We start from the raw sequence: 65,592 nt of genomic DNA, 5'->3' as shown, positions 1-65,592 counted from the left end.
TTCGCATCTGATAAATTGACACTACACTTTGTCTTCACCCAAAGGCCAATTTATTTATAACGCAGCTGCTAATCCCCAGCAAATACTGGTTTTGTAGTAAATGTGTCACTAAGGTAACCTCCAGCTGCCCAGTTAAGCCTACCGCAAACACGGAATCTCCTCGTTGGGCTCCAGGCCCGCCCTGTCCTGGGGAAAAGGTGCCAGGTCCTCAGGAGGTGAGCCCTGAGCTCTGCTTAGCACTTTCTTTGTTTGCCAGCCTCCCTGGCCAGGAGCACAGCTCCGGGCCTGGCACAGGGAGCTCGCAGACAAAGAAATCCCCCGACCCCGGCCAGCCATCACATGCCCCGGCCCGGAGATCAGGTGCTGCGGGCAGATAGGTTACCTATTCATGACGCCGGTTTCACTGAGGCTTGACCTGGGGTGGGGGCTGCCCTGCCCAGCGACTAGCGCCGGAGGCCGAAACTCACTAGAGAAAGCGGAGCCCCGCGGCACCTCGCCCCACCCAGGTCCGCACTTGCCCGGGCCCAGCATTGACGCCAGGGCCCGAGGCGATAGGATGGGCGCCCTAAGAGCGAATCCGCGCTCGCGACCCCGAACTGCAGGGTAGAAACTTTACAGAGCCACAGCTCGGCTGGCAAGGAGATTTCTGCCTCCCCTCCCCGCCGTGTCCCCAGCGCCCCCTTTCCCTGCCCCATCCTCCCTCCCTCCCGTGTCCCCAGCGCCCCCTTTCCCTGCCGCATCCTTCCTCCCGTGCCCCCAGCGCCCCCTTTCCCTGCCCCATCCTCCCTCCCTCCCGTGCCCCCAGCGCCCTTTCCCTGCCCCATCCTCCCTCTTTTCCCTGTCCCCAGCGCCCCCTTTCCCTGCCCAATCCTCCCTCCCTCCCGTGCCCCCAGCGCCCCCTTTCCCTGCCCCATCCTCCCTCTTTTCCCTGTCCCCAGCGCCCCCTTTCCCTGCCCAATCCTCCCTCCCTCCCGTGCCCCCAGCGCCCCCTTTCCCTGCCCCATCCTCCCTCTTTTCCCTGCCCCCAGCGCCCCTTTCCCTACCCCATCCTCCCTCCCTCCCGTGCCCCCAGCGCCCCCTTTCCCTGCCCCATCCTCCCTCCCTCCCGTGCCCCCAGCGCCCCCTTTCCCTGCCCCATCCTCCCTCTTTTCCCTGTCCCCAGCGCCCCCTTTCCCTGCCCAATCCTCCCTCCCTCCCGTGCCCCCAGCGCCCCCTTTCCCTGCCCCATCCTCCCTCTTTTCCCTGTCCCCAGCGCCCCCTTTCCCTGCCCAATCCTCCCTCTTTTCCCTGCCCCCAGCGCCCCTTTCCCTGCCCCATCCTCCCTCCCTCCCGTGCCCCCAGCGCCCCCTTTCCCTGCCCCATCCTCCCTCCCTCCCGTGTCCCCAGCGCCCCCTTTCCCTGCCCCATCCTCCCTCCCTCCCGTGCCCCAGCACCCCCTTTCCCTGCCCCATCCTCCCTCCTTCCCGCGCCCCCTCTCCCTGCCCCATCCTCCCACACGTGGTTCCTCTGCCCCCCCCCCCCACCTGTGTTCCTGCAGCTTCCTCCCTTCCCTGCTTCTCCAGCCCCCCCCCCCCCCCCCCCCAGTTCTCCATCCTCCCCCCGCACTCAGCTCACCCGGACCCGGAGCGGCGGGATTTTCCTTCACATCTGTCCGTCCCCGCGGCGGCCGCTCACAGGAGTTTGCCTCCAACTCCTGATCCGCTTCCAAAGCGGCCCCGCTGGGCCGAGGGACCCGCCGCCTCTCGCCCGCCAGCAGCCGGGCTGCCTGTGCCCCAGGAAGGTCGGGAGCCAGCGATCCGCGCTGCCCACACCGCTGCCCCTGGGCTGCGAGTGCGACTCCCTCACTCCGGTGCCGCCGTTCGCCGCATCCTGCTGCCGAGCCCTCGCTCACACCGACCCCTAGGGGAAAGCATCTGGCAGCGCAGGCAGCCCGGCCGGCCCTGCCCTGGGGGAGCCGTGGAGGGTGGAAATACCTGCCCGCCGCTAGGGAGCCAGCCGGGGCAGAGCAGCGAGAGAAACCTTAGCCGCAACCACGGCGAGCGGGGAGCCAGTCGGAGCCCAGCCGCCGCTGTGACTGGCTCGGCCAGGGGGCGGGGTGCCTGGCTCCGGCTGGCGTGTGGGACTTGCAGAGAGAGAAAGGAGGTTCCCGCCTGTTTGTCCAGGAGAGGGGCATCGCCAGGTTAAACTCGGAGCCTGACATTTGCAAACCCGCCTGCCGAGCTTCCTCAAACCCTGGGTCCTGCAGCCAGACAAAAGGCAGCTGGACTGTCACGGGGGCTGCTTGGCTCCTCTGCAAATCAGGCCTCTTTGAGGTGCCTAAATATGGGTTTGGGACGCTGCCTTTGCAAATGTTATCTCACATCTTTAAACACTGCCCCCCCCCCTTCACACACACACACCCCCCTCTCAATTCAAGAAAACCTTACAGGCAGGCTCTTCCCTTTTCTTCACCCACTGAAGTCATTGTCCTGTTTGCACAGCCTAAAGTTAAGCCCAGGAGTAAGGCCTTGCAGGATCTGGGCCTGGCAGCTGGGTTACCAACACTATTATAGATTAGTGAGTCTGAAATCCTGCCTTATACAGTTCCCCACCTGTGGAGCAAGGCTGCTGCTCCAAGAAGCATGCCCACCAGATAAGACCCGAAGCACAAATGGACCAGGAATTTTTACAAATCCAATTTGCTTCCCCCTGCCCATGCTCACCTCATTCAAGACCCACTTAAAACTCTGACCCTTTGGAGTGGAATCTCACTAATACCCTAAACTACCCGTCTCTGTTTGTCCTAGTATGTTTTTCCTTCCAAGTGTCTCTGGCCTATGGTTCCAGTTCTGCAGTCAGATCCAGATACACACATTCTGACACCCATGCAAAGTCCCATAGACTTCAGTGAAGCCACTGGTACGGATCCAATTACAGCATCAGGGCCTTAGATTGTAATAAACAGGGGCTGTCTTTATGTATGTTTTATACAGATTATCAGCACAAAGCAATAATAATGATCATTAATAAACAAGTAAGATTTAATGTGCCTGTTTTCTCAATGCCTGTTTTCTCAATGCACTTTCAGTCAACCTGGTCATTAAACACAGATCAGTTCCTTTTACTTTTTGTTTCCAGTTTCAAGTGGTGAGTTTCACTTGAGGACTTTCATGCACTAACATGCCCTTGAAATATTTAGCTTGCAAACACTTTTGTTCATTTGATTTCTGGTAAAATTTATTTTTTTAATAGAAACATTTGTAATAGTTGTAAGTTTTACACAACTTTAATGAACCCTCACTTTGGGGCCAGATTTAACCCAAAAGTCTGTGCTCCTGCTGACCTCAAAGGGAGTTGAGAGCACTCACAGCCTCACAGGATTGGGCCCAAGTTTTCCAAACAGTATAAAGTATAAGCCAGACCTTCCCTGGAGACAGCGCATACCACAGTCTGTTTGCAAACACACAAGTGCTGCCTAGTATCACTCTCCCTCACCTGATCCTGACTGATCCCCTTGGAATAGGGCACATGCCAGGAGTGCGGAGGGGCTGGAATGGATGAACTCTAATGGCACTCAGCAGGAAAACCTGCAAACAACCAGACCCAGGGAACAGTAACTCATGACCAGCTGCACCTGCAAGGGCAAACCTCCTGGCATTACCACGTGAAGCAAGAGCAGTGTTTGTTTCGGAAACAGCTGACTTGACAGTTCCAGGACCCCTCTAATGACACCCCTGCTGAGACCAGATGAAAGACCATGGCCACTAGAATGGCTCAGCATTGTCAATTCGAACCCTGCTCCATACAGGGGTGGACCTGGGGTGGCCTGTGGGTTGAATGCCATTCCCCGGGTTCTGGAATGTAGCCTGCAGCTGACCTGGTCTTTAATACACAAAGCATGGCCCTTGAAACTTTACATGCAGTGCTCCATCTTGATGCATAAGGAAGGGTTGTTTGGATCAAGGTAGCACATTGCATGCCAGGACATGTAGTCTCCAGGGGTCACACGATTTTATACAAATTAAAGTTGATCCCTTGGGCTTCTGGAAGTTGTAATGCGTGGCTCCCAGCTAGGCAAAGTTTGGGCATGCCCAATATAAGATGAGCTGGCTTCAGTCTCATGGGACAGAAAGTTTGTTTGTAGGAATCTTTCCAAGCCAGTTGGAAGAGGTGGCTGCTGGGACTTCTGTAAGGTTTCAGTAATGGCCTTTTCCTCTGTTGCTGTCATGACCTGACCCTGTCTTGATGCATCCAGGCAGGGAGGAGGAAAGGAGGTATTTAACCACAGTGTCCCTGATTTTTCTCTGTTAAAACAAGATAACATCCATCTACTTTTGCCATGGAGAAAATTTAGCAGCAGATCTACACCACCTAGTGGTGATGGAAACCGTTGAATGTGAAATCCTTAGGAAAGGACTTTGTGCGCTGTAGCATTCAGCCTAATATCCCAGGTTTCTTTGGAAATCAGGGGCTTACAGCCATCCATTTCTGAACCTGGCACATAGGGAGGCTGGGAGGGGGAAGATGGAAGCATCAGGCCTGTTATGGTCATGAGACAGACTGATGTCAATTCAGGGGAGTTCCTGTCAACACCCAGCGTGGCATCGTTTATCTGCCTCGGAGGCATTTTTAGTGGGTCCATCACCATTGTGTCTTGGCACATGCTTCACAAATTTAAAAGCATTAATGAAGTCAGGAAGAGCTGAGAACCCCAGGGGCCAGACAGGTTGCTGGTGTGAACTAGCCCAAATCCACAGAAGCCAATGAAGTTGTACCAGTTTATGCCAACAGGGAATTTAGCCCCAGATCCAATTCACTCAAGATGCACTGATCAGAGTGATAGAGGGCATGTGAATCAGGCAGGCATGTGTTTTGTACGTGTGGTGGTGTCTGCATCCTGGAGTCGGTGAGTGTCCCCTAGGTAATTGGGCCGTGTGAGGGTTGGTCTACACTAGATTAGATGGACCCAGTTACAGCTCTCAGGGGTGTGAAAAATTCACACCCCTGAGTGACGTAGTTAAGGCGACCTAACTCCCCCTGTAGACAGTGCTAGGTCAACAGAAAAAATCTTCTCTCCCATTGGCATAGGTAACGTCTATACTAGCTGTGCCACTATAGCATTCAAGTGTAGACAAGCCCTGAGGCTGGTCTGTGCACTGGCATCTGTGTAAGTGGATTTGGCCCCCGGCTTGTTTGTGGATGTTGGACATGTGAGATCCCCCGGACCACCAACGTCAGTGTGTGTGACCGGGCTGGAGCGGGGAGCATTTATCTCGCCTCGCTTGGCTGATGAGGAGTGGGATAAATTTAGCCTTTGTCTTTCCAGGGAAGCAACACTGATGAATGGACAAGATGGATATCAGCTTTCCTTGTGGCAAACATATGCTGTTAAAAATAGTGCCAAGGACACCAGGAGCAGGCGCTGATGTAGCAAAACAGGCCTGGGAAGGTGAGAGCTCAGCATCACACTGACCTGCCAGCTAGGGATGAACTTGAGTAGCCCCTCGGCTGGTAGGGGTGCCTGCCAGCAGAGGAAGAAGAGCTCAGCAATATCTGATGCTCCAGTAAGATTCTGCTCAGCAACCCTCCTCACAGCACACATGCACCCCATGCCAGCAAGCCAGTGCCCCCATCTCTCACACAACCACTTCTATAATCCCCTCCCCGTGGCTGGAAACCCTGACCCCATTTCCCCACCCCGATGCACAAACACTCCTATAATGCCCTCCCCTGGGCCCGAACTCCCCACCCCACAACCTGCCGAGCCCGGCGCTAAATAAAAACACCTGCACTTCCCTTTGTAGGAGAGTGGAGATTGAAGAGCAGATCAGACAAGCTGTCGGAGCTCCACCCCCATTGATTCCAGCTGGAGAGAGAGGACATTTAGTTGGCCACATGCAGAAGTCTCAGGATGAATACTGACATTTCTCCTAAAATATTCCATGGAGATTTTCAGAGGCCTAAAGAACGTAAATTCTCTGCCCTGCGCTATGCAGGACATCAGACCAGATGATCAGAATGATCCCTTCTGACCTGAAAAATCTCTGGGGGAAAACCTGGCCCCCATTGAATCAATGGAAAAAACTCATTGACTTCAACTGGGCCAGGATTTCACCCTAGGAATCCAGGAAATAGTACTGACCCAGATGAACGGCACCAAGCAGCATCTGCATGGGAGTTAGTATTGGATCCAGTATTTAACAAGGAGCATAACATAATCACAGGGGCCAGGCTCTGTACCCCTCTATCCCACCTTCCCCTTTTGGGGCTTCTCCTGCCCCTATTCATCTTGATGGACAAATTGGAGCACCACTGATGAAGACCCCACAATTGATCTACACTCGATGGGGTGAGGAATCCTCACTTGCCAAAGCCTCTCTGCACCAGGCCATGGTAAATGGGGTGACCTCTCCTGCCATCCTCTGGGCAGAGCGTCTTCATTAACCCCATTCGATTTGGTCCACATACCATGTGCCAGAATTTTATGTCCCCACACTGACCTTTACCTGCTACTGGGTCCCATGTCTGGACTAGAGCCATGGCCCAGAACCCAGCTGCGACAAGGGAAGCTGATTTTTTCCGAGGGAGAACACCAAACCAGACATGCTGCCCCCAAGCTGCCCAGATGCAAGCATCCCACTTCTCAGGGCAGGGAGAGATCTCTTTTCTCTCTGTGCTATTACAGCAGTGTGGGCCAAGGGCAGTCGCGCAAGATTAATTTCAGCAGGGCGGGAAGAACTGTCCCTTAAAGTCATAGACCTGATTCAGCAAGGTACCTGAGCACGTGAGCAGTCCCATTGACTTCCGTAGGGTTACAGTCTGGGTGACAATGGGAGCACTCATGCTTAGCCAGGTACATGTTTCCTGAGTTTGCACCAGAAGCATCGAGTGCCTGGTGCAGGAAAGTGTTGAGTTTAAGATGAATATTCTCCAACCTCCCATAGAATGCCACGCACTGGGTTTGGACAAGGAGCACAGAGGTTAGAAAACCCCAGGTGGGCTGCATGCCCCTTGAACTTAGCACTCAGTCCCTTACCCCAGTGAGTCCGAGCAATCAGGCACCTTCTTGATGTGGCCTCCGGTTCCGCACCAAAACCAGGGAATAATTAGTCCCTAGGCAAAGGCTGCATGGAATGTGCATCCATACATTGCCATGGAGATGCCATGTGGAAGTGTCTTCAGGTTCTGCAACACCTTCCTGAAACGTTATGAAATCACAAGCACTGTGTTAGCCCCTGGTGCTAGTCGGGACTGACACCCCCAGTGACCATCAATACATCCCGCGTCTTGTCTGCCCTATCTGTGACCTTGCCTTTCAGCAGAGTGCATGAGGCCGTGCTCTTTTCCCACCTCCCCATCCACCTCTCCCGTACCATTCTGCACTCATTTCATGCTGGGTATTCCATTTAGGGCCTGATTTTCAGAGGCAGTGAGCACCCACACCTGGTTGTCCCAAGCTGGGAACCCAAAAACAACTCATCTCCCCACTGCACTGATGTTTGTCACTAAACCATGCTGCTGTTTCCTTTGTAACATCTGCCTGTTCCTCTCCATTCCCACTGCCAATAAACCCCCTTCGGCCTTGACTATTTCTCATCTCAACCCCTGTAGCTCTCTTTTCTGAGGTCCCCTGCACTCTCACCTCCATCCCCTCTTCAACCAGTCCAGAATGCTGCTGCAGAAGTTGTCTACCGGATGTGCTGCTCTGACTGTGTCCAGACCTTCTTCAGATCTTTTCACTGGCTTTGCCTTCCTGCCTGCATCAAACTGAAGCTTCATGTCTTGTAAACCTACCTTCTGTCTACCTTCTTCTTGACTCATCTCACCTACCAATCTATGACCAACCTCTGCTCTGCCCCCCCACCCCCCCGCCCATACACACACATCTTGGCCCGTGAGATGGTGGAAGTTTTCTATACTTGACTTCTGCTCTAGCCCCAAGGTGCTAAAGAATCCCACAGAACATTTCATTGGTGTGCTGTGGCCACTGGGATCTGCTCACTTCCTTGTGTGCAGCTCTCCCAATTCCCTCAGAAAACCGTCTCCACTTTGGCGTTTCCTGGACATCTGTGCCCTGTGGTCTCGTTCCTCAGGTATGGTCTGATCCTGCGCCCACCGATGTCAGTGAGTTGTGCCACTGACTCCCCCGAGGAGCAGGGTCAGTTCCATGGAGCACTGCCGTCTTCTCTGCTGCTTGGGAAGTCGCCTCTGACCATTTCTATGCAGCTCTGCAAAGACATCTACAGACACTATGATGCCTGCCACTGAGCTGCCCCTCCCCCACGTGGCTCAGACAGTGGGTGATTCCCACCCACTGAGCCCCCCCCCCCATGTCTCCGCACCTGTGCCAGGTGATTCCCACCTACTGAGCCCCCCCATCCCTCAGGTCTCTCTATGCCTGAGCCGGGCGATTCCTACCCAATGAGCCCCCTCTCTCCCCGCAGATTCGCACACAGAAAGGCAGAGCCTCACCCATGTTGACATGGCATGGCACACACAGGGGGAGAATCGGACAAGTGCCAAGAAACACACACACACACACACAGACGCACCCTGGCACTCACAACTCATGCCCAGCGCGCAGGATGGCAGAGGCTCACGGATCCACCTTTGCGCTGGGACCCCACCCAAGCAGGGACTCACGGGCGAGACACACACAAAAGTAAAGTCACACGGAGATACAACACAAACTGAAGCAGAAAGTCACGTGCCCACCCTCTCTCTCTCTCACCTCCCCCCAGCAAAGCAGATTACACATGCCCTAGCCACACACCATCACACCACCCCAGCTGAGCTGCACAGCCACACTTGTGTGCTGCTACACACACATCCTGAAGCTCTGCTGGATTAAGAGTCGGCGAGCGTGCGACTTGCTAAACGGAGCCCAGAATAGAGCAAACTGAAGGATTGCAGGTTGCTTTTTATAGCAACGTATCAATCCTGGGAGACAGAGGTTCTACGGAGCGCGGCTCCTCGTAGACACAATTAGAGCAGCTCGCTGGCGCGGTGCTTGCGTCAAGGGCAGGCGCGTGTCCCCTGGAGGCATCCTCATGTCTGCGGCCTTGGCACCGTTCTTGAAGTCCCAGCCCCGAGCAGTCTCAGTGTGAAGGGCAGAGCCGAGCCCTGCATCTCTGAGTGCGCTGGGCTTTTCAGCCAGTCGCTTGGTCACGCCTCTAGTTTGGGCTGGCTGGTGAATGAAAGGGCATCCTACCCTGCCAGGCTTCGGTGCAGGGCCTTGTGCGGAGCGGTGGGGCCACAGCGACACCTCTTCATAGGTCTCTTAGCCAAGCATCTGAAATGCCTATAACAGGTACAAACCAGCTTGTCTAGTTCAACTCCATATGGCCGAGCCAACCAGCTGCTGCCCCCAGGGAGACAGGCTAGGGCTAGAGGAGGGCTCAGCCACCCCCAGTCTACCTACCAGCCCCCTGGCCAGCAGCCGAAGCCAGCAGCCCCATGCTGTGGCTACACTTAGGCGGGTCTCCCGTTAGTGCTGCTGGAGTGGTTCAAGGCGTGGCGCCAGTGCCTGAGATCCAGGACGGAGCAATGCTCAGGCACATCAGAAATAGAACCGAGCATACGAGGCAGGAGTGGGGAGGGGCAGGGGACATGTGGGGGGCCCACAGCAGGGTCAAAGCACCCCCTGTATGAGTCTCCCCACCCCCTGTTTCCCCAGCCAAGAAGAAGCCAGGAACGGAGGGGCCAGCACCAGAGGAGGTGGAGAGCACGAGCTGCAGCGGCGCTGTGTGGCCCCGGGGGTGGCACCTAGGCAGCCCCCAGCTGGACGCAGAGCAGGAGGCTGGCTCCCTAGAGGAGGAGAAGGCGGCGGTGGAGGCCATAATGCAGCAGGAGGGGGAGCCCAGGGGGCAGAGCCCCCACTAAGGTTCACAGCTTGTGCCCAGGCGGGTGCTGGTCTCCTGCGCTTCGCCCTGGTGCCCTGGCCTCCGAACAGGGCCCCCTCCTGCAGGACATCTCCCACATCTGCAGCAGTGCCTGTCCTGCTGCTTTGGGGGGGGGGGGCTGCCTGCATGCCTGGCAGGAGGGGGGAGGGGTGGTGGTGGCTGCCCTGCTGGACATGGGCATGTCCTGTGCCTCCCAATTTCCTTCTGCTGGCTGCAGGGGGCAGGATCCCCCTGGGATACAGATATGTCTCCCATCTCCCTGCCTGGCCTGGGGGCCATTTGCATCCCTGCATGAAATTGCAGCTTTTGGTCCCCTCTGGTACCCCGCACTCTGGAGCCACTGTGTGCTGGCTCCAGCATCGGTGTTCCTTAGGTGCGTGCGCCCGATCCCCAGCTGTTAAGGTATTCAGCATCCCCTGCCTATGCCAGGAGATCTGTGGGCACTTGGCTGGCATTGCAAGCTGAGGCCCAGCTCCTGGGGGGGGGGATGTGTGACTTCCCTTGGCCCATCCCCCCACCCCAGCTTGACTAGGCTACAAATGCAACCCTGCTGGGGAACCAGCTCAACGAAGTTCCAGTCTGGAGCAGGGATGCAGTCTCAGGCCAGATCCAGAACCAGCCTGGAGTCTTGCTCCGAGACACAGATACGTTCTGGATTGTGCTACACATGGAGCCATGTTACCTCACGGTGAGGGCAGGGTCCCTGGCAGGGCTGCATTTGTAGCATGGGCAGATCCCTGGCAGAGACCCTGTCTGTACTGCTGTCCCCACCAACGCTCTCACCCGACTTCCACTCGCCTGTGGCCATGCAGGGCTCTAAGAGCGGAGCAGAGGGCGTGGCTGGGGCCTGCCAGAGGTTGTGACCCCCGGAACACACCCAGCCAGCGCACTCTGGGACAAATGTGGTGCTGCTCTGGCAGGATTTACTCCTGTCCGTTGGCCTGCCTTTGAGCTGGTGTTTTCTGTCTGGATATCTGTGCACATGCCTCTCACACGGTGTAGAAGAGGAACTCACCATGGGCGTGCACCCTCCTGGCTGAGCATGGCATAGCAGGGTCTTTTCCACGGGTGCCAACAGCTGCTCCAGCCCTGCAGTCGTTCATTGCTTCTTGCGACTCAGCCAGCGAGTCCCACCTCTCTGGAAGTAAACTGAGTCCAGCTCAACAGCAGCCTCCTGGCTTCTTGCTGGGTCTTCAGCCTCACCTCAGACTTTATTGGCCCTCCAGCCCTTGTCACCGGGGGCCTTCATGCCACCATCCCCTGGGAGCCAACAGGGAACCCAGGACCCTGTAGCAAGCAGCTAAGCTCTGTCTATTCAGCCCCACTACTTCCTCCCTGGGCTACCTCCTAGCTCAGCCTGTCTCTAGGCCTCCCTCCCAGCCCCTTCCAATGCTCACTCCTCCAAGGATCTCCGAAGGAGGGTGGATTAGTCACAGGGGACAAAGCCTACACCAGACCCACCTGCCCCAAGGAGGCTCTGGCATCCAGCAGTCTCAGGCTTGCCCTGGCCTCCCTCCAGTAGATCTACCCCTTTCCCCAGTCAGCCCCCACTGAGCTGGGCTTTTCCTCTTTTAACTCCTCCCTCCAGACTCGGCACTGCTCACAGGTGTAACGGGGCGCAGCTGATTGAGCCCACAGGCTCTCCCGAACCCCTTCCTGGCCAGAGAGGGGCTGCAGACCCCATCACACTAGGGGGCTGTCTGGGGTGGGTCGGAGGTGCAAGATGGCCAGCAGGCAGCTTCCCCTTCAGAGGCCTTAAGGGAAGTGCTGGAACGGTTAGTTCTGAAGCCTCTGGCTGGGTCACCTGTGGAGCCCGAAGCCCCATCGGCCCTGCAGGGTGACACGCAGGTGGTAGCAGAGGCTCCTGCTCTCAGAGGGTTGCCTGAGCCCTGAGAGGTGCATTCCCAGCCTGGCGAGGAGCAGGGGGCCTGACACCCGAGGGGTGCATTCCCAGCCTGGCGAGGAGCAGGGGGCCTGACACCCGAGGGGTGCATTCCCAGCCTGGCGAGGAGCAGGGGGCCTGACACCCGAGGGGTGCATTCCCAGCCCGGTGAGGAGCAGGGGACCTGACGCCAGAGGGGTGCATTCCAAGGCCGGAGAGGGGAAAGGGGCCTGATGCCGGAGGGGTGCATTCCAAGGCCGGAGAGGGGAAAGGGGCCTGATGCCGGAGGGGTGTGTTCCAAGGCCGGAGAGGGGCAGGGGGCCTGATGCCTGAGGGGTGCGTTCCAAGGCCAGAGAGGGGCAAGAGGCCTGATGCCTGAGGGGTGCGTTCCAAGGCTGGAGAGGGGCAAGGGGCCTGACACCCGAGGGGTGCGTGCCCAGGCCGGAGAGGGGCAGGGGGCCTGATGCCAGAGGGGTGCGTTCCCAGCCCGGTGAGGAGCGGGGGCCTGACGCCAGAGGGGTGCATTCCAAGGCTGGAGAGGGGCAGGGGGCCTGATGCCGGAGGGGCGCATTCCCAGGCCAGAGGGGGCAGGGGGCCTGATGCCGGAGGGGTGCATTCCCAGGCCGGAGAGGGGCAGGGGGCCTGATGCTGGAGGGGTGCGTGCCCAGGCCGGAGAGGGGCGGGGGCCTGATGCCGGAGGGGTGCGTGCCCAGGCTGGAGGTGGCAGGGGGCCTAATGCCGGAGGGGTGCGTGCCCAGGCCGGAGAGGGGCAGGGGGCCTGACGCCCAAGGGGTGCGTGCCCAGGCCGGACAGGGGCAGGGGGCCTGATGCCAGAGGGGTGCGTTCCCAGCCCAGAGAGGGGCAGAGGGCCTGATGCCAGAGGGGCGCGTTCCCAGCCCGGCGAGGAGCAGGGGGCCTGATGCCGGAGGGGTGCATTCCAAGGCTGGAGAGGGGCAGGGGGCCTGATGCCGGAGGGGTGCGTGCCCAGGCCGGAGAGGGGCAGGGGGCCTGACGCCGGAGGGGTGCGTGCCCAGGCCGGAGAGGGGCAGGGGGCCTGACGCCGGAGGGGTGCGTGCCCAGGCCGGAGAGGGGCAGGGGGCCTGACGCCCGAGGGGTGCGTGCCCAGGCCGGAGAGGGGCAGGGGGCCTGATGCCAGAGGGGTGCGTTCCCAGCCCAGAGAGGGGCAGAGGGCCTGATGCCAGAGGGGCGCGTTCCCAACCCGGTGAGGAGCAGGGGGCCTGACGCCGGAGGGGTGCATTCCAAGGCCGGAGAGGGGCAGGGGGCCGGACGCCGGAGGGGTGCGTGCCCAGGCCGGAGAGGGGCAGGGGGCCTGATGCCGGAGGGGTGCGTGCCCAGGCCAGAGAGGGGCAGGGGGCCTGATGCCGGAATGGTGCGTTCCCGGGCCAGAGAGGGGCAGGGGGCCTGACGCCCAAGAGGTGTGTTTGTAACCCACACACCTTCTGGGTATGGTGTTCTGTCCCATCTAGTGGCACCAAGACCACTTAGAGAGTAAGCAATTCATGAGTCTGCTTACAGCCTTTAGCTCATGCACCAAGCTCCAGAAACCCCAGGTTCGATCCCGCCTGCTGACAACCGGGGTCTGTCAGCGTTACACGTTCCCAGCCCTGAGAGGGGCAGGGGCCGGAGCCCGGAGAGGGCCCTGTAACTCTGACAGACTGGGGCATTTGGGGCACCTGCATTTCTTCCCTCTGGGAGCCTGTGACCAGGAATCCAGTGCTTTCTGCAAACAGCAGATTTTCTAACAGCAGGACAAAGAACTAGAGGGAGAAGGATTTTAGAACAACTAGTGTACGTGCATGTGTCTGACCTAGAGTCCTACTGTAACTGTCCCTAGCTGGAGCTAGGCAGCCCAGCTTCTCCAGCCAGCCCTCCCCCAGGCTTCTGTGTCTGCATGTCTTTTCCATCTGCCTCCCCCTCCCCCTGCACTGTCCCGAGAGCAGCTTTTAAATCCTGCCAGGTTCTTTGTTAGTCTCAGCAGGCTTCGTCCTGCCTGGTCAAACCAGTTTTGTAGGCTCAGCAGGTGATCGAGCAAGAGTCCCCAGAATTAAGTGCTGGCAGCTCTATCCCCATACCACTGCTTGAGCCACCTCCATCCTGCCCGGACAGCTCCCCTAGGGAGAGGCACTGACTTACAGAAAACACCAGGCCAACATACAGTGGTAACGAGCAGCTCTCTGTTCCTCACACTGGTCTTCCCTTTCCAGGGTACAAGGCCTGTGCGGGCCCCTCTGCCTAGAGAGGGGTTTCACCCCTTGTGCTGCTGAGAGACCCTGAGTTCACAGCCCTAGAGAGGGAATCTCAGCATTTATCTCCAGGACAGGCCCAGCGCAGGCAAGGCAAACTTCCCCACATGGCCCTAGGGGAGCCTCTCTGCAAAGCCAGCCAGCCCACTGGTCAGCTGTGATTGGTCAGTGTGGACACTTCTGCATTAGGGACTGGGCTGCCACCTCCTGGTACATAACACAACACACACACTTCCTACTGACCAGCCGGCAGGTCACACTGACCCATGTTGGATCTGATCTGGTGTTCACAATGAAAGTGCCCCCCGTTCCATCTTCCATGCTGTACCACCACAACTCCCAGAACAGGCAGGGCTGGAACAGGCTGGGATTATAAATCAGACACTTGCAGGGTCAAGCCAGGACATATCCCCAAGTTTTACCACTAGATGGCACCTCAAGAACAATTACTTGTACAGTACTGTATTACTAGATGCCACCCATAAATCAGGACCCTGCTGTGCTAGGCGCTGTACATACAGTAAAGAGACTCACTGCTCCAAATCTCTTACCAGCTAAGTCCAAATGAGGGGCTGGCCAAACTGCAGCTGACAGAATTCTGCAATGTATCCGTGGAGCACATGTAGCATTGCATTCTGGTACTTGTAGTCTTCACAGGCTGCACCTTCATTATACCTTCACTGCACCTCACACATCCTTAAACAACACCCTCTATTTCATGCGAACTAGGTGTGAACTTGGGAAGCTGCCAACGCTCACGGTGTACTCAGCATTCCCTTCCTCTCACGCTGCAATGGAGAGATCTTTAAGACACTCCAGCCCCCACCCATTCCTGGCTCCTCCTTCCTTTGATCTGTACCTCTTTGCACTTTGCCACCTGCCGCCCTTCCAGTGCATTGGCAGCACTTTGCCTTGCTTCCCACACACTGATAAAGAGCTGGATTCTGGAAAGCCTGCCTGGGGCTTTTATTACTGGTGTTTGCTCTATTGGCTAGAGCAGGGCTTCTCAAACGTCATTGTACCAAAACCCCCTTCTGACAACAAAAATGACTACAGGGCCCCTGGGGGGGGGACAGAAGCCTGAGCCCGCCTAAACCCTGCTGCCCGGGGAGCCTGAGCCCCACCACTCCGGGCAGGGGGGGCCAAAGCTGAAGCCCAAGGCCTTCAACCCCAGGCAGTGGGGCTGTAACCTGAGCTCTGCCACCCAGGACTGAAGCCCTAGTCCATTAAAATGGGGTCACGACCCACTTTGGGGTCCCAACCCACAGTGTGAGAACCGCTGGGCTAGAGCAAGGACTGCTGAACTCTGTTCCCAACTTTGCCACTAGCTCCCACCTTGAGCTTGGGCAGGTCATGTCATTCATCCATGCCTCAGTTTCCCCATCTGGTGAATGGGAATTATGCTTCATGAGGGTCTGAAAGTAAAGTGCTTTGAGATCCATGGATGACTGCATAGAAATGGAAAGCCAGATCGGTTAGTCCAGTAAAAGCTGCCTACCATTTCAAGGGCACCATTAGGTGTCTCTGGCAGGGACAGGGGCTCCCTACCGGATCTACGCCCTGCTGGACTCTTCCAATCGGACCTCTGGGGAGCTCCCATCCCCGTCATACACAGTATCTCTCCATGAGCATGCCATGTGCTCTGGGGACCTGACAGTATCTGCCATGATCTGGGATTTGGAGCCTCTTCCTGGCCCATTGCTGCAGCTCCCAGTCCCAACTGTCGCTGAAGAAGTCCCACTCCTTACTACTCCCATGGGCTTGCTCTGACCCCAAGACGTTCTGCTTCGCTTCCCCACACACAAGGGCTGGCTAGGGGCAGGTTACTCCTTGGGACTAGACTACCCTGGGCAGGCATCGCCCCACACTGGAGTCCAGGTCACGGGGTAATTCAAGGCAGAGCCCCAGCATCTCTCCTAATGGGAGAGCCAATGGATGAGCGACATCTCCCCCGAAGAAGTAAACGCAGGGTCCTCGCCAATTCTGGCCACTGAATTCCAACATTGGGGGAACTCATAGTCATAGAACGTAAGGCCAGAAGGTACCCCCAGATCATCCCATGTGACCTCCTGTCTATCACAGGCCACCAACACCCACCCACTAAACCCAGCAACCGATGGGAAATGAGGGGAACTTGTGACAGCAGCGGCGGGGAGAGGGTCTACAGTTTGGCAGCAAGACCTGATGTCCCTGTTTCCCTGAATCGGTCTCCTGTGGGAACAAACACTGAAATCCCTGTGTGCTGGGACTCATCTCCATAGATAATTTACTGTTCAGACATCACTAAACCTACCACTCTGCTCAGCCAGACTGAAATGGGAGAATGCCCATTAGTTGTGACGGCATTAGAGGAACAGGAAGTTTCAGTCTTAGAGCCATTGTTCTGGACACACTAAGAAGGTAACAGTTATTATAAATTGGCAGTAGCGCCTAGAGACCTCAGCCAAGAGCAGGATATCTTTGTGCTAAGCACTCTGTGTACACATAGTGAAAGACAAACCCTGCCCAAAAGACCTTAAAATGGGAATAAATGAGACAAACAGAGGGTGGGAGAAATCTGGTATTATCCCCATTTTACAGCTGGTGAATTGAGGCACCGAGAGGTTAAATGATTTGCCCAATGTCTCCCAGGAGGTCTGTAGCAGAGCCAGGAATTGAACTCAGACCACTCGAGTACCGTCAGCACAACTTCCTCTTTAAAGTGCTGTGGGCATACAGGGATTCCGTAACAGCTTGGGCTGAAACACGTGCTCAGACAAAAAACAAAGCAAGACATTAAAACTGTCAGTCTGTGCTAGTGAACTTTATTTACAGTGTGCACCTGACCCCAGAAGCAAGCAATACACACATGTGATGTGCACGGTCAGGGCCGTAACCAGGGCAGGCCGAGTGGGGCAGCTGCCCAGGGTGCAAAGCCACGGGGGTGGAAAAATGGGTCGGAAAAATGACCAAACAAAACGATAGGGAGCACAAGTAGGCTTGCTCGTCCCAGGCCTAGTTACGGCTCTGTACATGGTAAGTACCCAACTGAGACTGTGCCCTTCCTGCACGCTGCCTGGGATCACTGGCTTACTCCAAGGCTCGGGATTGTGCTAGCACCTTGTGAATGCTGCAGCCAGGGAAGGGTTTTCCATCCATGGGTTTGCAGTCTTCATGATCTCACTCCACTTGGCTTGGACAGATATAAAATCAAATGCACTGAAGTTGCTTTTGCCTTAATACCGCCTGACTTGCTGCGCAACACACCAGAGTCCAGGTTTCATACCATGCCCCCATCCGCCCCAAAGCAGATCGGATAGAATCAGTTTAATCACTAGAGGTGGGATACTCTTTCCTGGGGAAACTTCTGTAACCCTTTCCCCATCATGTTGACTCGGTTTTTCTTGGAAGGGCTGATACCAGCCAAAGGAGAAACCATGGATTGAGACTTCCCCAGCCTCTCTCCAGGTCACAACCCAAAGGTGACCCGGCAAAGGGTACAATACATTGGCCTTGTGTTCTTTTACTGCTTCTTTATGATGGAGAAAGACGGTCTGAAGGGGTTTGTCATTGAAAAAAAATTCTGCTTGTTTTTCACAATTCAATTCAAGCCCTGCCTAGCTTGGAAAGATTTGATGGTGACAGAACTTGCGAAATGATGAGATCACAAAAGCCAAGAAAGTGAAAGCTGAGTACTTGAGAGGGTGAGACGAAGGAATGTTTAATCAGACTGTTTGGGGGGTTTTGAGGGGGGGGTGGTGGTTGTCAGGCATATTTAACGCCAATGACAAATTAACATTCTTAAGAAAGGCTGCCTTTGCTAAAGATCAACACACCCAGCCCTTCGCTTCTGCTGTGAGAGCTCACAATATATATCCCTGAGACCCCCCCGGTCCCCGCCCCTCAGCAAAACCAGGGAGACCAGACATGACAGTTCTGAGATTTCTAAAGTACAAAACAAGCAGGAAAACTCGCTCTCTCGCTCACCCTTTTTGCAATCATAAAGCAGCAAAAAAAAAAAAAAAAAAAAAAGAGCAAAAGTTCCATTTAAAAAAATTCCTTCGCACGTCATCTTTAAGCTTCTGTCCTGGGGAATGAGGACAGATCGCTCAGGTTTCAGGAAGACTATAAAACTGGAGCATGAAGCTACCCTTAGAGACAGTGCACTGCTTTGGCAGGGGACACTCACACTGCGTGCATGCTGATGCACTTTTTGCTTACTGAAAAGGAATGGGAAGAAATACACGTGTGTGTATTCACACATAGCTGTGCATAGACATGTGCACATACACACACACAGAGCTTAAAGCCAGGCCCGGTGCCAGCTCCCCTGATTTGACTGCAAGCCTTGCAATGTTATGTATACACATGTACAGGTACCGTTTGCACAAATTTCATTTCATTTTTATCTTCCAGTTTAGCCCTGTTCTAAATGGCGGCCATCTCCGATCACTGTCAGCAGGACTGAAGCCACAGGCTGCCCTCAGCAAGATGGCTCCATGTCCCTTTGACACTGCAGGTGAACAAGGGCCTTCAGTTCCCCCAGCAGGAATGGCCACCACCTCCCATTGCTCCCAGTGGGGAAGAAGCCGAGCTGCCCGCAGGAGTGGGGGTGGCCATGTGATGGGTCAGGCTGGAGAACGTGGAGACCCGGGAGTGGGGCTGCCAAAGGGGACAGGGAGGGAATGGTGCGGCGCCAGACTGAGGGGGTGTGCGTGTGGCTCAGGTGAATGTGGGGAAGTAGAGGGGAGCATGAATGAGGAAGCTGCCTGTTAGGTAGGGAGGAGGATAGAATGGCAGCTCCCATGCCCCAGGGATTGGGAGGGGAAGTGGAGGCCCAGCTGAGCAGTGAGGGTGTCTTTTTGGGTCATGTGTTGCAGGTTCGATTTTGGCCCTAATGGGGCTGGTGAGGGGGGAGCTTTCCTGGAAAATAGATGAACACTAGCCCGACTGATCATAAAATAGCCCCACACCGTTGGGGCTGGCCATGCCAACGTGACCCCTCTGCAGTCAGCCATTCCTATCTGCCATGCCCTGCTTGCTGCAGACCTTGGCATGCTCCCCTCCCCGAGCCTGGTACCCAGCCCTCTAAGCACACACACTGCTGTTTGCATAGCCCCAGCCCTTGAACTTTCATTTCCTGGAGGGAGGGCGGGAGCCCTGGGTGCTGTTTACCTGTCTTCAGACCAGAGTTTGTGGCATAGGAAAGTTTCTCCGAGTCGCAGCAGGCGGCTGCATCACAACACACTAACTAGCCAGGACTCGGTAACCCAGCCTCAGCCCCAGCCCCCTGATGCTTCTTTGGGCTTCCAGGGCCCAATCCAGCACATGCTGAAATCAATGCAAAGACTCCCATTGACTTCAGTGGGCTTTGGATTGGGATCCCCCCATTCCTGATCTCCCCGCCCTTCTATGGCTCACTCACAGGTTGCTGTACATACGGGCAACAGGCAGCATGTTCTGTCCGTGTCCCTCCCTTCCCGTCCCATCCCCTACAGACATGTCCTGCAAGGAATGCCCTGATTCCCTGCAGCAGCACATGGGCCCCAGCAGTAGCCACCTGCAGCTCCTGGAGCAGCAGCCAAATCAAATACACACAGAACCCCCTGGTGCATGGACATGCCAATAAGACAAGGATGTGGGGGAAGAAATGCAAAACAGCCGAGGCCAAAGAAGCTCCCCCCTGAGCGACGGGCGGCCCCGGTCCCTTCCCACCACTTCAGTGCCGATGGCGCCCGCTGCAGGCCCGTACCCCCCCGGGTGCAGCTGATCGTGCTCCGTTAGGCTGTCCTGGTCATGAAGACCATCTTGGAGGAGTACACCAGGTCAACGATGTAGGCAATGAGGTTGAAGAAGGTGAGGAAGGTCACGCCCAGCAGTCTGTTCCATGAGCAACTACTGCCACATGAACTGGGTCTGGGGTTCCCTCTGAAGTTGAAGACGGGCCAGATGATGGCAGCCGTCAGGTACAGGAGCACAGCCAAGGCGTTGTAACCCACCAGGACTTTCTCCAAAGGGAAGGGTATGTAGGTGAGACATCGGCCAATGGTGAGGATGATGATGAGCAGCGTGACAATGAAGCAGATGCTGTAGACGGCTATGCACCATTGCTGGCCGGGTTCAATGTTATATGTCTTGGGGTCACTCACCAAGGAGAAGATAAGACAAGCCACATAGGCTTCAAACACCTTCAAGAGGCCAGGGACAGTGGCGAGGAAGCTGCTGATATCTCCAGGCCTGGCTCGGGTCATTCCAACCTCGATGGCATAGGCAATGAAGCAGATGCAGGACATGGCTGTAGCTGCTGCCTGATAAGCACATTTTCTGCCAGAGCAAGTGCCGGTGAGGAAGGTGGAAGGATACATGATGGAGGAGGTGAAGATCATGAGTGCTGCCAGCATGGCAAAGGCACTGGTGAAGTCATCCCAGGACAGTGGCAGCTTCTCAGAAAAGCTAAACAGCTCCAGCACCACGATCAGAACAGACACCACGAAGCAGAAGCACCAAGTGAACATGCACCAGGCCCCATAGGTTCCTTGGAAGTAGGAGGGATCAGCCACCAGACTGAAGGCCGTGCAGGACAGGAAGATCTCAAATAACCGGACAATCCCCACAGGGGTGATCAAGGAGTGGAAATTCACCTCGACTGGCATGATGCCCTTGGCACGAGAGAACCCCAGCAACCTGTGCCAACCGCAGCAGCCTCTGCCTCTCAAACTGCAGAGCCAGGTGGAAAGGCAAGGAATTCAGGCACCCGCGCTCACAAAGCTTAGTCCAGGCTGGCATGCACTGGGCGTGAAGGGCTGGAGCGGGTCCGGAAGGCTGTATTGTTAGAACAGAGTGCGCGGTGCCAATCTTGGGTACAGCCTACCTGCCTGGCTCGCAGCACCGCCCAAGTGGAACACCAGGGACAGCAGATGCAATTGGAGTTTGCTCTTATCTGGGCAAAGGGGATGGGCCCCTGGTCCAGGTTGATGGAGCTAGGAGGAAACACTTAATAAAATGGCTGATTATCCTACACACTGCCTGAGCCCAGCCTGGAGCGAGCAGGAGGGTCCCCCCCACAGCACTGCTCCCCGGCTCTCTGCCTTGCACTGGCCCCACCCGTCCTCCAGCTCCGCACAGTGCTGGATGGTGAAGGGCTTCTTCAGCATCGAGGGGGCTGGCTGCCTGGTCTGCTCCTGGAGCTGAATTCCAGGAGGTGCCCCTGTGCTCGCTCAGCTCTCTGCTCAGGGCAGGGCAGCAGCAGAGTAGATCATTAACAGAGGAGCTGGTTAAAGAGCAACTCATGGTACGCTGCAGCTGGTTGGTTCCTGGGAACTCTCTGTAACTAGATCACCTGCCCCCTCCACTCACACTGCCATGCTCCAAAGCGTCTGTCCACACAGACTCACTCCTCACTGAGCCTGCTGCCCCCCCAGCCCCATGGGATCCTTCGCACCTGGGCGAGGTGTGTGTGTGCGCACGGGGGCTACAGGGCTGATTCTGATTTCACCCACGCTGGTGTAAATGAGGAGGCACTGCAATGAAGTCAACAGGGCTACACCACTGCAAAGCTGGGGCCAGGGAGAACGTCAGTGGTGCAAGGTGCCATGAGCTCACAATGGCTGCTCACCTGAGTGCTTACCCCCGAGCCGGTTCCCCTGAGCTGGGCTAGCAGCCGGCAGCCCATGTACTTACCTTTTCTCTGTAAAGCAAAGGGGGGTGCATGCTGGGAGGTTCCTACCTGCGCTGAAGGGAGATGGCGACAGGGTGAGGCTGCGTTAAAGCCTGTGGCCCTCAGAGAACGGGAGGCACCATCCAGGAATGTGAAGACAGCTGGTGTTCTTTGCAGCTGGATGTGCTTGAGGCTAGAGGTGCTGCCAAGCCAGGGCCTGAGTCTGCAGCTGGCTCCATGCAGGTGCCAGGGGTTGTGGGTGCAGGAACGGGGCCCTGGGGTGCGTGTGGCAGGAGGCTGGTTGATGCAGTAGCTGTTCCAGGTGAGACTGAGGAGGTTCAGGCGGAGGAGTGGCCGTAGAGGATTCAGCCCTGGAGCGATCCAGGCTGAGATGGTGCTGACTGGCCCACATTTATCACCCTTGGGAGATCTCCTGGGCTCTCTTCCTCCTGCACTTTCATTGTAGGGCTAGGCCTAGGGCTGCTGGGGTATTGCACATCAGGAACTATTAACCCCTTCCCCCCCACCACTTGTAATCCCATTTAGTAAGAACTAGCAGGATGGGGCCTATTGCCTCAGCTACTGGACAGAGGCTGTGAGTTGGGCGAGGACCCCATTAATCCTTCAGCAGCAGCTTTGGCAGGTGACGTGAAAGGAAACCTGGCCCGTGCTGAGCTGGGGACAGCTCTTTGCATAACTTAGTGCCTCCTGCGCTTCACGCCCCTTTGGACTCTGGCCTGAGAACCTGCAGGGGAACCAGCCTTTGCTGCAGGAGGCTACCCTTTGGCGCACTCTGTCTGTAAGTTTGGTTTGCTCAGTGCTACTTGATGAACTTTGTTCCTCACAGCACGCCAGGTTCCTGGCTGCTCCCTGCGTCCCAATGGAGAAGGGACTAGGAGACAGCTCATGAGATTGAAGCACAGGCCTGGGTGCAGGACTCCTGGGTTCCACCTGCCTGCCCTCCACCCCATCCACATCCTGGGAGTTCCCAGCTGGTGCATTATAGCATTGCTGGGCTCCATCAAACACCTGTTGCGTTCCCAGCCCAGAGGTGGCTGCATTTCATTGCCGGATGAAGGGATTCAGGTGGTGTTTGCACATACCTTGGTGTGGGCAGTGCTACAGAATGTGCGAGGTTATTGTGTTTGGCTTCCTGAGGGGTGGGGGGTGGTAAAGGAGGCAGAGGAGGAGAACAGCATGCTCCAGGCATAGGCAGTTGCATGTAAAATGCCCACCGATCCTGGGGACTCAGCGCTTGGGTGACCAGTTTGGGCACGTGGGGCCTGATTTCCAGAGGGGGGCCGTGTGGCTGTGGCTTGCCTTGCTATCAAGCTGCAGGTAAGGTACTCAGCCCCACTGAAAATCAGACACAGGGGGTCACAGGTTGGCCTCCCCAAATCAGTGGCTGTAGCATTCCTGGGTGGGAGCTCTCTCTGGCTAGGGGAGATGGAGACAGCTAGTGAGCAGAGGGGCCCACTGGCTCATAGCACCTCTCCTTGCCCCCAGAGCTAGGGCAGACATACCAGCTCCCCCTCCTCAGCAGGGGCCTTGATAAGCAGTGCTAGTCCCCAGCCGGCACACTGCTGGGAATGAGGAGCAGGCCAGGTGGGGGCACAGGGCCAGACTCCTTCTCAGCTGTTTGCGAATGATTAATGGGGCCTGCCAGAGCCCTGGAGGCAGGACAGTGCGGTGATTGGAGAGAAGAGGCCGGTGCTACACCCAGAGCTGGGAATGTGGGGGAATCCAGCTCTGTAAAGGGCCTCACTGCTCTGGATGAAGGGAATGGCAGAATCTAGGCCTGGCTTCTCCCTGTCCCCGTACTACCTCCCGCTTGCTAGTGGATTCAGCCCCTGGGAAGGGGTAGCCCTATTTTCCAGATAGAGAACCCAGGTCCAAGGGGACGAAGAAGCCCCTTGCTAAGGTCACCCAGCTGGGCTGAGGCCAAGCCAGGGACTGTTGCTTGGTGCCAGACTGAGCTGAGGTTTTCCTCTCCCCAGTGAGCAAACAAGCTGTGCAGGGGCAGACTTCGCAATGGTCTGTGCATTAACTGGCTAATCAGCATTGCAGGCCAGCCCCACGCTAGGACCCAGAGCAGGGATCCCAGGCTGTCTTCACCTGAGAATGGTGGTGCAGGGTCTTACGCCCTCCCTCCTGGGGATCTCCTCTAGCCCTGGGGCAGTCCCTTGCCATACAGGCTACAGCCCCTGTTGGAAGCCCAGCCTGTTCCCCACAGCAGGCTGCACAGTGGCTGGGGCAGGAGATCCCCTAGCATGCTCCCAGTGACCCTGTGCTGCCCTTGTACTCAGGGGGAGCGGCAGGGACTGGGCTGGTGGGAACTGGTGTTTTTATGCCCTGGCAACTAGTCTGCAGTATTTTATAGTCTTTAGCAACCAGTGATCGGCAGTGAAATGGGCCTGTAGCATGAGCAAAGAGGAGCGCTGGTAAAGGAGTGGTGGGACCACTTGGGGAGCTCACAGCACAGGGCATGGCAACCCCACGCCCCTGCAGCACCATTCAGCCCCAGCTCCTGACCAGCCCTAAATGGGCAGGGGGGTTGGGGTTGGGGCAGGCTCTGCAGAGCCCCATGGGAGCGTATTAAGAGCTGCCAGGCAATGCAGGGAGCTGCCCTCCATTCCACCCCTGGACAAACAGGTCCTGCGTGGAGCTCTGCATTGCCGGCTTGCATGTACCAGGCCAGCTATACAGTACCCACCACAAGGGCTCTGCTCTCAGCTGGGGACTCTAGGGCAATTATCCCAGAGCCAATGCTTTCGATCTGCTGCCCTTACTAGCCTCTAGCCCCTAATTACAGGTGCATTGGCCCCTGCTGGCAGGGGGCGGGTAGCAGAGCCTTGCAGACTGAGGGGCCAGCCTGCAAGGATTGGGTTCGGATCGGGTCTGCTCACTCCTCCTGTCCCAGGGGGTCAGGGCGGCGGCAGCTGTGTGTCCTGCTCCTGCCAGCTGCCACCAACTCACTGCGCCGGTACCCTGCAGAGTGAGTGTACTGAGGAGCCCGCAGCACGCACAGTGCAGCAGGGGGCGGCTGGCAGGAGGGGGGCATGCAGCAGCCTGCTGCGCTGACCCCACGGGCAAGGCGGCTGGGGACGGTTCATGGGCACGGGGTGGGGGGAGCCCCCACTGGGCTGAGCCCCAAGGACAAGGGGGCAGAGGCGGTGCTGTGAGAGGGTCAGGGCCGGGTGTGAAAAGGACTCGACTGACTCTTGGGCTGGGTGGAGTCAGCTGTGCCCCAGCAGACCTCCAGGAGGGTGGGGCTAAGGAGCAGGTGGGGACTGGCCCAGGGGAGCTGGCTGGAGGGCCCTGTGGAGAAGGTGGCTGGCAGGGTGGGGACTGGCCCAGGGGAGCTGGCTGGAGGGCCCTGTGGAGAAGGTGGCTGGCAGGGTGGGGACTGGCCCAGGGGAGCTGGCTGGAGGGCCCTGTGGAGAAGGTGGCTGGCAGGGTGGGGACTGGCCCAGGGGAGCTGGCTGGAGCGCCCTGTGGAGAAGGCGGCTGGCAGAGTGGGGGACTGGCCCAGGGGAGCTGGCTGGAGGGCCCTGTGGAGAAGGTGGCTGGCAGGGTGGGGACTGGCCCAGGGAAGCTGGCTGGAGGGCCCTGTGGAGAAGGTGGCTGGCAGGGTGGGGACTGGCCCAGGGGAGCTGGCTGGAGCGCCCTGTGGAGACAGCAGCTGGCAGGTTGGGGACTGGCTCAGGGGAGCTGGCTGGAGGGCCCTGTGGAGAAGGTGGCTGGCAGGGTGGGGACTGGCCCAGGGGAGCTGGCTGGAGCGCCCTGTGGAGACAGCAGCTGGCAGGTTGGGGACTGGCTCAGGGGAGCTGGCTGGAGGGCCCTGTGGAGACAGCAGCTGGCAGAGTGGGGGACTGGCCCAGGGGAGCTGGCTGGAGGGCCCTGTGGAGATGGTGGCTGGCAGGTTGGGGACTGGCTATGGGGAGCTGGCTGGAGGGCCCTGTGGAGAAGGTGGCTGGCAGGGTGGGGACTGGCCCAGGGGAGCTGGCTGGAGGGCCCTGTAGAGAAGGTGGCTGGCAGGTTGGGGACTGGCTCAGGGGAGCTGGCTGGAGGGCCCTGTGGAGAAGGTGGCTGGCAGGGTGGGGACTGGCCCAGGGGAGCTGGCTGGAGCGCCCTGTGGAGACAGCAGCTGGCAGGGTGGGGACTGGCCCAGGGGAGCTGGCTGGAGGGCCCTGTGGAGAAGGTGGCTGGCAGGGTGGGGACTGGCCCAGGGGAGCTGGCTGGAGGGCCCTGTGGAGAAGGTGGCTGGCAGGGTGGGGACTGGCCCAGGGGAGCTGGCTGGAGCGCCCTGTGGAGACAGCAGCTGGCAGGTTGGGGACTGGCTCAGGGGAGCTGGCTGGAGGGCCCTGTGGAGAAGGCGGCTGGCAGGGTGGGGACTGGCCCAGGGGAGCTGGCTGGAGCGCCCCGTGGAGCAGCAGCTGGCAGGTTGGGGACTGGCTCAAGGGAGCTGGCTGGAGCGCCCTGTGGAGACAGCAGCTGGCAGGGTGGGGACTGGCTCAGGGGAGCTGGCTGGAGGGCCCTGTGGAGAAGGCGACTGGGAGGATGGGCCGCTCCGGGCTGGCCAGGGCACAGCCCCAGCTGACTGCTGCTGATTCCTCCATCCCTGCGAGGCTGGCTGCAGCCTTCCCTGTTGGGCTCGAGGCTCAGTCTCCAGGCACTTGGCTTCTCGGGGAGCTTAGTCTGGGCTGACGCCGCAGGCAGAGCATAGCCGGGTTTGGGGGGGAGGGGACTCCCTGCTAGAAGGAGCCTCAGAGCCCCACTGCTCATTCCCTGTCAGTGGCAATGGCTCAGGGCCCCCAGGCCTTTTTAGCCTCTAGGCCCCATCTGGGGGGAGGCCAAGGATCCCGGCGGGGAAGGGGCTCCAAACGGGGATGGGTCAGGCGTAGATGCACCAGGCGGCTGCAGGAAGGGGACACTGGCTGAAGCGCTGTACATGGGGCCCGGGTGGGAGCAGCTCTGCACCGACCCCTTCCCTGTGAGGGGATGAACAGGCACCAGGCGAAGGCTGCAGGGGGATCTTTAATGTGTGACCAGAGCCTCCCGTGAGAGAACGAGCTCCAGCCCCAGCTGTACAGAGGACAGTATCTGGCCAAGCACCGCCCTGCGGGCTGGGGGGGATTGCCCCGTGACACCCCTTGCTCCTCCCGCTGCCTGGCTCTCAGCCCCAGCCATGGCCCTCCCACCAATGCCTCTCCCCTGGCTGGGGCAGCCTGCATCCATCTCCCCGCCCCCCTGGCTTTTCCCAGCCCACGTGTGGTTTGGACACACACTGCTGGTGGCTTTGCCCAACAGGCAGTCGGTTGGGCCTCCGTCTCCCTCTGCTATCCCCCAAACCTTAGCACTGCCCATCCCACCTTTTCCCTAACCCTATGGGCAGCTACAGGCTCTAGCCCTCTGTAGGATGGGTCAGAACCCTTAGAGGAATTCCACTGGGCAGTCCCCTAAGGACATGGGAGAGGCTGGCTAGGTACCTCCACCTCCCAGAGCTTCACTCATCCCCCAGCAGGAAGGGCTGGCTCTGCCTCCCCAGCCCCAGGGCTCCCTCCACCCCACAGCAGGAAGGGCCCCCTCTGCCCCACAGCACGCAGGGCGGTGTTCTACTCCAGTCCCCCCTCATGGGAGATACAGGCGCTGGGCCTCCCAAAGGAGCTGGAGGCTCAGGGCAGCAGCCCAGGTGGGCAAGATCAGGAGGTGAGGCTGTTCTCAGTAGCGCAGGCCTGAGGCTGCCCCCGTCCCGGGGGCAATGGCATGAAGTGGGAAATGCCTGCGCCTCCACACCTTCCCATGGGTGCTGCTCGGGTCTCGGGGGGTCAGGCCCACTGGCTCCAGTCTGTGCCTCTGTGGTAGGGCAGGGCTCTCTCCAGAACTGGGGTGTGCTTGTCGGGGAGCAGTGGTGCAGGGGGTGCGTGTGCCAGGAACCTACGAGCTCCATGCAAAGTCGCCAAGGGGGACGGGCATGGGGGAAACAGGAGGAATGGATGGGGAGCAGTGGGGGCCCTCGAGGCAGTGCCTGGCCCAGCCCCCCAAGAGTCTTTCCTTGCTTAAGGCTGTTGCACGGCAGGAAGGTTTTGGTGCAGCGGCAGAGACAGCGCCTGGCCCAGCACTAGGGCACTTGGGGTCTGTCCAGGGGGTGGGGATCTCAGCTCCTCCCCCCCCATAGCCAGTCTGTGGGCGCTGTCTGGGAGGAGGACGCCCTGCTCTCCCTGCTCAGAGGTCGCTCTCCACCTCGTCCTTCCCCAGCAGCCCGTTGACAGGGCTCAGTGCCAGCCGGTTGCTCTCGTTGAGCCGCTGCACGCGGTATCTCTCGTAATGCACGTTGTGGGTGATGTCCTTGAGATCCTGCAGGTGGGACCTGGGGTGGGTGGAGAGCGAGAGGCGGGGGTAAAGGGGCAGGAAGAACAGCTCCAGCCAGGCCCTGGGCCCTGCAGCCAGAGGTCCCCAAATAGGCTAAGCGTGTGCTGTAAAAGCCATCCCACTATGAGGGGCAGAGCCTTGCTGCCATCCCCCTCCCTCCAGAAGCACCACCCCCTCTGCCAGTCCCCCAAGGGCTGCCCTCACTGTCCCATGGCTTCCCCTCCAGGACCCCAGCCCAATCCCGCACTCCCCGCTGAGTGACCCAACTCCTACGGCTTTCCCTGGGAGTGGAGGGTGCTGAGCCCTGCACAGGGATGGGCTCCAAGCGGGGGCCAGGCCCTCCCCAACCCCACCCTGCGTGCCTGGGGCTGTACCCCTCTCCCTGTGCATTAGGGGGGCGGGTCCAGCCAGGCGTCTCACCGGATGAGCAGGTCTCGGAGCAGGGGGAATTCGCAGTGCGCTGGGTTCTCCACTGAAAAACAAGACACAGACGAGGTGTAGCCAGCCCTACCACCTGGGTGGAGCACAGGAGGGATTCAGATGCATAAGGAATGCATTCAAAGCCACCCTGGCCAGAGCAGCACCCCATGTCCTGCCACCATCCCATCCCCCGCCTTGGCTTTTAACACCATCTTGTCCGCTCTGTCCTTTACTGGGAGACTAGATCCTGCCCTAGGAGGATCCTAGGAGCCTTTCACTCCTGCTGGGGAGCTGCAAGGAGGCAGGTGGTCACTAGGGGGCAGCAGGCTCCCATGTACTGGGTAAATGGCAGGGGCGACATGCAGGCAGCTGCAATCTCAACAGAACAGCAGCATCCCCCTGTTCAAAAGAGCAGCCCAACTCCAGGGCACCGCGTCCAGGCAGCGGCCTAAGCGTGGTGCTCCACGAGGCCTGCCTGGATGGAGTGGACACAGCAACGGGACCCCAAGGAGTGCTGCAGGGGGACCCAGGAACAGCCCTGGTTTGCACGTGTGTTCGTACGTGGAGGCGTGCCGGTGGGGCTGCTCCCGGGGGTAGCTCTGTGTCCAGTGGTGTTCAGAGACGTCGCATGTGCAGTGAGAGTCTGGGTATGGGAGTGAGAGGGAGCGCTCGCCGTGTGTGCACGTACAGGGGTTGTGGGGGAGCCCTGTGCTAATACACATTAGCACACGTATGATGGCTGCACATGGGTATATAGGCTTGGAATCCCCACTGACAAACACCTGTCGGGGAGGGTCTAGGTTTACTTGGTCCTGCCTCAGCGCAGGGGGCTGGACTAATCAACCGCTCGAGGTCCCTTCCAGCCCAGGTCTGTCATATTCCGTGTGTCCCCGTGCAGTTCCACACGCAGAGCGCCTGCCTAGGGGTTCGTGTGTGTCAGCCTGGCTTTGCATGGGTGTGGGAGCGCCAGGCCAGCTCCAGCTGCCCCCCTGAGGCCGCGCCAGTCCCCTCCATGCACAGCGAGCTGGTGAGCTCTCCCTCTGGCACGGAGCACAGCCAGGCAGCAGCTGGGAGCCTTCAGCCAGCGTTCTGACGGGTTACCTGGCAGCGCCGTGGCCGCACGGTTCCAGCCGCCTTTGATAAATGAAGAGGCCCTTGGTAACGCGCTCCAGAAAGGCTCTTCCCAGGCCCCAGCTGACCCCCAGCACCAGCCAGGCGCAGGTGCAAGGGCTCACAGGGGGAAAGGGCCTGAGGCTACAGTGACTGCTTGGGACGTGGGGGGAGGATGGGTGGTCCCGTTGCTGAGGCTGCAGGAGCACGGGCATGGCAGAGCACCACAGCGTCCCTGCCTGGGGATGAGGCCCATGGATCCCTGCACACCCAGGAGGTTGGGGGGCCGGGAAGAAGGCTGCATCTGCAGTGGTGACTCACAGCGTGGTGCTGGAGGAAAGCTAAGGGCCGCCTGGCAGATATAATGGGCCACGTTCCACGCTAGCGTCATTCTGACTAGTTCAGGAGGCTGACCCCAGGGGTGACCCGAGTGCAGTGTATGTCCTGAGTGCGAGGGATGGGCTTGGTGCTGCACACGCTTCACCCCAGCTCTCAGCAGAGCCTGCGGATCCCCGGCGCTCAGGGAGCAGCACAGCTCCAGAGGGGAGTGGGCAAGCCCAGACAGGCTCCAGCTGCCCCAGCTCCCTACTGGGATTGTGGGTCTCTTGGGGAGGAGCTCCCAGCTGCACTGGCTGCAGCAGTGCTCAGGGGACGGCTGGCTCGGGAGGATGCCTGCTTGCTGCACTTCCCAGGCCCTGCGTGTCAGGTTTATTGCAGCCCAGATGCTGGGAGGGGCGCTTGCTGCAGGAGCCAGGTATCACAGCGGCCTGGCAGATTGCTGGGAGTGAGAGGTGAAGGCAGTGGCGCGATCGCAGCTCCACTCCACAGATGCTGGGCAGGGCCAGTGGGCAGGGCCAGGCCAGGTTCAGTAGGCCCGGGAAGGAGCTGGGAGGACAGCCAGAGCTGGCTTTGGACACAAGGGCACCATTGGGCACAGGGCTCCAGAAGCCTGCCCAAAACAGCAGGGGCTGGGAGTGCAGATGCAAGCGGAGTGGTATGCCGGAGAACCCAACTCCACCAGGGTGCAGCCAAGTCCCTGGCTGGGTCGCATCTGCGAGGGGCAGTGGATCTACCAGCCCGAGGCTCAGGAACCCTCCAAACCCTCCGTCCACAGACCAGCCAGGGGGACAGAGCCAGTGTTAGCGGGGGTCCATTGGGAGCTGGGCAGCTGGGGGACAGGATCCGTCTCAACACTAGGAACACCCAGCTGCCATCTCTGCTCAGGATGGGGAACCCGGAGCTGCGCCCCACCCACGTTCGAGGGACCTGTTACCTTCAATGATCCCCCACTTGGTCTTGCGGCCCAAGACCCTCTTCCCGTTCACCTGATGCTCCTTGTCCGCTCCCACCACCGCAAAGGGGATTTTGTCCTGCATGGGAAGAGGGGGCAGAGTCACTGTAGAACTGGGACAGGCCCACATCTCTGATCAGCGAGCCCTGGCACTGCCACTCGGGGGCAGGCTCCCTCCTCAGCGCTGCTGTCACTGCTCAGCACAGCTGCCCATCCGCCTGTCCCAGCCAGAGAGGGACACAGAGCATCCCATGGCAGCCGGTCCCAGCCCAGCTCAGCTTCCCCTCCCCCCCCCCAGCCTCCCAGCACTCACTCGAATTTTATCATTCAATATCCTGTCGTCTGGGTTGTCATCAAAATCCTCCTGGGGATAGACGCTGATGCCGTGGGCCTTCAAGTCCTTCTGGATCTGCAGGAGACAGCACCTGTGAAATTGGTCTGTGCTAGCAATGGAGTTGGCGACTGTTCATCCTAAAGCCCTCAAGAGAGTATATAATCTCTCCTACCACTGAAATGTGGCCACCTCTGGGGTGGAGCAGGGCACTTGTTAAACAGCCCGCAGCAACACAACCTATGTGCTTAGAACCCTGTATCCAATTGACTTGCATGGGGGGATTTCAGGTGGGCAGGGGTCATTGCAGGAGCTGATATTTGGCTGGGACACTGAGTGTCAGATGCCGTGACCATGAGCTGCTGCCTCCTGCTGCTTTCCTCTCTGTCCCTGATGTGCCTCTGCTCAGCTCGGGGGAGAAGAGACACACAGACGCCTCTGTCTTACCGCAAGAGACCTGTGGGTTCTTGGGTTGCCCTGGCCCTATTGGAGACCTCCCAGCTGTTTGGGGCAATCTTACCCAGCCCAGCCCTTTAACATCGCTCAGCCCCCAACCCACCCTGAGAGGCACCTCAAGCCATGCAGCCTACGCCCAGCCTCGCCCCAAGGGCTCTGGGGTTCCCGTGCACAGCTGCGCTGGCCTGCCCTCCTCCCAGGTGAGGTAAGAGCTCCATCTCTCCCTTACGAGGCCCCTCACCCTCTGCTTGAACTCGGCCCGTTCCTCCAGGGTCAGCGTGTCTGCCTTGGCGATCACTGGCACCACGTTGACGATCTTACTCAGCCGCCTCATGAACTCCAGATCCAAGGGACGCAGCCTGAGAGGGAAAGCCCTGGGTGTTCAGCATGGCCAGAGGGGGGCGCTGGTGCAACGAGATTGGAGATCCTCCATGCTCACGCTGCTTTCCCCGCCTCCCCCCAGCCATGGGCCCCATCCTGGCAGACTGGGGCAGAGACGGCCAGCCACTGCCCTCAGACCAGTGGCACCATCAGGTGTCCAGAGCAGAGAGGCCAATGGGAATGGAGAGCCAAGTCCTCTAGCGACTGACAGCAGCAGCAGCGAGGTGAATTCACCCACACAGCCCTAGCTGTGGGGCTGACCCAGAGGGGCCCACTGAGATGGGCAGCAGGGGGCCAGCTGGGATGTGGACTCTCCTTCGGTAGGAACCGACCCAAGACGGATTCACACGCCACACACCGGCCCCCAGCCAGCTGAGCTGGTTACTGCCCCAGCCGGAGGCAAGCTGGCTTCCTCATCCCACTAGCAGCTCCATGAGCCAGCCAATCCCTTGCAAAGGGCTCAGGCTGCCCCCCCTAGGGAGAGGTCAGCCCAGCAGGGCATTTGGGTAGCCAGGCAGGGCACTGGGCACTCAGGAGTGGGCAGAGACTGATCACAGCTCACCAGTGGCCAGTGGGTGGCACGAAGTACACACAGCTGTGGACCCTGGTGTCTGGGATCTTCCGTTTGCGGCTGATGAGGATCTCCTCTCTCAGGTACTTCTCGTACTGCTCGTTGATGTACTTGATGATGGGGTCCCAGCTGGGTGATGGGAGAGGAGGCAAGAGACTGATCACCCGCATCCCCTAGGCACTGTGCGCACTGCACACACAGGAACTGTCCCACCCACCACTGAAAGGCAGCCACCTCTGGGGCGGAGACCAGCACCAGCGCACAGCAGAAGGAGCTCAGATCTGACAGCGTGGCATAAAGCCTTCGGCAAAGTGGGGTTGGAGGAAGGGGGTGGTGTTTTAACCAAATCCCTAACTCTTACAGAAGTGTCCCAAGAGCTTTGGTGTCCCCACAGAGCGAAGAAGAGCTGGGTTTTAGGGTCTCCTCTGAAACCCCCCACAGTAACTGCCTGGAGCTCACACAGTAACTGCCTGGAGCTCAATGGATCTAGCTCACGCAGCTGAAAGGCAGAGTCCGCAGTGCCAGGGTGTGACCCTCTGGTGCCAGGGTGTCACGTTATTACCAACCAGCTGCTCAGACTAAGCCTTCCCTGGTACCCCTCCTTCCATGGCCTGCCCTCGGCCAGCAACACTGGGCTCCCTCCCGCCTTGCTCACATTGCCCTTGGGGTCCCCAGAACCGGGTGAGAACCTACCAGTTTTCATTGTTGATCTGGTCGCCGAACCCTGGCGTGTCTGTCACAGTCAGCTTCATCTTCACGCCCTTCTCTTCGATAACTACCGGGGGCAGAGGGTGCAAGGTCACGGGAGGGGGGGCCTCCAGGAGTCCCCTGGCCCCCCGCTGGGCATCTCTCGCACAGAGCCCCTCCCCAGCTCCTGCTGGCTTCCCACTGCTCTCTGGGCACACTCTGCTTGGGTATTTCCCCGGACACACGCAGCAGAGCGGTCCAGGCCTGGAACTAGCAGCTGTGGGGGCTGGGGAGGGACCTTGGTGACTGCCTAGCACCTGGGGCACAGCGTGGGGAATCCATCCACTAGGCTCGCCCAGGCCAGGGGGCAGCAGCAACGGCCCCGCGGGCGCCCGGGCAGGCCGAGATGGGAGGACGGGGACGATGGGGCCGGATCCTGCCCCCAGTGAAGTCAATGGAAGCTCTGCCGTGGCCAGGGAATTGCCCTCATGCCTGCTGAGCTCTCACTCCCCTGCCTGGAGCAGAGGGGCAGGAGCCACAGGCAGGCTGGCCTTCCCCTGGGGGGTCGCTCTCGGGACAGGAGGCGGTCAAGCCAGAGGCTCACAAAGGAGCCTCTGTTTCCCAGGGCAGCAGGCGCTTCTGAAATTGTCGGGAAGAGACTAGCGAGCACCAGCCGGCCGGGGATGGCAGGGTGGGCTGGGGCCCATGGGGCGAGGGCGGGGCCTTGCTGGGCCCAAAGAGTCCACTCTGCAGCTCACGGGGGGAAGGATCCAAGGCTATGCCAGGACTGCCAGAAGGATGGGGGAGGGGGTCATGGTGGGGCATCTGGCAGGAGGGGGGCTGCACAAGGGCTCCTGGAGAGCTGGATGTCATGGGGTTCCCAGAGGAACAGACATGGTGGGCGAGGAAGGGGTCCTTCCCGCGGCTCCTGGAGGGCTGAGGAGCAGGGGACCTTACCGTGGGTGACGGACTGCAGCTGCACCGTCTTTGGGATGTGCTCCTCATAGCCGGGGCCTGTGGGTTTCCGGCTCACCTTCGACTTGAAGAGGGTGTTCACCATTGTCGACTTCCCCAGGCCGCTCTGCCCTGCACGGGGATAGAGAGAGACGGCGTGTGAGCTGCGCTCCCGCCGCGCCCAGAGGCCAGAGGATGGGCACGTGGGATCCAGGACACACTCCCCTGGCTCGCCAAACTGGCCACTCCGTCTCCCCCATCCCATCTCTCCGCTGAGCTCCTGGAGCATTGCTGAGTGGCAGAGGAGGCAACGGACAGCAGGCAGGAGGAGATGGAGGGGCCTCTGGTCCCCAGACATGGGGCTGCAGGGTCGGCAGGGCACAAGCTTGGTTCACTCACTAATGCGGGGACGCCACGACCAGCCTGCCCCATCCCCTCCCCAGGTCCCGGTTCGGAAAGCACCAGCCACTGCTCGCTTCCCCTTCTCTCTTCCCTTGGTTTGGCTTTCTGCTGCAGCCCTTCAGCGATTAGCTCAGCAGCACCCCATGCACCCCAAGATGTCCTGGTGTCTAAGCTAACCTAGCCCCCACCTCCGTCGACAGCCCCACATGCCCCCAGGCATCCAAAAATCCGGAGACCCCACATGTCCCAGCACTCCCACCTGGGCGGTTTTATTGCTGTCTTCTTAGACTCCCCATGTGTTAGCAAATGCAGATGGCAGGTGCCCCCCCCCACTTCCACCGTCACTGCGGTCTAGGATCTCTTCCCTGCTGGAGACCCTCATGGGGCGACCGGCGACCCCAGCTGGCCCCGTATGTCACCGCAGGTGGGAAATCTAACCCGGGGAGGTGGCTAGCGGACAGTCCCTGCTGCACTGGGAGGCTGGGCTGGCGCAGCCCCAGTGCCCGGATCCTGCCGCTCTCGGGGTCACGGGTGGTTTAAAGAACATTCTTCCCCGGAGCGTCAGTAACACAGAGCAGGAGGGAGCAGGCCCTGGGATTCTGCGTTGGAGGGAGGGGCTGGCAGCCGGACCCCTGGGAAGGAGAAGTGAAAGTGACCAGCATACAGAAGGGGAGTCATTGCAAGAGTCCGTCTAGCTCCGAACACTGTATACACCTCTCACTCTTCTGCTTCTGTGGTTGGGGTCCTGAGAACAACAGGAGCAGGTGTTCCCAGTGCCCCAGCTGGCCACCCACCCACCTGTCCACTTGACTCTTGGGCCCACTGTATGTTCCTCCCAGGGCTTAGGACAGCCCGGCAGGTGTCCAGTCCCTATCCTACACCCCACCATTGCCTCCCTGTGCAGGACCCTTCGAGCAGCCCTGTGCCCCCCTCTTTCCCTGGCTACAGCTTTCCCCCAAAGCTTCAGGTCTCGTCTTTGTGACCCTTCCAGAGTGGGGGCCCAGGAGCTGGCTGGAGTCAGTCACGTGTCCATGGAGGGAGGCGGGCGCTCCGGTGCTGGGGCAGTTGTTGGATTGCAGCTGCAGGGGGAATTAGACTGAAGCCCACATGAGCGGTGGGGCTGCTTCTTCCAGGGCTGGTCGTTCACCATAAACAAACACTACCGGCACAGGCAATCAGCGGGCCAGCACTAGTGCTCACTGAGCCCCCGGCACCACCTGAACCCGCAAGCCAACCCGGCTTTCCCCAGCAATAGCCGGGCCCCTGTCCCAGCTGGCTCAGCCCTTACGCAGGGGGTGGGGAACCATGCGCTGCCATCACGTCTCACCCCCAAGACACAACTGTGGGCAGTGCCTCCTGGCAGGATTGCTTCCCCCACCAGCTGTGTGCAGATGGGAGGGGGATTCCATCGCTGATGTGCTTTGCTAGGGGCACTTGACACACATGGGGGGGGGGTGAGGAGAGCAGGGATGAGCCTGCACACAGGTGGGGTTTGTACACAGAGGGGACAGGCATGCACGCAGGGTGGGATCTGTACGCTTGGGGCATGTGTGCACATACAGGGCGGGGTTTGCACAGGATGGGGTTTGCACGCATGGGACAGCAGATGGTATGCACCCATGGTGGGGTTTGCACAGGGAGGAAGGAGTGGGGGTGTGTACAGGGTGGGGTCTGCAGATGGAGGCGGGGTGGGTGTGCACACAGGGCGGGCGTTTGCATAAGGAGGAAGGGGCGGAGGTGTGTACAGAGTGGGGTTTGCAGATGTAGGAGGGGATGGGTGTGCACAGAGGGCAGGCGTGTGCACATGCAAGAAGGGGCGGGGGTGTGTACAGGATGGCAGCTGGAGGAGAGGTGGGTGTGCACAGAGGGCAGGCGTGTGCACACGGAGGAAGGGGCAGGGGTGTATACAGGTTGGGGTTTGCAGATGGAAGAGGGGTGGATGTGTACATGGCAGGCGTTTGCACAGGGAGGAAGGGGTGGGGGTGTGTACAGGTTTGCAGATGGAGGAGGGGTGGGCGTTACCACACGGAGGAAGGGGCGGGGGGTGTACAGGGTGGCAGATGGAGGAGGGGTGGGTGTGCACATGGGGAGGAAGGGGCGGGGGTGTTCAGGGATGGGGTTTGCAGATGGAAGAGGGGTGGGTGTGCAGCAGGGTGGGCGTTTGCACTCAGGGGGGCGGACGGATTTAAAGTTGCTCTCAGACAGGGCAGAGCATTTGTTCTTGCTCCAGGTAGCACCATGTGGGTGGGAGGCTGAATGGCCCTCAGAGGGCTGTGATGTGAAGGGCCCCCCAGGCCCACACATGCGGGCTACACAGTGCTGGCTAACTAGAGCACCCACCTCTCTGACTGCGTCTAGTCTCCTTTCCGAGCTCTGGAGGGGTGCGGGACGCCAGCCATTACCATGCAGGCCCTGCAGGGCTATTGCAGCGCTGGCCCAGGACTCAACACAGCACGACTGACCAGGGTCACTTCCACCCCTGCCGGGGCTGCTGGGGATGAGGTCGCAGACTTCCAGGCCAGACGGGCCCACCACGATCGCCTAGACAGAGCCCCTGGCTCCCTGATGCTGCAGGCCCCGCCAGGCCAGGAGCAGCAGGAACGCTGGGGACTTTCCTGCCTTTCTAGAACTTCCTGGCATGAGGCAGCTTTGCCCTGTACAGCTCCCTTCACCCCAGCCCGGCTGAAGGAGGAAAACAGCCTCACACCCACTGAACGCAACCCCCAACCTGCTGCACGGAGCTGGGGAGCGCCGAAGTTCCTCAGCATGATTTACCTTCCCTTGTCAAGACACACTGGCTCCAGCTGAGACAGCCCTGCAGGCAAGGAAGCTGCTAATGGATCCGGATGGTGGTGTCTGAGACTAGGGCTCTGCAGGGAGTGAGCAAGCTTCCTCCACATGCCTCTGCCAAAGCCCCTCAAGCCTGATCTGCTGCCCCACCCGCTAGCCCAGCCCTGCGACTTCCCCAGCTTGGCCAATGCACCTCCACCTTGTCCAGCAACTCCCCTGCCATCCCAGCCCTGCGACTCCCCCAATGCACCTCCACCTTGTCCAGCAACTCCCCTGCCATCCCAGCCCTGTGACTCCCCCAGCTCGGCCACTGCACCTCCACCTTGTCCAGCAACTCCCGTGCCATCCCAGCCCTGTGACTCCCCCAATGCACCTCCACCTTGTCCAGCAACTCCCCTGCCGTCCCAGCCCTGTGACTCCCCCAGCTCGGCCAAGGAACGGAGACCTGCAACTCCCACCACTAGGCCAATCTTGAGTCACTCTGTCCTGTCCAGAGTGCGCTGCTGATCGGTCGGCAAGCCAGGGTCAGGCTGGTACCGTATGAAGTTGACCAGGGCTTGACTTGATTAGCTGACAGCTAGTAGCCAAAAGACAAAGCCTAGTAGCCAGGATGAAACAGTGGCACCCTCCCCTCTGCCCAAAGCACACCCATCCCATTCTGCGCTGTGCTGACAGTGGGCTACAGATAGCTGAAGTGGTAACCCTGCCTCCCCATGCCAGTAACACACCTAGTGTCCGCACACACGTGCTCTCCCAAAGTGCTAGTCAGGCACAGCACGGGCTGGGTTAGATGTGCTGCAAACCAGGCTAACTCCCAGGCCCTCTGCAGTGGCGAGGACTCCTGGAGCGTGGGCAGGAAGCACTGGTGCAATAGTCCCCATGGTGCAAATACTCCTCAGGTCACCGCAGATGGGGCCAGCTTAGTCGCCTATTGTACTGCACAGGGGGCAAGGTTGGCAGTTGCCACTGACTGTTCTATGGAGCCCCGGGGAGCCCGGGTGGGGGCTGTTTCACCAAAGTGTGTTCTAAGGAACTTGGCCTCTTCTCCCCATGCTCCCCCCGAAGCTTTGCCCAATTGCCTTCAAGCCACCACTCGGGGGGCTGGGCTGGGAGCCATGGGACAGTTACCAAGAGAGAGGGCAACTGCAACAGAGCAGTGCAGCACAAATGCAGCTGTGGGGCAAAGCTCCCTGGAGCAGCTCGGGCAGCCCTGGGGACACTTACGCCAGGGCCAGACACCATTCAGTTTGCAGCAGCTTCTGTCGCTAATGCAGATGCACTCCGGTCCCTCTGCTGCAACCTAACTCAGGCCTGCAGGGAGTTTAGCTATTTCACCCTGAGGATCAGGCCTCCCCTCTCCTGCCCAAGCTATTGCATTAGCCTGCCTCCATCCCAAGCAGGCTCAAGACACCATTACGTGGACTTATGAGTCTCCTGCCAGCAAGCCCTGCTTCTGATGGGCAAAGGAAACACTCTCCCCGAGAGGATCTAGAGGGGAAGGCAGTATGAACACTCCTGATGGGGGCTGGGCTGGACCCTAGGCATGCCACACTCCACTGGGATAAAGCTACCGCCGCACAATGCAAAGGGAAAGGTCCACAGGTTCGGTTTGCTCCTATCTGCCACATCGTACCCCCTATAGGCCATCAGGGAGTAAAACACATGGGATGCACAACACAGCTTGGCTAACATTGCAGGAGCAGCCTTAACGCAGGGCAGTTCTTGAGATTTGAGGGTCCTGGGTTGCACTGACATGGAGGTTTTTTTTTGCAAAGACACCACCTCTGGCCATGCAGCTGACCAGTCCCCTGAACTGGCTGTGCCTGGTCTGTGGCACTCACAGCACCAGTTCAGATTGGGGCCTGGGGGAACACTTAATTTCTGTGTGAATAACTCAGAGCCAGCTGAGCCATGCAGGGAAATGGCGAGATCTTGAAGACGGATGTACAGTGCTGGGTTATCTACCTAGGCAAGGAACTCAGACCCTGTGAGGACACTGAACTCCCTACCCCCCCTCCACATTTTGTAAGGTGCGACGTGGCTGGGTTCAACAGCGATCCGAGGTCTCTCAGCACTAAGGCGGCTCCACCGCCGAGTGCAAACAGGGCAAGTTTGCAATGAAACCCCTGTCTCCACACTGGTATCCTGAGGCACTTCTGGCTTGAGAATGCTTTGAGCTCCACTTCGCAGCCCCAGATCTGTGCTAGGAGGTGATCACCTTCCTCCGGGCAGGTCACCTCTTGACCTCTGCCCTCGGTGAGGTCGCAGCAGCACCACTGGGGGAGGGGGGGTGCCACTCGAGGGTGGGGATCAAAGCTTACAAAGCTGGGGGAGGGGGGCAGTTTTACATCACCACGAGCCATGGGGAAATTCAGCCTCCGGCTCTGAGAGCGAGATGGACGTCCCCTTCCCTCTGCAGGAGGCAGCGCGCTGGTCAGCCCGACGCAGGATTCCCAGATCCAGAACAAAGCTGCCCTTCTTCTCCCACCCCTGGCTTCCTCTCAGGGGGGGCTGGCCTCTTCGCTCGCTCCCGGCAGCAGGCAGCGGCACCGAAGCCTGAAGCCTATGGCCATACCGCACCCGGGTGCAACGCCACTGGCAAAGGCAGTGCCTGCCTGCCGAGGGCCCCGCTAGCAATGTGCCTATATCACTGGCACCCGACTCACTAATCCCTACCCCACGGCTGAAAGGCACGTGCTCATCTGGCAAGGCTCCTCAGCTCCCTGCCTGAGCTAGCCGGGCATGGGCCGAGGTGCCACGCTAAGCCTGGCTCTGGGAGAAAGCGAATGAGGGAGGGGCGAGAGGAATAACCCAGCCTAAGTCCAGCCTCGGAGGCATTACAGCTCTGCAGCAAGCACCAGGGACGGGCAGGTGGCATCTCCAGTCAATGGGAGTTATTCCCCAGCAGTCTGACTGTGCCTGGGCCCCTCCCAGCAGTGTGGCAGACAAGCAGCGGCACCGGTCGCCCTGCTGCTGGGGCAGGGCCTGCGGCGAAACACGCAGGCTTCGGTGCGCGCTGGCAGCACCAGAGCACAGGGGGCTCAGCTTCCCAGCAATGAAAGGGCAGCAGCAGCAGAGCTGGGCAGGGAGAAGGCTAGTGTGGGTCTGACACAGGGAGGCGGATTGGCAGGCAGGAGGGGCAGCTGCGATATATGGCTCTCCACTGGCTTCTGTGGAGAGAGGGAGCCAGGGATGGGAGAGGGGTGGAGAGGCAAGCCACTGAGCGGGGCAGGGCCTGGAGCCTGCTCCCCACACAGCTGTTGGTTTTATGCCGGAACAGCCACTAGTGCGCATCAGTGAGAAGAGGAGCCTTACACCTGTAGAGCTTATTCCCCTTCCTGGTGGGGAACAGCCACACGGTGGAAGCACCTTTATCCAATCACTGCACCCACACAGGCAGGTGACACCACTTTAACGAGACCAGCGTAGCCACAGAGTCCAAGGCCAGAAGGGGCCACCAGATCACCTCGTTTGACCTCCTGGCTACCATAGGCCACCCCCAACCCCCGGCACCTGCCCGCAAAACCCAACAACTGGAATCAGGCCAAGGCACTCTGACCCTCGGGAGGCTCAACAATGGTGTCTCACAGGCAGAGAACAGGAGGGACTGAGGTGCAGTGCCTGAGGCCCCTGAGGCAATGGCAGGGAATTGATTGAGTGAGCTAGACCCAGATACTCCTGGCAAGTAACCTGTCCTCACACTGCAGGGGAAGGCAAAAATCCCCCAAGGTCACTGCTAAGCTCACCACACCACCTGTGGCCATCTCTGATGTTTCAGAAGAAGGAGTTAGAAACAACCAACAAAAAACAGATACAATGAGAGGGAAGATCCCTTCCTGATCCCTGCAGGTGGCCAGCTGCAACCCTGAAGCATGCGACCTTAGGAACATAAGACATGAAGCCGAAGGGACCCTCTGGGCTGCCAAGCCCATCCCCTCACCACCACAAGTAACCCCGCCATGCAATTCTGCTTGTCACTTTGTCCAGCTGTCGCCACACTAAGTAAGTGGTTTGCCCCCACAACTCCCCATGGGAGACTGGACCAGAAAAACAGTTTCAGTGGCACCACTGTTGTGTGCGGCCAGCGTCACTGTGTGGGCGTGAGCCGTGAAGGGTTTGACCACAGCAGAAAGAGTGGAACAGCCCTTTGGGAGCATCACAGAAAGTCTGGGGCTGACAGGAGGCCCCCAGCAAGATGCAAAGAGGCAGAGAGGGAACCCAGCCATGCTCTCCAGCTCTGGGCATCATCAAAAGCACTTTAATTAAAGAGTCCTGCACTCTGCAGTGCCCAGGAACTTGGAGGTGCTTGTTTTATTAGAGGAGGCTCGCGGGGGGGGGGGGGGGGGGGCTGCAGATACTCAGGGCTGGAAGCTGGCCAGCTGCAGTTCACTTGAAAATGCCCCTTCCTTTGCCAGGGGGAGGCAGCAGCCGCAGGCAACTGGGCCAGGAGAAGCAGGCATGGAGCCACCCTTGCTATGCAGTAGCTCTGTGGTCATGGGACAACCATGGGGCCTGGTGATAGAGATCTGCCGCCTGCTAGTTCAGCACAGGCTCTCCCGCGGAAGGGTTTATCTGGCTGGAGGGGGTTTCCTCTCCCTGTCCCAGGCAGCTCCAATCTCCCTCCCTCTCCCTTTTAAATCAAAATGTCAAATTTGTCCATATGAAAAATTCCCCGGGCTGATGAGAAGCAGATGTGCAGAGCCCCGGCACACAGCTGGAAGCCCTTAGCTTGTATGTTCCCATTTGCAATTGGCTGGCTTGGCCTGGCCTGGCCTCCTGGGTCCCTCTACACGCCCTGCTGGGCCCTGATGCTGCTGCCCTCCTGGGCAAGCCAGGGCATGCTAGCAGATGCACACTGGCTCGCCATTCAGCTGCGGGCCACAGAGCCCTCGTGGTTAGAAGCCGGGGGTGCTCTCTCGCTGGGAGAGAGGGCAGATTTCTCCTTCTTCTGGCACCTCCAATAGCCCTGGGGCCCCTCAGACTGGGGGTGGGGGTGGGGGTGGGGCTAAGAGCAGGGGCTGTTTGATGTGTAGGAGAGTGCAAACCTGCCTCTCCTCTGGCGGGGTGCCCCACCCCCTTTCCATTCACTGCTCCGATTTCACTCTCCAGCTCCTTTGGGATCTGCCCTCTGCATCTGCTTCCGCCCTCCCCTCCCCGCTGCGGGGAACATGGCCTGGGCCTGCAGAGGGGGGTCTCTGGGATGCATGGGATTCAATGCGGAGGTGGGCTCGGTGGGCCCCCTTCCCCTCCCCTTCCCCTCCCCCTCCAGAGTATCAGATGAAGCCCAGCAATATTATCCCCTCCAGTGACTGGGATGCAGAGATCCTAGGGCAGCATGTCTTTCTCTCACTCTTCCTGCCCGGCAGGCTCTCCGCTGCCCGGCCCAGAGGTCACCGCGGAGGGCCCAGCTTTTTTGCTAAAAAGTAAATTCTGTTAAATTCTCCTGAAGTTATCACTGTCTCCTTCCCCTGCCCCTCGGCTCCTCCAGTGCTTGGAGGAATCCTTAGTGATTTATCTGACTCCCTTGGGCTTGGTTCTCTCTGCTTTTCTTATCATTGCTTAGCTCTCTTAAAACCATTATCCCGTAATCTTCCCCATCCTCCACTCTAGCTGATAGTTTATGATCCACAGAACCATCATTCTTCCCCTGGATTACTTTCTGACATCTCCATGTTGGCTTGTTTCTCTTGATCTGGGAGTATTTATTGCTGGACAGAGCACATACCCAAGGCTTTAGAAAAAGCTCCATAAAGATTTGGCCAGGTACAGTGCCAAGCCGGGGCCAAAGAGAAAAGACTCCAGGTATGTTGGGGGTGGGAATGGAAACGAAGCACTGCAAAGGGTTGGCAGCACTGTGGGCAAAGCAAGACTCTAGATCCAAATGCCTCGGAGCTTTGGGGAAGTTTGGATCTGGAGGCTGGAGCTGGTCCAGAACTGCACCATTGGAGAAAAACAATCAGTGAAATATGGGGCCGAGATGAAAGAGCCAAGAGGGCTGATGGTAAGTTTAAAGTTAGATGAATTTGACTAACTGTAGCCCCCCACTAGAGGTTGTTTTAAATTAAAAGGCCGGCCTAGTGTGAACAAATTTTCAGAACTCGGACTCCAATGAAAACAGATATTTCGGGCCAGCTCAGCAGACGATTTAAGCTAATGTGGCTTCGCTAAAGTCAACGGAGCTCTGCTGATTTACACCAGCTGGGGATCTGGCCCTGTTAATTGAAGGGACACTCAGGTCAACGTTTAGGTTTTGTAAAAACAAGGTGATATAAAACCTAATTGCTCCGTGGTTGTTACATTTTCATTAAACGCTAGGGGTGGATTTAAACATGCCCTATAGAGATACTGCAGCATCCCGTTGCATTCCCCACTGCCTGAGAGTGAAATGGATTAGTTCAATTGTCAGAGGTGAGTAGAATGCAAGAAGGAAACTATATGAAGAATATATAGGGGTTTGTCATAGAATCATAGAATATCAGGGTTGGAAGGGACCTCAAGAGGTCATCTAGTCCAACCCCCTGCTCAAAGCAGGACCAATTCCCAACTAAATCATCCCAGCCAGGGCTTTGTCAAGCCTGACCTTAAAAACCTCTAAGGAAGGAGATTCCACCACCTCCCTAGGTAACCCATTCCAGTGCTTCACCACCCTCCTAGTGAAAAAGTTTTTCCTAATATCCAACCTAAACCTCCCCAACTGCAACTTGAGACCATTACTCCTTGTTCTGTCATCAGGTACCACTGAGAACAGTCTAGATCCATCCTCTTTGGAACCCCCTTTCAGGTAGTTGAAAGCAGCTATCAAATCCCCCCTCATTCTTCTCTTCTGCAGACTAAACAATCACAGTTCCCTCAGCCTCTCCTCATAAGTCATGTGCTCCAGCCCCCTAATCAGTTTTGTTGCCCTCCGCTGGACTCTTTACAATTTTTCCACATCTTTCTTGTAGTGTGGGGCCCAAAACTGGACACAGTACTCCAGATGAGGCCTCACCAATGTCAATTGCTGCCCTTAGAATCATCTTAAGGTGTTAATAGTAACAAAGTGAAGAGGTTTACTTTTTAAAGTATGGTCATTTTAATGTTCTTTCCCCTTTAAATACAGATGTCACAAGCTGTCAGACAACTGTTCCATGTGCCAAACTCTAGAATCTTAAAGCAGTTCCATACCACGGACTGACAGAATGTATCTGAACACAATTCTCTGGCCTCATCTCCCCTACATCCTCCCCATTCTGTTGCTTTATGCAGTTGGATTTCACCCTGCATTTCCCCACATTCATCCAAAACTGGCTCTGCTGAATCCTAATTATCAGGCCCTCGAGTGGTCTCACTCAGGTGCTGAGTACACACATCCGTGGATTATGGTCACTGCCTCTGCCTCCTCCCAGGTCTCAAAAATCAACAGCCATGGCCCTGTGTTGCCAACACACATGATTTTATCACAAGTCTCATTTTTCTTAAAGCTCCAGCTCCTGGAGCCATGTGATCACATGGGAATCCCAGCTGTCATTAAAAACTAAGTTCCTAGACCTCATGGCGGCAGAGAAAAGCTTGAAAAAGTGACCCCTAAAGGCTCAAAAGCCAGACGGCAAATACCCTCCCTAAATGTATTATTTTGAAATCTCATGATTTTTGAGGCCTGACTCGTGATTTTGGCATGTGGGGCTGACCTGTTTCTACTCCGCCTCTCCCTGTCACAGGTCTTCAAATCTAGCGCCAAACACAACAGGGCCAATCTAGGCCCTCAGAGTGCTAGCACAATACAGATATTAAGTATTAATAGTCTATCGTCTGGGCCCGACATTACCACAGCCATGTGCCGCATGCTCTCGCTGATGGGAAGGGGAGGAAGGATGCTCAGCGCCTGGCCGGGGAAGTCTTTTAGTCCTCCCACCTAAAGTCAGAGTCAACCTTCGGCCAGCTGAGGGGCAAACTGATACCTTGCGGGGAGCGTGAGGGCTGCGCCTCATTCCCATGACAGCATGTTGCAGTCGCCTCATCTTTACTCCCAGGGGCGGCTCCAGGCACCAGTGCAGCAAGCACGTGCCTGGGGCGGCAAGCCACGGGCGGCGGCCTGCCGGTCGCTGTGAGGGCGGCAGTCAGGCGGCCTTCGGCAGCGTGCCTGCAGGAAGTCCGCCGGTCCTGCGGTTCTGGCGGCAATTTGGCGGCGGGTACGCCGAGGCTGCGGGACCGGCAGATCACCCACAGAAACGCCGCCAAATCCACGTGACCGTGGACCGCCCGCAGGCATGCCGCCGAAGGCCGCCTGACTGCCGTGCTTGGGGCAGCAAAAAACATAGAGCCGCCCCTGTTTACTCCAGAGGCGTGGCCTGCCCAGACTCCCGATTAGCATACAGCACAGCCAGGTGGGTTGAGGAAGCAATGCCCGCTCAGCCCAGTACTCTCTATAGACCTCAGCTCTGGATTAAAGACAAGCAGTGTAGGCTGCAGTTAGCCCGCAGCTGGACTTTCTACAGCCATCCTTGATGCAGTGTCCCAGGGCCCATCCTGGGATCTGACTCTCCCATTGCTTGCTCTATTCATAGCCCTTCCTTCTCATTTCCAGCCTCACTATCTCTCTAACCAGATGGTCACACTCCCCCGGTTATTAGGATCCATTGCCGAGCTGTAACGCTCCCTCCGCCCCGCCCAGAGAGAGCTGTTCTGGCTCCCAGCCTGCTCATCCTCAGCTCCATTTCATCCAGACGCCTCCTTGGAAAGTGCAGCCCGCTGACCCTGGTTTAAGCCCATGATATGTGAATGCTTCTGGCTTCCCCTCTGGCCCCTGGCAGTATCTCTCCGAGTAGGCAGGCACCACAGGAATTCCATACAAGTGCCCTTCTCTCCCGGAGAAGAAATCCGCATGGAATTTCATAGCTTTGAGAACGCTTTGAACTGTTTTTCGGGTTCCCAGCGGTAGCTCAGGTTCCCAGCCCTTCTCCCCCTTCCCGCTGCGTGCACACACTTTAGTTATCTAACCAATCCCAGCCCTTCCCCTGGCTGATTCTTTCTTGACATGTTTTTTCCAGCTGTGGAGCACACCCAGGGTTCTCTTCACAGAGGGAAAGATCCTCAGCCGGGGTAAAGTGACAGTGACTCACTGAAATCAATGGAGCTACAGCAAGTCAAGTCAAAGCTAGGCTGAAATCAGTGGAGTGCCAGGTGCTGGGCCAGAAGCTCCCCAAAGCTATTAATTTGTATTGCACTAGGACCCAAAGGCCTTCAGGACTAGGTGCTACACAACCGCACAGCCTGCACCCTGCAGAGTTCATAATCCAGGAAATGGGACAGAGCCGATCAGACCACCCCTCTGCCATCTTCCCCACGCTGGGTATTTGCTTTCACTCTGCCCACTCTCGCTTCCCTTTTTCATGGCTTGTCGAAGGCAGAGAGCAAACCCTGAGATACCAGAGCCAACCAGGCCAAGCCATCAGTGCTCGCGTTGGGTTTGCAGTTAGGCAGCAGGATTTCAGCGACTTCTTTCATTCTGACACCACCACATTACTGTCCCCAAATTCACTGGCCTCCCCCCACACTGTGCACCGCCAGCGGGCAGGGCAACTTCCCGTGTCAGCCTGAACAGGACTCGCCGTGCATGCACAAGGGCCAGTATCCCTGGAGCTCACTAGCTGGGCATTCAGTTCATAGCACAACATGCACATTCGTTACAATCCGAGCTGAGACAGTAACTCAGTAATCCCAGTTTGCTTCCTCTCGGTTCTCTGTCTGCGAGCCGCGCTTTAAGGAAGCAGGGGGCAGGCTGAGTGAAAGCGAGCATTTCACATTGTGGTTTTCCTCTCCAGATAGACACCTTCCCATGGACACTTTACCCAAGCCCACCCCCTCGCCTCTCCCCCACTCCTGCCCCGCCCCCCAACCCCACCTCAGTATTAAGGAAACAAGATGCAAATACAACTTGCTGTCCTGGGAAGGCTGCTGCGACCTGGTTACTACCACCCCACCACCGTGTCTAGGTTCCTCTCCCCTCCCAGCCCCCTGAGCTCCAATTTCTCTGCGTCTCTGAAAAAATGGATCATTCCTCTCCTACGTCTTTGCTCCCCTTCCAATTTCGATGCAAGCTGAAATAAAACCACATGAACATGGTTCAGCTGACAATGAGACAACAGCTGAGCAGGGCCTGGCACAGTGCTGGGTGTTTTTATCAGCCTAGTGAGTCCAGAAAAGGCTCTGGGAAAAGTGGCGTAGCCAGCTTCTAAGAGGAGGGGGAGCAAACACAAAAAAGGCGCCCCCCCATTGGCTCCTCCTCCGGCCGCACCGCCCCTCCCCCCCATGGCTCCTCCGGCCCTGCTGTGCCACCCCTGTGGCCCCCTTCGCTCCTCTGGCTGCGGCTGCCGGCCGCCATGCTGCGCCCCCCCACTCCTCTGGCCGCGCCCGCCGCCCCCCTTGGCTGCCGGCCGCGCTGCCAGCCTGCGCCCCCCCTCGCTCCTCCAGCCGCGGCTGTCGGCAGCGCTGCGGGCCGCAAGCCGCGCCCCCCCTCCCCCGCTCCTCCGGCCGCGCCCACCAGCTCCCCAATGGCTGCCGGCCGCCAGCCTGTGCCGCCCCTCGCTCTTCCGGCCGCGGTTGTCGGCAGCGCTGCGGGCCGCATGCTGTGCCCCCCCGCTCCTCCGGCCACGCCCGCCGCCTCCCCATGGCTGCCGGCCGCGCTGCAGGCCGCCAACCTGCGCCCCACCTCGCTCCTCCGGCCGCTTTTGGAAAGGCGGGGGAAGCGGCTGCTTCCCCTGCACCCCGCTAGCTACGCTACTGTCTGGGAACCCTGAAGTCCTGGACTGGGGTAGGAACTAGTAGGAAGTGTCCCTGCTCGGTGGAAAGGGACAGAGGATATCATGCTGTGATGGATGCAGAGGGAGAGGGTAACTAGCACCCGACATCCCAGCAGCTGAAAGAGGGAGACAGCAGAGAGGAGACCCTCGAGAGAATGACCCCCACAGATGGCGGGCGCGAGGGACGTACACATCTCCCAGCAGAGAGAGAAGAATGAGCGCCCCGCTACACGCAAAGCTGCAGTCTTCAGTCCAGGAGGAAGCACCTGAGCTGGGCCAGGGCCCTTTATTTACCGCGAAGGTGTTAACACCACATCCCAGACATCCTCTCTGCCCTTGGCCAGCTTCGCAGGATCATCAGAACTGCTGCTCTAAGCTGGGGGCTGCGTGGCACCATGTGACACAGGCCAGGAATACCTGTCAGCTGCCTGTGCTTCCCTCCCTCCGCAGGCCCCTGGCAGCAGGGATTGATGTGACCAAAGTGAGAACAGAGCCATGGTTCATGTTCGCAGAGCACAGCAATGGTGTTAGATCCTGGCTGGGCACCAGGTGACAGCACCAGCTGGAACTCAAGCAGTGCGGGTTTCCCCACCACAGCCCCCCCCATCAGCATCCCTCTGCAAAGCCCAAGGAGAGGGGGAGCAGTCCGCCAGGGCAGTTAAACCCAGCGCTCACCTACAACCATGAGGTTGAACTCAAAGCCTGTTTTCATGGTCTTGATCCTCATCTGATCCAGCACCGCCTCGATGCCCACGTAGCCAAAGAGCTCCAGCCCCACATTGGCTGGGTTAGTGTCGCGGGGCGTCTCCTCGGGCGCTGGCTGGACTGGCTGCCCCTCCATGCTGATACACCCTGGCTCCAGGCTACTCCCTGGTAGGGGAAGGAGATTCCTGAGTTAGATACTTGGCGGCTTCACCAAGTGATAAAAACGAAAACAAACAAATGTGCTGAGGTTAGAAATCATCTGAAAATCATTAGAGCCAACCCCCGCGCCCAAAATCAGTGAGTTAATAAGAATTCTAGAGCAGTGCTTCTTCCCCAGGGGCACACGTATCTCTGGGGGTAGGCAGAGGTCTTCTGGGGGGGGACTCAACTCATCTAGATCAGTGTTTCTCAACCTGGGGGGGTCATAGGATGGGTTTAGGGGGGTGGCAAGTGCAGGGCTGGCATTACGGGGTGGCATGCAGGGCAATTGTTCGGGCCCCACACCACGAGGGGCCCCGCAAAGCTAAGTCACATGCTTTAGCCCTGGGCTTGGGCTTCAGGGCTACAGTAGTCTGGAAAGGTTGAGAACCACTGTTCTAGAGCATGCTCAGCTGCAAACATATTTCAGTTCCCTAAATAAAGAAAGCCATCAGGCTTCCAGACTGGACGGGGAGCTCAAAGTCACAGCCATTCTCCTGGCCTGGGTTGTGAAATTCACCCTGGTCTAGCACCACTGGAGAAGGGAATTCCATGGGCACTTCTCTTGATAAGCTCATGACCTGGACCCCTCTGCGGCTTTGCAGCTAGTTTCCCCGTCTGTCCTCCAGGAGCTGTACAGCTGCCCCCAATCTACCATGCTTCCAAGAGTGAAGGAGAGGATGGCAGAGCAGGGGGGCTGTGCTGCACCATCTGGGATCCTACAGTACAGCAAAGAGTCCCCTGACAAGAAGGCCGAAGCTGCAGAAGGCTTCCAGGAGATACCCACCCTGAAGGGGGTACAGGTCTGACCGCAGCCTGTGTGTTTGCTCTGTCAGTCTCCCGCCTGCTCGGAATCCACCTGAGCTCAGCCAGAGAAACAGGAAGGGCAGTGGCGTCTGGCAGGATCCTCCTAGTTCCATGCACCGTGCCCTGCCACTGGCATGCTAGAACGAATGGGGCATCGCAAAGCGCCCTGTAAGTGCAGAGGGTCAGAGACTGCCCCGGTTCAGGCCTTGCTTCAGCTCGCAGCTCAGGAGTCTGAAAACATTCATTTTGCAAAAATCGCTGAGGAAGTGAAACTCCCATTTACGCTTTCTGCAGGGCCTGGCTAGTTGGAGACAGTCTCTGGGGGCCAGCATGTATTTACATATCTGGAGCTAAAGGCAGGGAGTTAGTAGGTAAATCTAGAGGTTGGGGTCTGAGGCTTGGGGTTAGAAGAACTGCGTCAAATCACGAGGCTCTGCTTCTGTCACCACCCCCACAAAGGGGCCCAAAATACGCCCTGCCATAAACTCTTTCCGTTGTGCAGGGCTCCTGCATTAGATGGGAGAACCTCGATCATTCTCCCCACTATGACTTACTAGGGCTGTGCTCAGTCTAGTTCCAACGATCCCACCACAGGCTGCATCCCAAAGCGCTGGACGGCACACGATTGTTCCAACATGCAGGCAGTGCTGGAATTTGGCATGATTATCCTGATAGGACTCCACAGTACGTGCAAGCAGCCCGGCCCACTGAGTGCAGCAGCAGTTACAGGGTGGGCGGGAGATGCTCCAGGGTGGATTCTCCAGGGGATGCAAAAGCCACAGGAACCCACTTTGCAACTCGGCGATAATGGGGTGTCAGCAGTGTAATCTGATTGGCTACTGCGAGGGGAGCAGACTGGGTTGACAGGTGGAAGGGGGCTGGTGGAAGCCCGGGAGGATCCCAGCACGGATTGCCCTGGCAGCGACATGGCAGACTGGTATTCTCACCTGGGCCTTTCCATTGCTACTGGGTAGCAAGCACAACCTGACTCGTTTATTACATGCGTTATGGTAGCACATAGGGGCTGCCAACCAAGATTGGAGCCCTGCTGTGCTAGGTGCTGTACAAACACAAGGAGGTCAGGGTCTGAATGAGTTCGCCCTGCCAGGGCGCATGGTCAGCTGGCCACACAGCCACAGCTGGGGGTTCGCAGATTAAGCATTCCAGTCACATTAAGGAGAATGGAAGTGCCATGGTAACACACACAAAGGGGGAGGGCGAATGTCCCGGACACTATCATCAAGTCCAAGCGGAAACAGAGGCGTAGGCAGCATCTAGTTCCTCTGGGGCCAGAGGACGGACTAGCGAGCACACCTCCTGCACTCTGCCCCAATCTCAGACCCCTCTGGCTCTGAGACCAGCAGAAGGGCTGTGATGGTTGTTGGCAGGACCAATAAAGGTTTCCCATCAATGGCACACAGGAATGCACCTGTAACCTTTACAACGTGTCACCACTGGATTCAGGAGGAGCTTATATTACTTGTATTACAGTAGTACCGAGATGCCTCCAATACACTCGCATTGTGCTAGGTGCTGTGTCTGACTACCAAAGGCACTAATATGCCCCCCTCACCATAGTATCTGAGCCCTCACAATCTTTACTGTATTACCCTGTGAGTAGGGCACTACTATTATCCCCATTCGACAGATGGGGAAACCGAGTCACAGAATTCAACTGATTCAGTTCCTATCCCATACCTTGATTAACTGAGGCCAGCAAGTCTGAGATATCAAGAAGCCACCAGAATTGCCCCAACGCACACACTTGCTCGATTGCCTTGTTTAAACATAGGAGATGTGCCATCGGTCACCGGTGTGCCCCAACCTCAAAACTAAGAGACCAAGGATGGTCCATGCCGGAGGGTGGTGTCCATGCCTCTTCCAACATGCGCTCCCAATTCAAAACCAGACCCAACACATGGCCAGTCTTTCAAGGGAGCTGACAGCCACTCAAAGCAGTCCGATTGCTGTCCTGGCAGTCACGGAAATCTGAACCATGCCCGAATTGTCATCAACCTGGACATTACAATCATCAAGCACTGTTAGCCCTCGGCTATTTCTTTGCTACGGTAATAGCCAGCCAGAGACTACAGCCCCAATGAGGTGCCTGCAGGGTCATCTTGGTTATGCACACAAAGACGGGGCCTCATCCTTTATCGAATCAAGGATGGCGTTAACTGTACTAGCCAGCAACTCAGCATTCAACAGCCCGAACAGCAAACCAGAGCCTTGCTCGCCAGCACCTTGCACTCCTGGGAATTGATACCCCAAAGGAATTTGAGTCCAAACGTCTTTCCTTTGATTTACACCTCTTGCACTGACAAGTGTGATGGTTTCCTCCTGCCTCCCCTCCCCTGCACACCACAGGGGTGAGGGCACAACCCATCACACCAACTATTCCCTTGGGTCCTCCATATGCCAGCGCACAGCAGCCTTGTTCAGCCTTCTCCGCTGCCCAAAGGTGCTCACTGGGGGGTGGCAGCTAGGGGCCTGAATAAGAACCCCCTAACAATGTCCATCATAAGAAGCCACCAGTCCCACAACTGTCCTGCCCAACATTCTCCATGCAGACCAGTGCCCAGCACGGCCCCGCACTCACCATCATGGATAAGAAGCAGAAATAACTAAATAATCCATCCATCCCAACCCGCACCCAGGCAACCTGCTGGTCTCTCAGCCCCATGAGTGCCCAGCTCCACTTCTGGGGGTCTCACGCTAGCCCCAGCGGCCACTCACCCAAAACTCTGATCTCAGCCAAACAGTCCTGTTAGAGGGGCTACCCAAAGGGCTGCTGAGTTTTGGGTTAAAGACAATAAGGACCAGGCCAGCCCACAATGCCTGGTGGCTCCATAGTCCTAGTATGGCAGACCAGCACAGGTCATCAATCCAGGTGAGAATTCCAGCCCAGGGTCTGGGTTTCTTGCTCTACCTAAACATGTTGCTCCCTGTCCTCATCTTAACACCCATACACCAAAATTCCAAGTACCCATCTCAGTGCATAGTCTCCAGGGGCAGGCTAGATTACTAGGATGCCAGGTGGCTGTGGGGAGACTACAGGATGCTCCATTCACCTGCTCGCACCTGCAGATCAGGCCGGCCTTGTTCTGCCTCCCCCCCCGCCCTCCTCCATGGATCTTCAGGCAGTAGAAGGACAGATGGGCATTCATAGCAATAAGGACCGAGCTGTGGAGCCATCTTAAATGAGCATCTCCAAAGGGAGAGAGGCCAGTGTCCCAGGCCCTGGGGGAGGCTGGCAACCACACTGCAGCAGGAGTGGGCAGACACGTTCCCTGCACCCTGACACCAATCACGGGATTCAGAGACCTGACAGCCCCGAGAGGCCACTGGGGACACCAGATGGCAGGCAGCATGGGGCTAAGAAGAGCAGCGCCCCTGCTAGGCTGCTCTACGGTTCCAAGGCCTGCTGGGGGAGCATCCCCAGCCGTGTAATCAGCTACCTGTGCACAATGCACACCCCACATAGGCACCTGTCTGGGCATGCACACAGGGGCACAGAGATTTCCATAACATAACCCCCTCTACAAGTTGGGCTTCAGCACCCCCTCCTCCCCGCACCAGACCTGTCTCCCAGCTGTGACTCCAAGGGTAGCAGCATGCGGGAGATCACGGCTCCAGGGCTATTCAAGGGCTGGCCGTTAGACCGCATCACCCCATGGAGCAGGGTTGTCCGTCACCCGCAGCAGGGATGGGCCCAGGACCCTGTCCCTGCCTGCTTGGAGGCAGAGACAAAGGGGCTGGTGAGCAGCGCGGAGAGAAGATTCAGCATCTTTCCTCCTCCCTGAGCTCTTTGTCTACCACCTCCATAGTTCCCCCCCCCAACATTTCCATTGTCTGAATCCTACCTCGTCTGTGAGGTGCAGAGATCCCCAGCCCAGAGCTACAAGGCAGCCAGCACAGGGCGCTCTCCGCTCCCCAACTCCATGGGCAGCACGGAGCATGGACAGTCCCTCTCCTGCGGGTTTGGGAGTGCAGCGGTGCTCCCAATCTGATCTGTGTCAGTGCACAGAACAGTCCCCTCCCCTCTGCCAGCTCCCCCACAGGGATCAAGGCTGTCACACATGACCCGCATGGTAATAATCCTCCCCGCCCCCTCCCCCGGGATTCCCTCCTTCAGCAACAAACCCATTCAAGAAGTTTGCCCAACTGCCCGGGCATGCTCAGTGTACAGAGCCAGCCTGGCTGGGAGCAGCAGCGCGGCTGGGCTTAGAGAAGAGCTGACCAGTACTGTTGGTCACAGCCACTCCAGCGAGGGCCCACTCCTGGCACGGCTGCTCACAGGGAGGCATGCCAGTTCTGTCCATGCAGTGCACAAGTTTCCAGCCACCCCCTTCCTCCCGAGGAGGAATCCAGTCTTGGTGGCCTCCAATGCTCTCTGATCCAGGATGTCGACAGGTGAGCTTTGGACTAGAAAACAGCCCCTGTGCTGCCCTGTAGTTTTGGTGCCACAACAAAGAAGCACATGGACCACGTCTGGCTAGGGTGACCAGATGTCCCGATTGTTGGGTCTTTTTCTTATATAGACTCCTATTACCCTCCACCCCCTGTCCCGGTTTTTCACATTTGCTGTCTGGTCACCCTATGTCAGGCTCCTACTGCGGAGCTCCGACTGCAGCGCACTTCGATGGCCGACTAGCTGAGGCTCAGCTCCTCACCTGCTTCGGATGCTTTGGCTCAAGGGTCCCGCGTAGGGCCACTGGGGAAAATCAGAGTCCTGCTCTGCCCCTTCCCTGCTGCATCAGCTCCCCCCACACCAGCCCAAGTTCCCTGATCCCTTTTAATAAGGGCGCACGACTCTGGCGGCTCATTGTTAGCATCCCCGGAACAGCTGTCAGCCAGCAGCACTTCTCCCACTTCCAAACACCCAGCAAGCTGCCTTTATCCCAGCCTCCCCCGGTGCTGGTAGGGCTGGTGGTGGCATGAGGGAGGGGAGCATGTGCCCAGGAGCTGATGTTAAGGACCTCTATCTGCAGTTGGTTCCAACAGCATGAACCTTCTGTGTAACCAACCACCCCCCAATCCCAGCCACATCCCGGAAATACAGGGCATGAGCAGGACATGCTATAGGGATTCGGCTGCAGGAGGCAAGCCTGATGAGGACACGCCAGCAAAGTGACAGTGTGAAAGAGGTAAGAACAAGGAAACCACACTTGCCAGAGAGTCCCCCAGCCCCGCCGGCGAGCAGCACACAGCAGGGCTGCCTTGGCTGCGGGAACTTGGAGAATCAAAGGCTGAGCTGCTCTCTAGTGACTTGAGGAAACAGGAAACCCCAGCAAGTGCCACCTTCACCCCAAAGTGGCATGTGTTCGACCCGTCACCGCTGGTCCTCCACCACCCCGACGACCTACAGACAGTTCTAGAATGCCCCTTGCCCTGTTGCTCTGCCAATGGCTGCCACGTTTCACTGGAGTGAATGCAACGTTAGGGCATACCTGCTTCATCCAGGAGCACACTGCACCTGAGCGTGCGGAGTATGCTAGGACAGATCGCTTGGTGGGTGTACCTGGCAGCACAGCAGGCAAACTGCACCTGGGTGCACTGTGTCCCCCAGCTGCATGGCAGGCTCATTGCACCTGGACATTGCATGTGCCAGGAAGTACCATGCCAGGTAAGATGCACTGCACCTGTGCAGACCCAGTAAGGCACAACTGGCTGCATGAGCCCAGTGGAGAGCAGATGGGACTGGGTAGAGGAGAGGAGAATGAAGGGCACAGGTTCACCGCTACGTAGCAGCAGGCCTGAATTACCTATACGGTCCTATAGGGATCTCAGACCACACGGCAATCACACTGTACATGCCAGCCAGGGCTGCAGGAAGCGAGCGGCAACCCGCAGTCAACGGGTCTCTTCGCTGACTGGGCTTCATGCCTCAGAGCCTTCTTGGCTGGGGTAGCCTCGACCAAATTTTCAGCTTGCCACCGCACGAGGGAGAAATGCCACAAACAGAGATTGGCCAAACCCCCAGAGCCCTGCAGAGGCCTCAGGGGGGAGCCCAATGCAGTTCATCATAAGTCCAGTTTCACATGGTCCACAACCGCCTCCACCCTGCCCCCCTCCCCGAGGCAGTGGGGTTAGAAAGGGGACGAGGACAGTTACCTCCTAGGCAGAGCAGGGCAGTCTCTCCAGCCCCCTGTGCACGCGTGGGCTGCTCCAGGGGCAGAGCCGTCCGCTTCTCGTGCCTGTGACGCTCAGGCCAGAGTGGGTGCTGGCAAAACCGATGCTGCGCTTCCTGCTTTGTGGTTTCGGCTTCCTATCAAGAGTGCTGAGCTGTACTGAGCTCGTTGCCATGGGAACGAGAGTCTAGGGTGGAGGGGAACGTCACTGGCACCAGGAGGGGTTTCAAGGTGGGCTGGCGAACGGTGGAAGCGGCAGGGCAGCGAGGGGTGCAAGGATAGGGCCAGGCAAGGCAGGACGAGAGACCAGCACCAAGCCTGCGTCCGACCAAGGTGCTTCCGAGATCATCCCACCAGGAGCCTCTTCTCCAGCCCGAAGAGTCTGACTTGGAGCTTGGCACACTGACGTGCCATGGCAGCTGCGTTTGAAAACAGGCTGCTGAGCTCTTCAGGATCAGCTCCCGGGGGAAGATGGCGCACCCTGCAGAAGGAAAGTCCTCTCCTAGGCGGACACTAGGCCTCTCCCAGCTGCTCTGTCAGACTTCTGAGGCCCTTTCCTTCCCACCACAGCAGCAGGGAGAGCCCGGGTTTGGTCTCTGCGCAGGAAGCTTTCTGCAGAATGTGTTTATAGCCTGACATTTGCCTGGCTGGGCTTGGACTCGGTGACTTTTTCAGCCAACGATAACCACTAACCCCCCCCCCCACCCACCCAGAAACCCTGCAGTTGCAACCCACACTATCCTGCCTCTGAACCTCTAAACCGCAGCTCACCCCACTTCGGCCCCTGCCACACATCTTCGTGAGCAGCAGTGAAGGGAGGGAGCGTGCGGAAGGGCCTTATGGGAGGGGCAAGGAAAGAAAAGAGCAAGGAAAAGGTTTAAAGAAAGAGAGGCAGCGCTGGGGATGAGGGGGGGAGCTGGCGAGCGAATGACAGGCAAGTTCAGCCACCCGCTGGCGTCTCCTGGCATGGAAGGCGCAACAGACGAACGGGCTGCATTCCTGCCATTGTGCCATGGGTGCTGAGAGACCCGGCCATGAGGAGGGGAATTCCACTCCTCCAAGGGCCTGTTTGCTCAGGGCTCCCAGTTCTCCACTTTCTCACAGCTCCAAGCAAACATTACAGCCCCGGAACACAAAGCAGAGCACTTCAGAGAGGGCATCATGCTGATGGAATTTACTCTGGGCTGAGGGTGCTTGCCCAATCTCCCAGTCCTCACCCGCAGCCTCCTGTAGATTCAGGTGCTTTTTCCCTCCTGAGACTCTTGGAAAAGCAGTAAGAGCAGCGGTACAGCGCAAGACACTGGTCTCTGACTGGATACAGGGACAGCCATGTATGCAGTACGACAGCAAACAAGCTAGAGGTGGCAGGCTGTAGAGCACAGCCAGTGGGTAGCCTCAGCGTGTGTGCACGGAGTAGTGTTGTGCGAGAAGTTGCATCTTTGCACTGCCGGAGGCTGTGTCACTGTTCACACAATGACCAGGAACAGGAGGGAGGGAAGGGGATTTTGCACCAACACGTGCAAAGACACAAACGTTCCCGTATTTCGATGCAGACAAGTGTAATTTCTAATGCTGACGTTCAAAGATGAAGCCAAGGCAATGGTTGAGTGGGGGAAAATGTCCCACTGTCGCTCAGAGAAAGGGGGGTTTCCCTCAGAATTAGGACTGGGTTACTGACAATCTGGCCATTTTCACAAACTGGAAGCCGAATGGAATGCTGTTGTGAATATTTCACACACATCCATGTGCACGCAGGATACATCCAGCAAGCCTGTGCCCTCTGTCTTCTTGATAGGATAAGGTGGCCTTTCCAGGAAGTGTTGAAACATCCTAGTGCCTTCTGGCAGTAACTGCTACCAGCTGTGACAACACCGAAGGAGACCGGGACTGTCTAACCCACACTCCCCTACCCACTCCATCAATACAGAAACCATCACGTGCAGCAGCCAGCGTCAACCACCCCAGGAGCCAGATGGGGAAGGAATGAGGGCAGAGGAGTAGTGACCCTGTTGGTACAAGGATGATGGAACCTGGAAGGAACACCAAGGGGAGTCTTTATACTAGGGCTGTCGATTAATCGCAGTTAACTCTCGCGATTAACTCAAAAAAATTAATCACAATTAATCGCAGTTTTAATTGCATTGTTAAACAAGAGACTACCGATTGAAATTTATTAAATATTTTGGATGTTTTTCTACATTTTCATATATATCTTGTATGCTGTGGTGTAATTGAAATCGATGTGTATATTTTGATTACAAATATTTGCACTGTAAAAATGATAAACAGAAGAAATAGTATTTTTCAATTCACCTCATACAAGTACTGTAGTGCAATCTTTGTCCTGAAAGTGTAACTTACAAATGTAGGGTTTTTTTTGTTACATAACTGCACTCAAAAACAAAACAATATAAAACTTAAGAGGCTACAAGTCCACTCAGTCCTACTTCTTGTTCAGCCAATTGCTAAGACAAACAAGTTTGTTTACATTTACGGGAGATAATGCTGCCCGCTTCTTATTTACAGTGTCACCAGAAAGTGAGAACAGGCATTTCCATGGCACTTTTGTAGCTGGCATTGCAAGGTATTTACGTGCCAGATATGCTAAACATTCATATGCCCCTTTATGCTTTGGCCACCATTCCAGAGGACATGCTTCCATGCTGACGACGCTTGTTAAAAAAAATGTGTTAATTTAATTTCTGACTGAACTCCTTGGGGGAGAATTGTATGTCTCCGGCTCTGCCATATATTTCATGTTATAGCAGTCTCGGATGATGACCCAGCACATGTTGTTCATTTTAAGAACACTTTCACTGCAGATTTCACAAAACGCAAAGAAGGTACCAATGTGAGATTTCTAAAAGTAGCTACAGCATTCAACCCAAGATTTAAGAATCCGAAGTGCCTTCCAAAATCTGAGAGGGATGAGATGTGGAGCATGCTTTCAGAAATCTTAAAAGAGCAACACCGATGCGGAAACTACAGAACCCGAACCACCAAAAAAGAAAATCAACCTTTTGCTGGTAGCATCTGACTCAGGTAATGAAAATGAACATGCGTCTGTCCGCAGTGCTTTGGATGGTTTTCGAGCAGAACCCGTCATCAACATGGACACATGTCCTCTGGAATGGTGGCTGAAGCATGCGCATCTGTCACGTAAATATTTTGCGACACCGGCTACAACAGTGCCATAAGAACACCTGTTCTCACTTTCAGGTGACATTGTAAATAAGAAGCGGGCAGCATTATCTCCCATAAATGTAAACAAACTTGTTTGTCTGAGCGATTGGCTGAACAAGAAGTAGGACTAAGTGGACTTGCAGGCTCTAAAATTTTACATTGTTTTATTTTTGAATGCAGTATTTTTGTACCTAATCCTATATTTGGAAGTTCAACTTTCGTGATAAAGAGATTGCACTACAGTACTTGTATTAGGTGAATTGAAAAATACTATTTCTTTTGTCTTTTTACAGTGCAAACACTTGTAATCAAAAATAAATATAAAGTGAGCACTGTACACTTTGTATTCTGAGTTGTAATTGAAATCAATATATTTAAAAATGTAGAAAACTCTCAAAAATATTTACATAAATGGTATTCTATTATTGTTTAACGGTGCGATTAATCGCAATAAATTTTTTAAATCACGCGATTAATCGCGGTTAATTTTTTTTAATCACTTGACAGCCCTACTTTATAACCCGGGTGGTTCTCCTGGACTTCCCACCTACTCCACTGCCCAGCATCACCGCACATATTTCCGAGTCCTGGGATGGACTAAATGGTCACAAGGAGAGAGAGTCAGGGAGGGGGGTGACGAGAGAGAAGGGCAGAGAAATCAGAGGTGGGGAAAAGACTGGGAGAGGGCAAAGGATAGGGGAGGATGATGAAGAGGGAAAGACACTGAGCCCAACCACTCCCACTAGCTCATGCCCATGGAGCAGCTCACCCAAGGAGCTCACAGATTGCAGCGCCTGTGCAGGCTGCAACACCCTTTGCCCCCAACAGCCGATCGTTGCTGGCAACAAAACAACCCAGCCCCAGACTCTACAGGTGTCGGCAATGGGTGGGGGGAGGAAGAATCCAGGCAAAGAACAGATCCCAGTCTCGCCTAGAGCATGAGGAGGAGGGGATGGCAGAGCTAAAGGTCACGGATCCTTTCTGAATGCACTACCCTCAGTAAGGGGCTTAATTAGCCCCTTTGGTCTGCTGGGGTCCTGGGTGCGGGACACAACTCCTCCGCTGCAGTGAGTCAGCAGGGAGACACCCCAACCCACCAGCAGGGGAGGGCAGCTCGCTTCTCTGGGCTGTGACCTTAGAGGAGGTGGGCGTGGGGATGGGCAAGCCCCCACCCTTTGCTCAGTCCCAAAGGCGGTTAATCACTGACACTGTTCAAATGGAGTATTGGGGCGAGGCCGGTGCCAGCAGCTGAATGGGAACCCCTGCAGGGCCCCATGGGGAGAGGACCGGTGGTCTCTGGGGCTCCCCTCGTCCAGCCTGGGGAGGGACAACTCATCTCTAATCCCCCGAGAACCCCTCTTAGTCACATCAGGGCAGATTATCCTTCAGCGTGCCCCTCTATCCTTCCTGGGGGGAACTGTCTCTCTGCCCGTCTGTCCCCCCAAGCCCCTCTGCCCCCAGCTGGGAGGGATGCCCGTGCCCCCTCTCTCCCCCAGAGCCCCTCTGCCCCCAGCTGGGAGGGGTGCCCGTGCCCCCTCTCTCCCCCAGAGCCCCTCTGCCCCCAGTTGGGAGGGGTGCCCGTGCCCCCTCTCTCCCCCAGAGCCCGTCTGCCCCCAGCTGGGAGGGGTGCCCGTGCCCCCTCTCTGCCCCAGAGCCCCTCTGCCCCCAGTTGGGAGGGGTGTCTGTGCCCCCTCTCACTCCCCTCTCCCCTCCAGGGCTGTGTGTCCCTGCCCCGTCCCCCCCAGACCCCCTTCCCCACACTTGCTCCCAGGACCAGAGGGCTGCTCTCCCCCCTGCTCTCTTACGTTATGTCACAAGCCAAGCGTGGCAACCTTTCCTTGCCCAAACAGCCATGGAACCTCGGGCCCAGCTGGTGCTAACTGAACTCAGGGAGGCTGGTGCCGGGGCGGGACCAGAGCACAGGTGATGCAACGGTTGAAGAAGCGGTGAAGTCACATTGGAGTCTCTTAAAGGGATACTGCCAAGTCCCAAGAAACTGCAAGCACAACGGTCCCACCCAGGGCCCGCGTGCAATGCTTTGTACGGCAAGTGCTGCGAGGGACTCCTCTCTCTCCCCCTCCAGTACCTCTGCTGCATCCAAGCACCCGCCACCACCAAATTGACGAAACCACCATGCGCAGGGGAAGGGAGACACCACCTTGCAAGAGTTTAAGGGTGTTAAAAAACTTGCGGGATTGACTGAGAAGTAAAAATGCAGGAGTCCTGCAGCTGCAGCAGTGGGATAATTAAACGCACGCATGCCTGTGTGGGTGTACGCGTGGGTGTGAGAGAGGAATATCCACCTTCCCTTTCCCTGCCATTGTACTGATGCCTCTTTTAGTTGCCATTTCAGTTTCCAAATGCCTTGACCGGGCCCACTGGCTGCAAGGGGTCTGCGATCAGGGTAAACGTCAGTTACGTGCCAGTGTAACTGACACTGCCCAGAACTGTGTGACTGTTAGAGGTTCTTGCTTCTGGGGTCTGGTGCACAGGCAGGTTTTTGGTGGGCACAGGGTACCATGTTGGCATCAGGAATTTGGTGCCCTACTTGCTGTTTGGTCCCCATCAGCTAAGTGTTGATTACGGGTAGTGGAGGGCTGCTCTGCAAGCAGGACATGCTCTGGCAAGCCTCTTTATCTGAACCGGGCCGAGTAAACAGCAATTCTCTCTCTCAAGCTGGTTGGTCTCTTTCTATTCCAATCTGTTTAGAAAGGGGAAACACTGGCTACCCGCCCCGCCCTCTCCCTGACAAAAGCAGTGGCTAAGCCTACTGAGGGTAGCACTGCTCCATAGCACTAACACGGGGTGGGAAGTAGGAGATGTGGCTTCTCAGCCCAGCCGCTTGCTTTGTGACCGTACGCAAGTCAGATGTGGCTGCTGATTTTGGGTGCCCAACTTGAGACATAAACACAACGTAAATCTTTACATACGCCTCTTTGCTCATCTTCTAGACCAGTGGTTCTCAACCCTTCTGGGCTCAGGACCCACTTGTAAATGGTTATGGCCTGTCACAACCCCGTCAATTGTCTGTGGGTGGAGGCCCTGGGGCAGTTTCGGTCACATCCTGCCCGGCACTCACCCCACAGTGGCAGCTCCTGTGCTGTGCGGCTGGCTGGGCTTGGCTCTCCCCTCTGGGGTTGCAACTCTGGGGTTGCAGCACTGCTCAGGTTTGGCCCCACCCCCCGACTGGACCAAATTGGTGATAGTGGAGTTGTGACCTGGCTCCTGGGGTTGCAGTGCCACTCACTCAGATTTGGCCTACTTGGGCTCCTGTTGTCATGACGGCTGGGCCAAACCTGAGTGGTGCTGGGAACCCAGAGGCTGCAGTGCCTGCAGCAGGGAGGCGAGCCCAGTCAGCCCAGTGGGGCAGGAGCCACAGGAGCTGGCACACGACACTTTGAAGGATTCCAGCGACCCAATTTGGATCCCGGCCCATGGGTTGAGGCCATATGCAGGAATATAGCAATTACCATATCAGCTCAGCCCAGCCACCTAATCTGTCTGTAACCTATCTTCAACAATGGTCAATGGCAGAGACCCGAGAGGAAGCAGTTTCTGAGCTTCTAGAGATTGACCCCTTGTGAAAATTCAGCACATGGCAGACACAGGCAGCTCCACTCTGCAGGGAAGCTCAGTTTGAAGTGTGAGGTGAGAAATGGGAGCAAAGGAAGGAGGATTATTATAGGTAACAAAACCTTCTGGTCAGCTCGTAAGTGTCACCCGGCCCTGCGAGACCTGCGTGGAAAATCCCGCTTCCATTCACTATGTTCCACAAAGAAAGGAGCCTGCTTTGGTCAGTTTTGTGTAAAGAGAGAGGATCTGGACCCGCTCTGAACACCGACAGATGACGGTGACCCTTAGCATCTAATGGTGCTTCACATCTAAGCACTCTGCAGACATGGCTCAGGGAAAAGTCCTGAAAGTGCCCAATTTGGCCAGGAAATGAGGTGTGTGTGCGTGTGTGTGTGTAGCTGTGTGTGTGTGTTGGGTGCATGTGTGTAGCTGTATGTGTGTGGGGGGGTGCGTGCGTGTGTGTAGCTGTGTGTGTGTTGGGTGCGTTTGTGTAGCTTTGTGTGCTTGTTGGGGGTGTGTGTGTGTGTAGCTTTGTGTGGTGGGTGCATTTGTGTGTGTGTTTGTTGGGTGCGTGTGTGTACCTCTGTGTGTAGCTGTGTGTGTGTGCGCTGTGTGTGTGCTTGTAGCTGTGTGTGTGTTGGGGGATCTTCTCCAGCTGATGGCTTGAAAATGGCGACATTTTGCCCCAGATCAGTGTGGCAGAACTGTTCCCTTTCTCCCTGTGAACAGCGATCCCTCAGGCTGGAAAGACATTGGGGCTGATTCTCTTTTCAAACCGGAGTGACTCCATTGCAGACCATGGAATGAGACAGGTGTAAAAGTGGTGTGAGAAGCTGGCATTTCGCACAGTCCTCTCACATTACCCCTATAGGGAGAGCACCCCTGGGGTGGATCTTCTCTGACTCACCTGGCTCCCCTAGTGGGGAAGGGTGCCCATTCGGGACCACCACTGGTAACTGGGTGCTGGGCTCTGAAGCTGGCATAGGGAGGTGTTTTAAGGCAGGGTCTCAGGCAATGGAAGGAGCCAGACAGGGGCTATGTAGGTCTGTGCTTTGCACAGGTGTGCCCAGGTCTGCATTCCAGGCCTCGGACTCACTTGCCCCGCCTCACTGGACTGTGCTGAATTCTCATTCGATGCTACTCATGGCTCTAAATTCTCCAACCGAACTTCCCCATGTCAGGTAAATCCCAGCACAGAAACAGCCTCCTCCTGCTGACAAGTCAGAGGTGACGAGAACTAGCCAAAGGGGCTGGCGGAGCAGGGAGTTCCCCACTGCGCTGGTGAGTTCCATCACGACCTTTCTCCACCTCTCGGAGCGTGGGAGGGGAATTTGAGGCCCTCTCCATCCATTCTGCCCTGGGTTTCCCCATATTGTCCAACCAGCAGCCTTTGAGCCTGGCCCATAGGGACCACTTTGTGTTGGGGTGAGAGGGGAAGTCAGTGTTCATAGCCCACAGGGCTCCTTGGAGTATGTGAGGGAGACAAACTCCGCCAATGACACTCTGCCAGCGACTGTCCTCCTTGCCCTCAGCCCATTCACCCGATGGTCATTGGCCACCCAGACCATCACATTCCCTACGGGCCTGGATCAGCTTCTTTTACACCTACAGCATGTTATTCGAACACAACAGTGCAGTCTGCTGGGGGCTGTAATACTCTGGTCTACGTCTGGTTGCTGGGCTTGTGTGTGGGGTTCAGAGGCCTGTGATAGACAGACGGTCAGACAAGATGACCGCCTTAAACTCTGTGTCTATAATTTTACCAAGCAGGGTGCATGATATGTCCTGAGGATCGATGGCTGAGGAGGATGGGGGAAGGAGGTTGTGGCTCAGGGTTTGTAGGGAAGGGGAAAGCCCAGAGTGTTCTGGCTGCCACACTCAGATCTCTTTACGTGTCCTAATTGATTACTCCCCATAGCTCCCACGTGAGGCTCCCCTCATCCCCATTTTACAGTTGGGGAAACTGAGGCACAGAGCAATTAAGCCCACCATTTCCAAGAGAGGACATTGACTGGTTGTTTGAACTGAGACACCTGAAGCCTGATTTTCAGAAGTACTGAGCTCCACAAAACGGAGATACCCGGAAAGGTTTGGCCTAAGTGACTTGCCCACGGTCAGTGGTGGAGCTGGGAACGGAACCCAGGAGTTCTGGCTTGTGACTCCTGGTGCTCTGCCCCAACCACCGACACCATCCGCCCCTGAAGACTGACCCTTGCCAAAAGGCTGCTTGGATCCCCCTGAAACCAGGTCACTCGGGAAAAGAACTCCCACGACTGGCCGGGTGGCACCTGGGCCAATCACATGGCAGTCTGGAAAATGGGAAGCGCATCCCCTTTGTTGGTGTGCCAGGCGGGAAGCCACAGCCACATGAGGCAGCACCCTAGGGGGCTCCGCCCTTTACTGCAGGCGGGGCCTGTCGGGAAGGCTGAGCCCTGGCGAAAAGGAGCGTTAGTTTGTATAACGGTGCATGTCTGAGACCATGGACTGTGGGGTGACCCTTCAGGAGCAGCAGAGCTCTGGTGATGCCTTCTTAAAGGCAGTGGAGCTGAGAATGAAGGCAGCCATGGGGCTGAGGAGGGTGCTCCTTTGCCCCCCGCCCCATTAGGCTGGAGAACAGCTGTTTTAAGCAAGCTGATGCACAAGCTGCCGGTTTGGGGCAAGGGGCAGCCATGGCTCAGAGAGGAATATGGGATGCCAGAGCTGATCACAGCTTCAGCCCCCTGTCACCCTGCTGCTGGGGGGTGAGTTAGCTCTCCACAGGAGTGGTAAATCAGTGGAAGAATTCCTGC

General features: G+C 57.4%; 2 protein-coding genes across 2 annotated transcripts; both read right to left on the bottom strand.

Moving 5' to 3' along the window:
- Positions 1 to 19,786: 19,786 nt before the first annotated feature.
- On the bottom strand, positions 19,787 to 20,659 carry LOC135885199 (myeloid-associated differentiation marker-like). Its single transcript, XM_065412849.1, has one exon. The coding sequence runs from the start codon at positions 20,657 to 20,659 to the stop codon at positions 19,787 to 19,789; it is 873 nt and encodes a 290-aa protein (XP_065268921.1).
- Positions 20,660 to 27,430: 6,771 nt separating this feature from the next.
- Positions 27,431 to 56,114, bottom strand: SEPTIN12 (septin 12). The gene is made up of 10 exons (XM_065411729.1): positions 56,031 to 56,114; positions 48,882 to 49,076; positions 34,240 to 34,368; positions 33,289 to 33,370; positions 32,587 to 32,724; positions 31,885 to 32,002; positions 31,170 to 31,265; positions 30,839 to 30,935; positions 28,456 to 28,507; positions 27,431 to 28,033 (listed from the first exon to the last, which is right to left on the bottom strand). Exons 2-10 carry the CDS (start codon positions 49,045 to 49,047, stop codon positions 27,889 to 27,891), a joined length of 1,023 nt encoding a protein of 340 aa, XP_065267801.1. The 5' UTR covers positions 49,048 to 49,076; positions 56,031 to 56,114; the 3' UTR covers positions 27,431 to 27,888.
- Positions 56,115 to 65,592: the final 9,478 nt, after the last annotated feature.

The sequence above is a fragment of the Emys orbicularis genome, chromosome 10 (assembly GCF_028017835.1).
Source record: "Emys orbicularis isolate rEmyOrb1 chromosome 10, rEmyOrb1.hap1, whole genome shotgun sequence".
NCBI lineage: Eukaryota > Metazoa > Chordata > Testudines > Emydidae > Emys > Emys orbicularis.
Note: the sequence above shows the minus strand (reverse complement) of the source record. Positions and strands in the feature narration are given on the sequence as shown.

Coding starts and splice junctions, on each gene's coding strand:
- LOC135885199 (XM_065412849.1), bottom strand. CDS start 20,659: ATGCCAGTCGAGGTGAATTTCCACTCCTTGATCACCCCTGTGGGGATT.
- SEPTIN12 (XM_065411729.1), bottom strand. CDS start 49,047: ATGGAGGGGCAGCCAGTCCAGCCAGCGCCCGAGGAGACGCCCCGCGAC. Junction 30,936..31,169: donor TATTGAATGATAAAATTCGA/GTGAGTGCTGGG, acceptor CTTCCCATGCAG/GACAAAATCCCCTTTGCGGT. Junction 28,034..28,455: donor CTCCGAGACCTGCTCATCCG/GTGAGACGCCTG, acceptor CACCCACCCCAG/GTCCCACCTGCAGGATCTCA.